General features: G+C 40.6%; 2 protein-coding genes across 2 annotated transcripts in view; one reads left to right on the forward strand and one right to left on the reverse strand.

Annotated features, from left to right (window-relative positions):
- Positions 1-14,987: 14,987 nt before the first annotated feature.
- LOC124289967 (transcription factor RFX4-like) lies at positions 14,988-40,628 on the forward strand. Its single transcript, XM_046726633.1, is given in 21 exon segments — positions 14,988-15,084; positions 17,959-18,078; positions 21,222-21,282; positions 22,647-22,770; positions 24,127-24,188; positions 25,335-25,412; positions 26,055-26,088; positions 29,002-29,016; positions 29,018-29,101; positions 30,092-30,169; positions 30,890-31,053; positions 31,862-31,962; positions 32,694-32,897; positions 34,020-34,114; positions 34,680-34,797; positions 35,137-35,256; positions 35,973-36,119; positions 36,787-36,901; positions 37,915-38,041; positions 38,706-38,857; positions 40,003-40,628. Coding segments are annotated over 21 exon segments (2,265 nt in total). The 3' UTR covers positions 40,172-40,628.
- Positions 40,629-47,229: 6,601 nt separating this feature from the next.
- The window catches only part of LOC124289983 (tripartite motif-containing protein 2-like), a 24,962-nt gene continuing 102 nt past the window's right edge, over positions 47,230-72,089 (reverse strand). The window contains 3 exon segments of the mRNA XM_046726644.1: positions 47,230-47,947; positions 50,131-52,257; positions 71,822-72,089. The exon segment at positions 71,822-72,089 is cut by the window's right edge and continues 102 nt beyond it. Of these exon segments, the coding sequence (XP_046582600.1) occupies positions 50,158-52,065 (1,908 nt within the window). The 5' untranslated portion in view covers positions 52,066-52,257; positions 71,822-72,089 and the 3' untranslated portion in view covers positions 47,230-47,947; positions 50,131-50,157.

Raw genomic sequence — 72,089 nt, forward strand, 5'->3', positions numbered from 1 at the left:
AAGTCTATCACTTTGAGAACAATTTAAAATGTTCAATGTCAGGCAATTAGTGTTGACAATTGACTCTAAATATTTTCAAAATGCACATTATATCAATTAGGTTTTTAGAGTCTATCACTTTGAGAACAACTCAAATGTTTAATGTCCGACAATTAGAGTTGACAATGGACTCTAAATATTTTCAAAATGCACATTATATCAATTCAGTTTTTAGAGACTATCACTTTGATGACAATTTAAATGTTTAATGTTCTGCAATGAATGTTAACAATTTACTTTAAACCTTTTGAAAATGCATGTTATATCAATTCACAGCCGCCATGTAGCTGGAATATTGCGGCGTAAAACTAAACTCACTCACTCATTATATCAATTCAACTTCTAGAGTCTATCACTTTGGGAACAATTTAAATGTTTAATGTTCGGCATTAATGTTGACAATTGACTTTGACCTCTTCAAAATGCATGTTATCCCAATCAATCCATCTTCTATAGTCTATCACTTTCAGAACAATTTAAATGTTTAACGTCTGGCGGAAATTTGCAAATGTTTTCAGGCTAAACTTGTTTATATATTTTACATTGCCGGAGAAACCCGCAGTGCCGTAACTGTATTGGCTAACAGAGGACGACGGTAATAGGAATGGCTTATGACACACAGGCACACAGACTGGAAAAAAATATGTATTAAAGTGTCACATGATCAACACCTACAGACAGATCGTATTTGTAAAAGCTTATGACACTCATAAAATGTCATTTATCATTCACACAGAACACACATCATATTGACAGACGGGACACTTTTATTTCTGTCCAGAGCACATGAAAATACATTTTTAAACAATAACACCAAATTACTGATAAATATGATACAGTAATTAAATCGGTATATAGACCTACGTATGTATGTATTTTGTTCCTATTTCCACACTTATTATGCTGATAGATGCATTTCACTTCGCACCAAGGAACCGCATGCTCTACTTTGCACGTTGTTAATCTCTCTACAAACAATTTACCCATTCTGTCGCGCCTTTCAGAAGAAACTGGTTCTTCCTTCTTTTATGATTATTGCTAGGGTGTTTTAGTCGTTATGCTGTCATGTATATCAATACCGGGAGTAATGAACTATCATCGGTGTAGTGTTAATAGATTCTTCGGAATTATAGATTGGTTATCTGATCCAATGTATTGTGTGAGTGGATTTGATACATACCTCTGAACTTTACTTTAACTCTGAACAGCATCACATGTTATCTTATTTATCGCAAAAAAAAACCGAGCTAAATGTAGTTAAAACCGTGTGTGTATCCGTTTATGTGTGTGTGTGTGTGTGGGTGGCTCTCTGATCATACCGTGGCGTTCTTTACTTAAAATGCCCATGATGATCCATTAATTCTTGCTTATCACGCCGCTACATATAAGAGATTTTGTTTATTTCGTCTCACCAATTTCAAAGTTTGAAATACAATATGTGACAAGTTAAAATATATAAGCTACAATAATGGTTATGACAGACGTTAATTCACATATATATATAACATACATGGGGGCATGGTGGGCGAGCTGTGTAAGGCGCCGCGCTAGTACGCGAAAGGTACCTGGATCGATCCCCACTTGTGACCGGGTGTAAAAACCTTGGAGCTAGCATTTCTGACAGGCTCTTCCCGTGTTATCACAGCCCTTTGTGTGCAGTACACAACCCTGTGCACATAAAAGAACCCACTCACCCCACGGTAGGTGACCACATGTTGGACACACGAACACGTGCAGACACATTGGTACAATAAACTGTGACTATGTGTCCCAGTTCACCCAGCTGCAAATGGGTACCTTGTGAGGATGAGGCTGTGTGATAACTCGATGCACTTAACAGGTTGCATGAGTGAAATTCTCCCCAGGGAGTTGAGATGGGTAAAACAATGCCAGAAAAAGAGACATCCGCTGATCAAGGGAACACTCAAGCGCTTTGAGCATGTACTAGTTGCGTGGATATGTGCTCTATATAAATATCCTATCATCAAATATCCTATCATGTTCGTCGCTGTGCTCCCACTGTGCCAACTTTTGTAAATTAGGGGATTAATTGGGTACATTTGGCATGGCTTAAGGTGTTGATAAAAAGCAACTTTGACTGTTTATTGTTCAACATTTTACAATATTGTTCCACATCCATCAACAACTATCATTGACATTGATTTCCTATGTTTCGGAGAGCTTGCAATACATACATTCATAGATTCATCAACACTCATCATTGACATCAATTTCAAATGCTGTAAATGTATTTTACAGAAAATTTATACATTGTACACCATTGTAACAAGTCACCATCATTGCATACACAGTTACACAGAATTATAACAATCATTTTAAGATGACAAACACAACACACATATATCATATACTGAAGATTGTTGGTGTGGCCACCCTACTCACGTCATTATTTCTTTGTATGTCCCAGATTTGATGTTGTAAGAGTAAATAAATTTTATTATACCAATGGCTTTCCATTAGAAACAATCTTATACGGAACGTCTTCCATGGACCCACAAATTCAATCACATATCTTAAAATCAGTCCATCTATTTATAATTGAAACTAGGCGCTTTAACTAAGCAAGTCATACACTAAAACCTATAATTCTCAAAGCTATACTACTATGGATCCCGACTGCAGATGCCATGAATGTATACAACCATCATGATTTTAATTTTCCGACTACTTGTCATACCATCTACTTTCATTCTAGATATCACCTTTTTTTGTCATGATACTGTTTCATATATCTATGTATATTGGAGCGGTCTTCATATTAGCTCTTTTGAGCTTGTTGACCAATCCAGTTCATGAAAATTCTGTCTTTGCTTTTTCATGAAATAAATATGTGTAAACCATTTTATGATGAATATGATATCCAACACTGGGGGAAAACCTTCGTTACCACGACTCCTCACCAGTGATTCACCATCACATCTTCACGTTAATTCCAGAAGACTAACGCTTAGCCTCTGAATATATATAATTTTGATAATTACAAACAAACCCATTTAAATTGAAAAGGAGACCCAGGGCGACCAGGGAACCTGAACCTGAGTATTGTCCTCCTCACAGGGTAGGTAAGTCCAAAAGCTTTCAAGGTAAATTTAAACCTACTATTACTTTTAATCGCAGTATATATGTTCTTTTAAATTATGGCTTGATTATCTAAAATAGCCGTTAGCTGAAGGGATGGTGTTAATCCAGCTAGGGTCCATGCAGGTAGCAAAAGTAATGTAAGTCTCCATGGACCCTAGTATGGTGATCTATCTTCACTTGTTGGATCTATAGCCCGTGTTTTATATTGTGCTGTCTTCTTCAATTAAAATGTTTTAGATTTACATTCTAGTTTTATATTCATATCTGTGATACTCTGGGATTTGTACTGTCCATTGTCGACAGGTTTTACTCTTTAAAATGTTTTCATTTTTATTGTAAAATTGTTTTCGTCACGATATGGCTGTGATATTGCCGATGTGACGTTAAACATTAACTCACTCACTCCTGAACCTGCGAAAAATCTAGACTTGCTTCATTTAGGGTTTTAGCATTGCAAATAGGGCTAGGCTGAAGGGAAAATAATGTGGATCAGAGACTGTGAGACAGACTATTATCCCAGCTGTATAGCATAATACACAATATAAAATATACATCCTAATGACATAATAGTTTATTTTTTAATAATGAATAATTCCTTGTCCTTCTATCTATATTTGTAATTTAATTGAATGGTATTTAGAAAGTATTTCCCGTCGATTTCATTTGTACATTTATATAAAAGTGAATGTTTTTTTTAATTTATCTAATTTTTGTTTGTTTGTTATGATATTTTCTTTTTTCGGCATTATCATCGTTGTCAAATTATTATAATGTGTCATATTTGATTTACTTATTGCATAATATCATATGTATACCATGAGGCTTTACAGCATCTGCGCTGTTAGATTGATAATAAGCTTTCAGGAAGAAAATGAAGATATGTTGAAGGTCTTGCTTAACGTGACACGAGCAAAATTGACTAGATACGATATACATATTGTTACGTCTGTTCGTGATGGTTACGTTGTTTCATTTCAGAATATGTCGAAGGATTTTAATAAAGCTTTATAATGATAAAGCAATTACTGAGATTATTCTGGCAATAGCTTCTGTTGTATTTCCCTATCGGTTTTGTTGGAACAAAGTGTTTATATTTGGAAGGAGAGAAATCCCTAGATAATATGCAGTGTTTTAATCCATTGGATTCATTCTTGTAACCAACACTAAAGTTCACATATAATCACGTGACATACCATAACAACCATAACAACATGTCCGTAACAACATAATATAATTCTCAAAATTAGGAGAAGCATTTTACGACGACACATGAAACTGACCGCTGTTTGATAATCACGATCATGTTTTGCCTTTATTTCAGTGTGGTAATAATACAAGCTAGCAGCAGTAGTAGTAGTAACAGTATATACGTGACAATCCTGGACGACCAAAGTATGTGTGTTCCTTGCATGATTGATGTTTTGCGTGTTAAAAAGCTATCACTAATATCACTGCGTATGTTGTTTTTTCACAACTGCTAATCTTGCAATTGGTGATTATGTAAAAGCTTGTATTCTGTGTTTTGTTGTAATTTTCATGTGTTTCTTGGTTGATGTTTAGGGTGTTAAAAAGCTACTCATTCCTCTTTTACCAATTTGATTTAAACATATTTATTTCCAATGAAAGGAACCGGATTGGTATACAAGCATAAGCTTATATGAATACCGCTCCGGGATACAATGGAAGGAAGAGTAAACATGTCATGATGAATGTACAATGTAAATGATATAAAAATGTTGCTAAAACGAGAAATAACGCAGATCATTGTTAAACAGTCTGTGTGATAAAGGCAAGAATTGCATGGATGTCAACTTCTTTATTGTGAAGGGTCACGACGTTTCGAAGTATATTCTTACTTCTTCAAGTGATGAAGAAGTAAGAATATACTTCGAAACGTCGTGACCCTTCACAATAAAGAAGTTGACATCCATAAAACCCTTGCCTTTATGTGTATTCACTTCTAAATGCCCTTCAAAGACTCCAGTATGTGTCATATAAACAAATTATTTTGGATACATTTTACCAATTTAAAACAATATTATAGCTGAGTATATTTTGTCACACATGTGCTGAGCTTGGCGAACATATACAAGCTTGTATTCTGTGTTTTGTTGTTATTTTCATGTGGGGTTTTTTCATGATTGATGTTGAGTGTGTAACAAAGCTACTCTTTCCTCTTTTACCAATAAAAAGTTAATATCACTTAGTATGTTTTCATCACAACTGCTAACCGTGGCGAACCATCTAAAAGCCTGTATTCTGTATTTTGGTGTTATTTCCATGTTTGTTTCATGATTGATGTTGAGCTTAATAAAAAGCTACTCTTTCCACGCGTTTTTCTTTCATGGTTTATATTGATCCGTGACTTTCAATTTCCTTTTCCTGTGTAGTACTTGAATATATGTCGATATATACCTACTCCACGATAAGCAGCTAATGTCGCTGAAGTAAAACAGTAAATAATGAAAATGTCTGCGTTTTGTGGATGACAATACGCGAGTAACATACATCTTCTACGAAAAGGACAATTTCCTCCTCGTCCACCATCCCTATAAACCCAACACGTTTATTCAGCATCCCGCAAACTGTATACACATGTCGCTCTCTTGAGTGTTAACAATGAATATTTCTTATCCTTCTACTACAAAATGTCATTTACAGTTAACATTTTCAATCAAGCGTGTGATTTCTCACACCTCCCCTTCCTTCCCCCGCCTCTCCCCCTACCCTCCCAGCGTGCACCTGCCCTCGCCACCTCAATGACCGGCTAATCCCTCCACGCCCCATTACCCTTATTGTCATACACCCGCACTTACAGGGACAGTGTCAAAACCAGGAAGAACATATTTAAAAGTACGTTTAAAGAAATGCTCCTGCGTTATCAAACTTTCAGTTTTAAAAATAATTTAAATATTTAATTTTATTAAGCTTCAGATGCATTGTTTTGTTGAAGATCCATCAGCATATTTGCTGCATTGGATATTATGTTCTTATGATCTTGGGTCCAACCCTTGATTTTAAGACTTGACTGTGTGATGTCCGTGTTAAGACTTGACTTGTTGACACCATACCCCTGTATGGAGCTCAGGTCAGGTCATATGTCACAGTGACTGTACTGCATTTCTGTGAGCTCCCCACACCGTGATGCCGGTTCCTCTGATCTTGTCCTGTGAACAATGTATCTCCATGACCTCGGATTTGAAGGCTGCTCTTGTAATGTTTGAACATTACATTTAGTTTGATTTATTCTACAGCTTCTTCAATGGCTGAAAGATTCTTACAATATTCAATGCATTGAGTGCAAACATGCGAACCAACTTTCTAAAAGAAAAGAAAGATTTAAGAGAATTGTCAAATGACTTTGTAAAAATGATCATATTTTCTAGAGATTAGCAATTTGCATAAATCGCACTTCAGTTGTTGAGGTATCAAACGGCGAAGTCCGCTATTCCTTAAGTAAATCGATCACACATGCTTTCAATCTGTTCAATTATGTTTCAATTATATTTCAATTGGTACACCATTCTTTTTTAATTAAGCTCAACTACGTAGGTTTATTTTCCTACTTTTACAAACTAGGCTAAATATCTTTTATTTATGCTTTGTAACTTTACTAATATACATTGCTTGTCTAATCGTTTCCTTGACTACGTCAGGCATTTTATAAAAGGGGAAGAACCTTACAATATGATTAATTTCCTTCATGTTATTAGCTGTTGTACATGAAATCACTTGTTTTACAGCTTACCTGCTATGGTGTCATAAATTTCTGAGGATTGAAAATAATTGCTATCTTCCCCGTACGTTTAGGTTCACAAGTACGTTTGAGAAAATATTTATGATTTTTACATGAGAAGGTGAAATGTCAACATCATACATCATCCACATATGACACGCGCGAAATACTCAAGTCAGAATGCTATCAATTATTGTCACATATGCTTGATCAATAATCATCCTGTAATTTTTATCATATTTGAGCACTGGACGCAGAATTGAATTGAATGTAACAGTGATGCCTCGCCTCTATAGTTCAAATAATAATGATAATGATGATCAGTATTTATAAAGCGCTGTATCCATTCACAAGGTGCATACTCAAAGCATATATCAGTTTTTCATCCATTATTTGACTGTTTGCTGTTGAACTATGTCACGTCGAGGTAGGTTCTTCTATGTTTACGGTCAAGTAATGTGTCAGTTTTTCTTGTTGCATGTTCATCAATGACGTTTTTCGTTCACGCAGTACAATCAATATTTTTATTGAATCATGTAACTCATATACGCAACGATACAGGATTATGGGATTATTGTCAACGGCGAACAGGCCCTGACTGAGGCCTAGCTGACACAAATGGGAACTGTAACAATGTGTATTATAGACACTGTTCCCTGTACAGTATAGCTTTCTGTCTCGTATATGTTTGCTACCCGTTGTTCTTTTCTGGGTTTGGGGGGTTCTATTTTGTTCCTTTGTTTTTTCTTATGTTTTATTGCTAGTTTTGCCTTCTTAGATTTTACTGCTTTTAGTAAAATAAAAATAGGTAAAAACAAACACTATAAATGGCCATGAAAATTAAATACAGTGATAATGTTTTATTTGGATCTGAAGAAATACAGACTCTCTCCTTTAGTTAATTCATCCTTGAATGTGATGTGAAGTATAAGTGTACGTAATTGTTTGACAGAGGTGCGAATTCTTACTTTAAAATTCAACCTAGATCGAAACTAAATAAATGTAGATATAAATATTTGTAATCGCTATCAACGTTAAATTTGTTATAGTAATTTTTTTTTTGTATTGGGAACGGGTAATGTAGATATATGTAATGTATATAGAATAGTGCAGAAACATATTTTTAAATTTGTTATAGTAAGATTTTTTCTGTATTGGGAACGGGTAATGTAGATATGTGTAATGTATATAGAATAGTGCAGAAATATATTTTTAATGTGAACAAATGCTTCGATAAAAGATTAAAAATGTCTGTATTGTGGCAATGCTATTGTCGCCTCAAAACAATCGTGCCAGTATCCACAAGCAGCCACAGGTACGTATAGTATGTATGCACGTATATACACGGAGATGTTCTCCGTTTGCATTTATATCCTGAATATTTTAATATATAATCTGAATCTTCATCTCTGTTGACATATACCACTTAAACGACTACCAAATTCTTCACAGGCTTTGTGAATGTATGTGTTTGGTAATCCATCCTGTTTATTTTTATCACAGATTGTAAGTCCGTGAATCCTCGCTATTGTTATATTACAGGATATTTATATAGCGCACATATCCACGCAAATAGTACATGCTCAAGGTGCTTGTATTTTTTTCCCACGATCATTGGAATCCAGTCTCAACGGCACATCGTATTACCAATCTCAACTCCCCGGGGAGCATATAACTCTGACACATAGTCACAGTACTTTGTCCAAGTTCACTGCACGTTGCTGTACCTGCAACTAGGTGTTTGCACGTATTCATGTGGCCGCCATCTGTTCATATACGAACGAATTCGTGGGTTCTTTTAAGTGCACAGGGTTGTGTACTGTACAGTGTGTCATCATCAATCCCTGGGATATATACTACTTTCCCGTAGACCACTAAGACGTTCAATGCACCCTCAAGAGTCAGCCCATATTGTTTTCCACCCTCTTTCCCACCTCTCTAGCACCCTGAATCACCTCCTAATCTACCTCCACCCTCTGACTACCAAATCCTCACCTTGTTTCTATAGGTACTGAAGATTGACTTGAGGGTCCACATCCCAACAAGGAGTTGTTTCACGGGATCTGTACAGCAATACAAATCCGTTCTTTTACCCCACACCTCGACGAATTTACCTGTTTCAAAGTCAGTGATGCGGCTAGGTAGAGCATTGAACAAAGTCTAGATAACCGTGATAAATTACATATAAATTGCCATGGTTCAAAATTTCTTTCAATGACAGGAAATACCCACTGAACTCCTACTAAGCAAATAAAACCACGGGGTGTGACGTCTTCAATTCATCCTTGCACTGTTGTAAACCTGACTTTTGTCAACGGCGTTGAAATAAAACTTAATTGCAAGACACTTTCAGAGATGCTGAATTACTCCAAACCACAGCTAACATATGCTGGACAAGGCGCTGTATAGTCCCACCTCGACTGCGAATACTTGGCCCTGATTGGCTGAAGAGGACGGTCAGGGGTCATTCTTCTGTAAGGACATGCTGGAAAGGCGCAGCCTGCATTCAATGGTCCCCGGGCGGCAATTATCACAGAGCCATCTGAAGAAGACAAGAGTGTAAGTGAATATTTATCCTCGTGTGGACGTCGCTGAGAGACAGACAAACCACGGAGTTGTCGTTCCCGGACGACGCTGACACTGTCAATGGAACATCTAGGAGACACAGGGGAACCCGCAGGTAAGGGGGACGATGGTCTCGGGGTGGGGGAGAGGGTGCATACCTGGCAGGGATTACTGTTTGGGTGACCCCCAGCAATGACTACTCTGCTGCCACCCGCATATAAACACAACGCTTGTTGGTTGAGCAACCTTTCGTATTCGATCCTATAGGATTTCGAAGAAATGGATTGATATAACATTTCTTGCTTATACAATTTGGTTAATGGTTCTGAATTTGTGTTATATTCCACACTTTGTACCCAACCTTACCAACCATTAGTCAGTTTACATGATATTACATATCACTACTGACTTATATTCATTCGTGGTGGTTGATGTATTCGATCAAAAAGGACTTCGAAGAAATGTATTGGCATAACATTTCTTGTTGCTTATAGAATTTGGTAAATGGTACTGAATTTGTGTTATAGTCAACACTCTGTACCCCACCTTACCCACTATTAGTAATTTTACAAAATATTACATACCACTACTGAATCTTTTTCATTCGTAATAGTTGCCGCATTTAGTTATATACCGCCTCGGCTCACATATGGTCTTTTCAGAAACTGTGTTGATAAATGTCACCAAATACTTGTCTTCCTGAAGATGTCATGTTCCTCCAGGTTATAGTTTGCTGATTATCATTATTATTATCATGTGTTCTTACAAACACAAAGTAATTCCTGCACGTTGTCCCATGAAGCAACAATATGTGTAATCTGTATTTATGTTAAGCTAGTGCAAAAACAAATAAGGTCAGAATAAGATGGTGTTTGCAATCAAAAAAAGTGAAGTCTATTTGACATAGGCTTCAAACGTCAATACGTGTCTGCAAATGGGAACTCAAATTCAAAAGATAAATGATTCTCAGCAGCTACAATGTGGTAGTTAAAGTTCAATTAATTAGCTGAAAACCCAACTAGAATGAACTTGACACTAAATCTCTGTACATTGACAAAATATTGATACATGTTATAATAGATATTCCCATGATGAATTCTTTGCTTCTGAACGAGAAATAATAAGAATAAGTGCAGTTTTCATATTAAAAAATCCTTTAATCATATATATCGTAAGAAATCAAGCACGATATTTGTATTGGTATGTCATAATGTTAATGCATCTTAGTTTCGACACCACCATACAGGCTTGCCTTTGTCTCGTCCCATTCTAATGCACAACATAAAACTCTTGGCATTGCTTGTTTATACATGTTTTCCCGAACGAAGACTTTGTATGTTTGTCACATTTAATTTTCAAAAATATTCCTGATTATATTGCGGCTATCAATACATATTGCCACAACTATGCACAACTTATAGTTTACATTTATCAAAACCATTACAAGGATAACTATGCACATTTGCCAGGACTATGCACATGTAACTTATAGCTTACAGTTATCAAAATCATTACAAGGAAAACTATGCACATTTGCCAGGACTATGCACATGTAACTTATAGTTTACAGTTATTAAAAGTACTGCAAGGAAAACTATGCACATTTGCCAGGACTATGCACATGTAACTTATAGCTGACAGTTATCAAAATGATTACAAGGAAAACTATGCACATTTAACTCATATCTGTGTGATGACATCATGGACGTGGACAGTGTTAAATACTGACAAGTTATTTTCTGTTTGCATGTTTTTAATGTCAGTACAGTTCTCACAAGTATCATACTGATATTGTCAGCCTACCGACACACCTCACACATAGCAATGGTATAGTACATCCTTTACCGGTTCTCAAGTAATTGAACTGGTTACCTTTGAAATCCGTGTTCGTGTGTGTTTCATTTCATTATACCTTGGTACATACCTTCATTATTTCTTGGTATATTTAGTGCATAAAGCCCAAGAACGTGGCGATCCTCTGAAGGTTAGAGAACAGGTGACAGACATATATTTACAAGTCATATTGCATTTTGACATGGTATAATGTGTGTACAACGCAATTATGATATACTGTGGCTGTGTTAAAATTATGACATTTAATAATAATGTAAAGGAGTGTCTCTGTAAACAATTTAAAGCTGTGCCCCAAAGGTGGAGAATGACAAAGCGACAAAACCCTTTCCACATTCAGAAGAAATCTGTTCCAAAAGCAGAGTCAATTGTATAATTGTGACTATATCATGAGCAGATATTGTTGTTTGTAAACAAATCGGGTTTGAACCAGACAATCCAGTGATTGTCACCATGCGATACGATGACAGAGCATGTGTTTATGAATCACTATGAAGTAGTGCTGATACCAGGTATTCGCGAAAAGGTGGCACATACATAAACATATGCTAAGTCTAGTAATTTGTTCACGTCATGTTTTGTAATGTTTTGTGTATCATGACGTTTGTGTTCTTCATCTTCCATACGTACTTGTCACTGTACGGTGCAATTATCACACACTTTAGATGCCAGCTGTCAGTTATTATTTTACTGTATCACTTAATATGAACATGCTCTGCCTTCTGCCTCAATTGTTTACAAACCACATCGTACAGCTGAAATACTGAAACAAATACACTCGCGTGACATAGTCAGAATTGTACAATCGAATTTAGCAGAGATTTCTTATGGATGTAGACATGTTTTTGTTGCATCTATTCTTACGTCAAAGATACTACGTTGTAAAATAAAGTACACACACAATGTCAACCAAAGAAGTTGTACACACACAGGTGATGAAAAGTGTAACAAACAGGAAATGATTATTCGATGGCGCCGTCTTTGACCTTTGAATAATACTTGTGTTTCGGACCTTAATTCGGCAATCCTTTGTCAGTGACCCTTCCTTAACGTATGTAGGGTTTGGCCACACTTAATATTCAAGCATATATTTTTCAGTCAGTGTATATCATTTTCCGTGTGTTTTTAGTCATCATTGACAGTCTATTTTCACCTGGAACCTCCATTCGGTGGTGTGATTTTGTGAATTATCACCTACAATCCTCTTTTACTTATATTCCAAACAAACGTATGCTCTCAAAGAAACTTCCTGATAAATGTGCATCCCGGTCTAATGTGTTCCAAAAGGTACAAGACTTTAGTATTCCCTGGCCTGACAGTAATGTCACATGTAAACACTAGCACCACCCCGTACATTTGTATCTGAAGGTAAACATTGTGTAACACATTCATCTGACATTTTGAAATTTGAAAGGCGTCCTGCATATTTGCACCCCGGCAACCAGGGAGGTTTCTCGGAGACCTCACCAACGCTGTAAATAGGTGGATTTAGTGAGGGAACTCACTACAGGAAAATATCATCTGCGCACCGTTATAGCCTTTGTTTTGCATGGAACGAACCGGTTACGGTGTAGCTTGATATTAAGCCTATTTTCCTTTAGTTATACCCAACAATACAACACAGTCCACACATTCTGGAAGCGGTGTGTCAGCTGTATCGCGGCAACAGAGTGGAGTTGGGGCAAGAATGCCATAAACCGCTCTGGCTTTGTCCTGACAACGAGAGTTACCCCGCATGAGGCCCAACTCTTCAATGGTGGAGGGGGGAAAGTAACGGTGTATCAGTATGGCTTGACAACAGCAGGGTGACGCTCATCTGGGTCTCAATGAATGGGAAATAGAATTGTGTGGTTTGATTAGTGTTCAGCTGAATAGCAATCGTCTTGGTCGGGACGGGAAATGAATGCTCACGCACCGCGTACACACGTGTGCACCGAAAACAATATATACTAAACAAAATAGTTAGGGATCATGAATATATTTGGATTGTATCCTCAATCTTCACTACAAAAATTGTTCCCCAAAACCCCCGATCCTCTACCTTGTTCTGTATAAGTAGGCGTGGGAGGTCAACACTGTTTGTAAATCTGCACATATATTGGGTGTCATTTGTTCTACACATTTGATTAACTGGTGAACTATTCCAGGATTACAAGCAACTGTTTTCTGTTTTATACTGATAGTTTCGGCTTTTCCTGGGTATTTAGAGACTCTGCACAGGGTATGATTTGATACCTAGAGCAACACGTTGACAAATGTTTGAAACTCCGAGGTCCTTCGTTGACAGGGTTTTATAATTTGACTTTAGTTATTACAACTTTATTTATTCTCCAAATCCTCGTCACGATATGGCTGCAATATTGCCGATTAAAATTTTAACTCACTCACTCACTCATTGAAACCCTGAGGCTTTTAATTGATAAACTTAATATTGGTGTTCCTTTGAAAACCTGCTTTCCACCAAGATCAAATTGTCCTCCGGTGTACGTAAGACTATATCATTTAAAGTAAGTATATCATTACCAGGTTTTTAATCGTAGATTTTTGTTTTTGTTTTAAGGTATTTTAGCAATAGCCATTTGTCATATGTAGAAGTTATATATGTGCCACTGTTGAATACACGTTGAATACCTGAAATAGCATGTGATGAGAAATTGTGATACACATTAATTATTCTGCAAACATTAATTGTCAGAAACACCTGCTGATGAAGTTTCCCGAACGTGTGTACCCTGTGATACACACTACGTGTTTGTACCACCTCGTATGCCCCATCTATTCTGTCAGAGACATGGGTGTTGATTATCACACCCTATAACCTCTGTGACATAATTACGACTGCCTTGGTTCGTTGTTTCAAAACGTTTTTTCCCAAATTCATTACATTGGTGTTTTGCCATAGTAACCGTAACTTGAAGCATCTTTATACCGTCGTTATTTTGTTTATAATGTTGTGGAATAACATTTTTTAAGTTCAACAAAACCTACATCCTTCCACATAAAAATGTTGCATAATTTGTGCAACAACAACAAAACAAAACAAAAAAACTCAATGAGGTTTTTACAAATCAAATCTTTCTGTCTGTCAGCAATCAGACATATTCTAATATATCTGAATGTGTGCGCGTGTGTATGTGGGGGTTTATCTGAAATAACAGAGAGATGAGTCCGTTCACTACATGATTCGCATTCACATATTCTCATGCTGAGCTACACCGGTACCAGAAGTTCATTGGAACTCGGTCCACATACTTGAAGATCCGGGTTAGAGTTGATCTTCAGTAATCCATGCTTGTCGTAAGAGGCGACTAACGGGATTGAGTGGTTAAGCTTGCTGACTTGTTTGACACATGCCGTCGTATCCAAATGCGTAGATCGATGCTCATGCTGTTGATCACTGGATTGTCTGGTCCAGACTCGATTATTTACAGACCGTATAGCTGGAAAATTGCTGAGTGCGGCGTAAAACTAAACCCACTCACTCACCTTCTTCTGTATAACTGAGGATAATCACTGACTCAAACACCGATTAATATTGTTAGCACATTAACAAGTGTTGTCAAAATGTCCAGCATCTATAACACCCACCTTTAACACCGTAGTATATGAGGCAGCATTTCTATATTTGTCCAACCGGCTTAATCTTTAACAGTAATACAGATCAACTATCACGGCAAATATTTTGTTACACGCAATGATCTATCTGCTGTACCTCTACTCCAGCACGACATTCATCAGATACAACTTCTGTCACCCGGATACCTGCCGTTATACGGCCGTTCCGTCGCCAGGTAACCGCTGAGCGACCAGTTGGAGGCTGTCGTAAAATACCACCAAAGGGTATATCGTTAAAAAGAGATCTTTGGAAAATTCTGACAATGAGCGTTTATAAAATTTTCTTTCACGAATTAACCGTTCATTAGGCGTTAAAGTAGTTGTCGGTGTTGTAAAGATATTTCGAAAGATCAAGGTCATGCGCTGTAAGTGAGATGCATTTATTGGACTACCATTAACACGCCCTCTGTGTTGTGTTAACGAGAGATTTGTGCCCGCAGGCTTCTCAGTGATGCATTTCACGGCTGGTGTGTGCTTAGTGACGTCACTTATACTGAACTGCAAGTCATCTATCTCACGCATCTAACTCATGATTTAACTTAGTATTGTATTGTCAAGATGATGGCAATATATTTTAGTCGTCATCAGGTCCTTCTATCAAACATTTGTTATTTTCCAAGAGGTATTGTTTAATCGTGTGCAGTTACATCACCGCAGCTGTCTTATAAATATTATTTGACTTACCTCTGACTTTTGGCCTGAAAACATTGAACCTGTTCGTAATAGCAGCAACTAAGGACAGTTTAAAAAAATGTTAAGGTAATTATATTCATTAATGCCGGAGGTCGCACTTAAGTTATGAATAAAAAGAATTTTAGTGTGGCTTTATACATCAATGAATATGTAAGTTTCCTAGTGTGGCTTTCGTCACTTCAATGAATATGCCGATATGACGTTAAATATTAACTCACTCACTCGCTAACTCCTGGTCAAATGTGGGCGCATAAAAAATTGTCAACATTTATTATCTTAAATGACCATACACTAAATGTCCACAAAATGATTATACATCTTAAATTTTGGGCGATACAGTTCTGCTGAATTTTAAAAAAAATGTAACTGGCCACAAGTATGTTTAAAAGATGTTGTAGAGTTTTTGTATGAGAGAAGAGCTTCACATCTCAAAGGATCATGAAATTTACTGCCAAGGGCCATGATATCACCATTTCTTAAACATATACATATTCCATATTGATTATGTAAGTAATGGCACACTGGTGGGAATATACGGGTGTTAGAATGTCACCACATTGTTTCCTCAGTATCTTCACGCGGGTGTAATTTGTTTTCATTTATTTTAATGATACACGGAATGAAGTTCTGGTATCAAAACTATTAATTTTATATACATATTGCATTTCTTTCCAACTCAGTATTTGATCATGGGTGAAAATCGAGTCATGATTCATAGAATATAACATGTATGAATATAAATCAGTTTCATCGAATGGAACATGTTGAGTATTTTTCTCTCTATCTCACTACTTTGCAAAAGGGGTAGTTCGAATTCGACATTATTGGATGAAATGTTCAGCAACCCTAACATGCACTGCATAAGAATAATAAATGTTTCCGTATGAATAAGCCTATATTGTTTGAAAAGCCTGTACTAATTACAAGGTTTAACAAAAATTAGGTATCGCAATATCAATGGTAAATTTAGTTGCACTTGATCTCAATGCAAATTTAGTTGCATTTGATCTTAATCTCAAATGTAGTTGCACTTGATCTTGGTCTCATATGTAGTTGCACTTGATCTTGGTCTCAAATGTAGTTGCACTTGATCTTGGTCTCAAATGTAGTTGCACTTGATCTTGGTCTCAAATGTAGTTGCACCTGATCTCAATGCAAATTTAGTTGCATTTGATCTTAATCTCAAATATAGTTGCACTTGATCTTGATCCCAAATGTAGTTGCACTTGATCTTGGTCTCAAATGTAGTTGCACTTGATCTCAATCTTAAATTAAGTTGCACTTGATCTCAGACACTTAGCTTATGCTCAAAAGTGAACTAGTGACCCTGCCAAATCCCAGTATAAATTTTAGGAATGCTGTGCCGTACAACATGGAATATTTTTGTCTGAAACTCTCCGCGTTTGGGGTGAATCCTGATTGACCAACCTCGACTTATCCACACTCGTGAAGCTTTAACCTGGATATTTGCGCACGAGAATACCAGTGTCCGTATTATTGATTATCCAAATTCCAAACACATGGTTAGTAGTAATAGAGTGAGTGAGTGAGTTCGGTTTTACGCCGCTTTTAGCAACATTTAGCTATAACACGGCGAGGAACACCAGAAATGGGCTTCACACATTGTACCCATGTCGGGAATCGAACCCGGATCTTCGACATAACGACCCAACGCTTTAACCACTAGGCTACCACACCGCCCTATCAGTAATAGAAACAGAGAGACACAGGGCCTTAATTTTACTGAAATAGAATGTGTTTCTTGTTGAATATGTGCATCAATCTTTGGAATTATAAACAATATATATAGTATAGTATTGTATATAAGACCATATTATTGGAAGAAGCTTTCAGTGTTTAAACATTATCAGTTTTATTGTTTAAGAATGTCAAAAATTGTGTTACACGGGAATTTTTATTTCTAAAATCAACCACATTCAGAGGTGATTTAACAACTAAACACAGTACAATATTACGGTTTGCTTCCCTTATAAAATTAATATTGTACATACCTTTGGTTGACGTTATGTTCAGTTCCAGCAACACGTGTGTATCAAGTTGTAATATTAATTATTTTATATGCCATATAAAATACATACCTTTGAGTGGGTATTGTGAACGTTGTGTTCATTTTGTCCACTTTAAACTAGGTTCACGTGTTTCTAAGTGTATGGTGGAGTTTACTGGGCAGTGTGTCATTGATCAAAACCAACAGGGTTTATAATTATGTCCTATACTAATGTATGTGGATGCTTTTTCATTACCAGCATGCGCAATAATTTTAAACCCTATTTAAGTGCCTTGATGAATATATGCGATCAATAACAAGCATCAGTCATCTTATATGTGTGTTTCAGACTGGTTTGAGCACTGCTTGGACCCGTCTCGTCGTTGCGGTCACGGCAATGCAGGCGTGGAGGAGGCTGTTACGGAGCCGGACAGAAGCGAGTCTCTGTCGGATGAGGACCAGGAAAAGAGTCAGTACTTTAAACTTCCCTTTTGAAATTAAACAAAAGCATTTTAAAAGATAATCCATTGTTTGTCTTCGTGTTCCCATTTTTAAAGAAAAAATATTCTTTTTGGTGTGACATTATCAGTCTTAAGTTTAAAGATTTCATTCTTAGGATTTTGATCTTTTACTTTGTTATGGACTAAAGTGACAAAACCCTTCTTATGCAAACCTCTGTATTTTGTCTTTCATTATGTGAATGATATATTTAAAAATATACTAAAGGACTAAAGAAAGCATACGCTTGAAAATTGGATTTCACCAGTTCAAACGTAGAAATGCAAACTAGATTCCAAAAATAGAACTCCCATATCCCTGCCAAATAAACCCCCTTCAGTTCTTTATTTATTTCATTTTAGCTTCCATCAAATATACTTAAAACGTTTTTCAAAAGTAATTGCGTTCGTATGCATTTGTTGTTCATTGTATATGTTAATGATAATCTTCATTCCATAATTAGTGTAGGTCATAGGTCATGCCAAATCAAAGTGTAGACAAAGTTTGACAATTTATTCATATACACGAAGATCCCAGGTGCAGAGCATTGTAGACAGACTAGGTACATTCACTAAAGACACTAACGTGTTTTACTTGGGTTGGAGTGGATTTACATAGACATCTTCGGGTATGTACTTATACTACTATATTTATATATACATACATTGCACACTAAAGTCAAGTGATATTCATCCTCAATATATTTCCATTTACAGGTTAAACACAGTATATCGCCTTTAGGCTCTTAATTATACCTGACCATCTCAATCCTGAGCTCGTAAAAGATTTCAATTGACAAGTGCAATCCTAATTTGGAAATGACAGCTCTTTGATATAAGTATTTAGGTCAGTTGAGGATTTGCATTGAATATGTGCTAGCGATTGGGTGCTTGCTAACAGGACTGCATGTCAATGTTTAATGTGACACTATAACTACCAACAACACATCCTCATAACAACATGTATCTACCAAGTCAGCGAGTCTGACCATCCGATCTCACCTCTTTCGACAAGCATGGGTTGCTGAAGACCAATTCAAACCCAGATCTTCGCGGTTTGATAAAACATTAGACAAGCATAGAACTGACGCTCCACAACTGATTCAGAATAGGCAATACCCGTTGTTTAAGTCTCACAAATGAGAATTAGTTAGCTATTGTGTGACGGTGCTGTTTGTATTGCATTTTATTACCTGCGAGGGCTAACATATCGGGGTTCATATTTTTCATACGATGCCCTAGGGCAAAATATCACTTTGTCATGGTGACGTGACGTCATGAACAATGTTATGACGTCACGTTTCTTCTGTGACGTTGCGTTCAAAATGCGGCAACGGTGGGTAGCCAGCCTATGTTTGAAAGTAAATTTGGGTTCAATTTCCTCAATTTGACGACTTCGGTAATGAACAGAATATCATATTCGTGCCAATATCATACTATATTTACGACACTCGTGTTTAAATATCGGTATATCCCTCGCTCTCGCTCGGGAAATACCAACATATAGGCACTCGTGTCGTAAACATAGTATGACATGGGCACTGATATAATATCCTCTAACTAATGCCACTGGCCACTGTTTTCGTTGACGAAAATGACGGCCCGTTTGTCAACTGAAGCCATGACCACTTAAGCCATCTTTAATAGTGTACTGGGCTCATCATGCATATGCGCGAGGTTCTAAAGACTTAAGTTACAATACGAGAAAAAATAAACTGCCTCTGATTACAGACAACACTGAAAATGTATCTAGTGTTACAAATGTGTGAAAGACACCGTTAACTGATTGATACCAGGTTTAAGTGATTGATACCAGGTTTAAGTGATTAATACCAGGTTTAAGTGATTGATACCAGGTTTAAGTGATTGATACCAGGTTTAAGTGATTGATACCAGGTTTAAGTGATTGATACCAGGTTTAAGTGATTGATACCAGGTTTAAGTGATTGATACCAGGTTTAAGTGATTGATACCAGGTTTAAGTGATTGATACCAGGTTTAAGTGATTGATACCAGGTTTAAGTGATTGATACCAGGTTTAAGTGATTGATACCAGGTTTAAGTGATTGATACCAGGTTTAAGTGATTGATACCAGGTTTAAGTGATTGATACCAGGTTTAAGTGATTGATACCAGGTTTAAGTGATTGATACCAGGTTTAAGTGATTGATACCAGGTTTAAGTGATTGATACCAGGTTTAAGTGATTGATACCAGGTTTAAGTGATTGATACCAGGTTTGATACAGATACCAGCTTTAAGTGATTGATACCAGGTTTAAGTGATTGATACCAGGTTTAAGTGATTGATACCAGGTTAAGTGATTGATACCAGGTTTAACTGATTGATACCAGGTTTAACTGGTTTGATACCAGGTTTAAGTGATTGATACCAGGTTTAACAGATTGATACCAGGTTTAACTGATTGATACCAGGTTTAAGTGATTGATACCAGGTTACAGTGATTGATAACAAGTTTAAGATTGATACCAGGTTGATACCAGGTTTAAGATACCAGGATTGATACCAGGTTTAAGTGATTGATACCAGGTTTAAGTGATTGATACCAGGTTTAAGTGTTTGATACCAGGTTTAACTGATTGATACCAGGTTTAACTGATTGATACCAGGTTTAACTGATTGATACCAGGTTTAAGTGATTGATACCAGGTTTAACTGATTGATACCAGGTTTAAGTGATTGATACCAGGTTTAAGTGATTGATACCAGGTTTAAGTGATTGATACCAGGTTTAAGTGTTTGATGCCAGGTTTAACTGATTGATACCAGGTTTAAGTGATTGATACCAGGTTTAAGTGATTGATACCAGGTTTAACTGATTGATACCAGGTTTAACTGATTGATACCAGGTTTAAGTGGCGGCTTTAGGATCTTTAACACTTAAAAAATAAACGGGACGGCTCAGAAAACGTCATCTTTTAAAGATTATGCACAGTCTTACATTTTACGAGATTTTGTTTCTCTGCAGGGTTGGATTATATGTAATCAAGCAAATAAATGGGTCGATATGAACCACTTGTTTTTGACCTGGAGTTGTTTTAAGGCTGCATGTGAGAAACATTTTGTTAATGTACAACATATTTTGTTCAATACAGCTGCTATTCCAAAGGCACGCATAGGATCCAAGCCACACTCGACACCCCAAACGTTGAAATGGTAAGTGAGAATGTTAGTTCTTGAATATTTGTGTGAGTAACTGAGCTAACATAGTCCCAGCGTGACTGTACAAGTTGTTTATTAATACAAGCCAACTCAGATGCAATAAATACCTGTCAACGAAAAACAGGTAAAATCACTAGATTATCACAAATTTACTCTTACAATTAGTACGTAACCTTCACACTACTATACACAGACGGGCTATAGATCAGGTTCTTGAGGGGCATTTAGAAGTTGGTGTTCAAGTAAAACGCAGATGTTATGGATGACAACTTCTTCATTTGTATATGGGGCGGTGGGTTCTGATGGTTAAAGCGTTAAAACACGCAGAGACCCGGGTTCATATCCCCACATGGGCACAATGTGAATCCCCCGCCGTGAACTTTGCTGGAATATTGCTAAAAGCGGCGTAAAACAACAGTTTCTTTATTGGGCTATTTCTGGGCCCTTCGCCCTTCGGTGAATTGTAACAAGCAAGATACAAGCATCTTGCAGAAACGTTGTTACTTACAATAAAGAAGAAGTTGTCATCCATAATATCTGCGGGCTATAGATCGACATCAACTAAAGGTAGATCACCATACTAGCGACCATGGGGACTTAGTACTTTGTTACCTGTAAGGACCTTAGCTGGATTTGCATCACACCCTCAGTTATATTGATAACATAATAAATATATATATATATATATACACCATGTTTAAAAGCATGGTGTGCCTAAAATACGTCGAATTGTGTAGAATATGTAACAAAATACTCAGGTATAGGAACAGTTTGCAGTCTACGGTAATTACTCTTAAAGAACAATCTTGGAATAATAAACGTGAGTGACTACGAAAAAAATATATTAAAGAACTCTATTTTGTCCATCCATCAATTGATAAATTTTCGTCTCTATCGAATTCTTCAAATGAATTTGATTTCTAGTGTCCCCTGTCGTGATATTGCTGGAATATTGCTAAAAGCGGCGTAAAACCCGACTACATCACTCACTCAAATGAATTTGTAATTTGTTGCGGTTTTCATTTATCAAGCCATGTTGCTAAGAAAATGGTATATATGAAATGTACTATAGGCTTGTGGCCTCCTCAGTATTGAAATAAAGATTGATTGAGTGAGTGAGTGAGTTAAAATTGAAAATTACATCGGCTGTATTTCAGCCGTATCTAGACTAGAAACGCGTTAGATACAAAATGAAAATAAGTCTGTTCTGTGCTGTAGCATTTTCTGCTTGACAACGGTATACAAATCTATACCGAAACGCGGCAGCATTCTAGAGTAAAGAAACTGTCATTCATAAAAATCATACCTTTCTTGTGTAGACTTCGTTTGCTTACGACTGTCGCCATTTGTTCCTCCAGGTTGGAGGAGAACTATGAGATAGCAGAAGGGGTGTGCATCCCCCGCTCAACCCTGTATCTCCACTACCTGGACTTCTGTGAGAAGAACGACACCCAGCCAGTCAACGCCGCCAGCTTTGGGAAGGTATGTCAACTACTCCCTAATCTGTGTACACCCATGTAAAACATGCACCGGTCGCTCTGTAGGGGCTCGTTCATGTGGTAGAGGGGCGATGGGGCATAGCCTGGTGGTTAAAGTGTTTGCTCGTCACGCCGAAGACCCGGGTTCGATTCCCCAAATGGATACAATGCATGGAACCCTTTTCTGGTGTCCCCTGCCGTGATATTGCTGGAATATTGTAAAGGCGGCGTAAAGCTACACTCACTGATGTGATAAAATGTACGGCCCAACATAGTATGGAGTTAGGAACCTGGGCCTAGATTTTCGAAGCTCTCTTAGCGCTAAGATAGTCGTAAGTGCCATACATTAACATTAACTTACGACTATCTTAGCGCTAAGAGAGCTTCGAAATCTAGGCCCTGGGCCCCGTTTTACGAAGCTGTCGTACCTCCTATACCCATTTTTCAAAGCGATCGTTGCGCTAAGGTGATCGTAACTCCCATACTTTAACATAGACTTACGACAGTCGTAGCGCTACGATAGCTTAGTGAAACGGGGCCCTGGTGGTTATCGGTTTAAATTTGTTCCAAGATTGCCTTGTCAGCAAAGCACCAGGTCGAACATCACAAGCATCCTGGCTGTAGATGCAACAGAATACTTTACACAAACCCTAAATACTGAGACCACTGCACACGTCATTGACAATTATTGATTCTTAATATACTTCCTGACAATGATCATCGTAGCTTATTCCAAATCAAAATACAAATGGCAAACTTACAATAAGCGCACGTTTGAAGCATTGACAGTTATCACCTCGGCGATTAGAAAACAACGTCACGTTCAGTTATCACCTCGGCGATTAGAAAACAACCTCACATTCAGTTATCACCTCGGCGATTAGAAAACAACGTCACATTTGTGTATATCTTCTTCTACCTGCCTAGTTAAATACATAAACAGTTTCTCTGCTTAACGTGTTACATGTCCTCAGGCCATTAACTGATAGATATACAATAACCCTTCAATACAGATTGTACCGGACTGTATTCCAGTTTGAAGGCGTCCAGTATTATTGAGTCATTGAGTGAGTTTAGTTTTACTCTGCACTCAGCAATATTCCAGCTATATGGCGGCGGTTTGTAAATAATCGAGTCTGAACCAGACAATCCAGTGATCAGCAGCATGAGCATCGACCTGGGCAATTGGGAACCGATGACATGTGTCAACCAAGCCAGCGAGCCTGACCACCCGATCCCGTTAGTCGCCTCTTACGACAAACATGGGTTACTGAAGGTTCATTCTAACCGGGACCTTCACGGGTCCAGTATGATTGAGATGACTGAGGCAATAAATGATTAGAATATTGCTGTGTTTCAGATAATCCGCCAGCAGTTTCCTCAGATCACAACACGGCGACTCGGAACCAGAGGCCAATCCAAGTAAGTGCTCATTTTGGAAATTTCACACTATTTTAGGAGTATAGACAATTGGGTACGAGACCTCTACTAATAATTTTAGCCTTCCATCCATATTTTCTCTTTTAACGCCGCTTTTAGCAATTTTCCAGCAATATTACGGCAGGGAACACCAGAAATGGGCTTCACACATTGTACCCATGTGGGGAATCAAACCCTGATCTTCAGCGTTACACGCCAATGCTTTAACCACTAGCTAGGTTACCCCACCGCCCCTGGCAATCTAGATGGGGATCTAGACCTAGATGAATTTCATCTAATCAACAACCTGTCCAGTTTGTGATCAAATGGAATTAACCAAACTGGCCTAATTATCATAGCTGGTCACCCTATATTATACAATCATCTTAGTAGAGATAATACAGTATACTACTGTCGCTGCTGCTGCTACTACTACTACTACTACTACTACTACTACTACTACTACTACTACTACTACTACTACTACTACTACTACTACTACTACTGAAATAGGTTATATTTGGGATTGCACTTTATCAGTGAGTGAATGAGTTACAATTTTAAGTCACATCGGCAGTTTTCAGCCATATCGTGACTATATCAAGTTGCACTTTATCAGTACAGTAAAGATTTTAGTATCTTTTAATATCAGGCAGGTAATCGCCAGAACACCAAGTCAGCTATCTAAACTGAGTGTGTGGGATTAAATCCCGGATGGGACTCAGCCCAACAAAAGTACTAGAAACTATACTTTATTGAAAAAATGTCATTCCAAATATAACATCATTTATGTTACACTTGCCCTTCTAAAATGCATTGTGTACTACCACTACCACAACGGCACCTACTACTACTACTACAACTACTACTACTACTACAATTATTATTACTACTATTACTACTACTTCCACACCTACTACTACTACTACTACTATTACTACTACTACTACTGCTACTGCTACTGCTACTACTACTACTGCTACTACTACTACTACTACCACTACTACTACCACACCTACTACTACCACTACCACTACCACACCTACTACTACTACTACTACTACCACACCTACTACTACCACTACCACTACCACTACCACACCTACTACTACTACTACTACTACAGTATCATTGTGTTTTTCTGTGTAGGTATCATTACTATGGAATTGGTGTACGTGAAAACTCCCAGTACTTCGAGGTCATGTACTCTGCCAAAGCGGCACAAGGGTGAGTAACGTTAGCTATAGCTCACCTGGCTAGCCAAGGTGTCATTTTCAACACATCTTATCCACCAAGGTGGACATACGCCCTGATCCCGGACCCAGCAGGGTTGTCCTCATCAGCACACAATTTAACATTCAATATGCATTGAGACGCTGAAAAGGATGGCTTATATAAATAAATTGCCACAGTGTTTGCTGCTATGACGTATTAGCTAATGAAATGTCTATATGTCAGTTTTGTGTGAACGCTGATACAATATATGTGTTTTTGTTTTTATCTCAAAAAGCTGCCATAAGTGTGCACTATTAAGGTGCCATCTACAGTGTGTCATTTTCAACACATCTTATCCACCAAGGTGGACATACGCCCTGATCCCGGACCCAGCAGGGTTGTCCTCATCAGCACACAATTTAACATTCGATATGCATTGAGACGCTGAAAAGGATGGCTTATATAAATAAATTGCCACAGTGTTTGCTGCTATGACGTATTAGCTAAGGAAATATCAATATGTCAGTTTTGTGTGAACGCTGATACAATATATGTGTTTTTGTTTTTATCTCGAAAAGCTGCCATAAGTGTGCACGATTAAGGTGCTATCTACAGTGTCAAAATAGTAATGACCTTTCTCCTACCTGTTTCTAGAGCCGGGGACAACAAGAAGGACGGTTCAAAACAGGTAAAACATTGCACGGCTTATATCATGTCTATATATTGATGAGTGAGTGAGTTAATATTTATCGTCACATCGGCAATATTTCATCCATATCGTGATGAGAACACTTTATAATTATGTTAAAGATCAATAAAGTTAGAAATTAAAAACCTGTTGACGAAGAACAGTAAAACTACTAGTGTATCACAGATATCGATTTAAAACTAGTAATTAAATCTAAAATATTGAAACTATAAATGACAATTCAATGTAAAAACAGGCTATAGATTGCCAACGACTGAAGGTAGATCACTATACTAGGGACCACGGGGACTTACAGTACATTTGCTTCCTGCATGGACCCTAGCTGGATTTACACCGTCCCTTCAACCGTCAGCAATTTAACAAATCTAGCCATATATTAAAAAGACGCGTATTGTACGATTGAAAAAGTGGACAGTTTTCCTATCTATTGATGATGCATAGTGCAATGCTACACCATGTGAATCGACTGACGTAGCAGTATTCGTTTGTAGTATTTATACCATGTATACTGATCGAGTGACGTTCCTTAATACGTTACGTTGTTACACAAACACTATGTATACGTATATCTACTGACATGGCGTTATCCATTTTTAATATTTTACCATGTGTATCTGATGCATTGTCTTACATATATCGTGTCTATCTACTGATGCATCGTAATGCATTGTCTTATATATATCGTGTCTATCTACTGATGCGTCGTAATGCATTGTCTTACATATATCGTGTCTATCTACTGATGCATCGTAATGCATTGTCTTACATATATCGTGTCTATCTACTGATGCATCGTCGTAATGCATTATCGTGTTATCTATATATCGTGTCTATCTACTGATGCATCGTAATGCATTGTCTTACATATATCGTGTCTATCTACTGATGCGTCGTAATGCATTGACTTACATATATCGTGTCTATCTACTGATGCATCGTAATGCATTGACTTACATATATCGTGTCTATCTACTGATGCATCGTAATGCATTGACTTACATATATCGTGTCTATCTACTGATGCATCGTAATGCATTGACTTACATATATCGTGTCTATCTACTGATGCATCGTAATGCATTGACTTACATATATCGTATCTATCTACTGATGCATCGTAATGCATTGTCTTACATATATCGTGTCTATCTACTGATGCGTCGTAATGCATTGTCTTACATATATCGTGTCTATCTACTGATGCGTCGTAATGCATTGTCTTACATATATCGTGTCTATCTACTGATGCATCGTAATGCATTGACTTACATATATCGTGTCTATCTACTGATGCATCGTAATGCATTGTCTTACATATATCGTGTCTATCTACTGATGCGTCGTAATGCATTGACTTACATATATCGTGTCTATCTACTGATGCATCGTAATGCATTGACTTACATATATCGTGTCTATCTACTGATGCGTCGTAATGCATTGACTTACATATATCGTATCTATCTACTGATGCATCGTAATGCATTGACTTACATATATCGTGTCTATCTACTGATGCGTCGTAATGCATTGACTTACATATATCGTGTCTATCTACTGATGCATCGTAATGCATTGTCTTACATATATCGTGTCTATCTACTGATGCATCGTAATGCATTGACTTACATATATCGTGTCTATCTACTGATGCGTCGTAATGCATTCTTACATATATCGTGTCTATTTACTGATGCATCGTAATGCATTGACTTACATATATCGTATCTATCTACTGATGCGTCGTAATCATTGTACATATATCGTGTCTATCTACTGATGTGTCGTAATGCATTGTCTAACATATATCGTGTCTATCTACTGACATGTTAAACTGGATCTTCACAAATAGTAACACCTACTGAAACAATATCCAAATGTCGTCCTTGTTTTCTTTGTATGGAACGATTGCATACATTTGTAGGTAGGTCTTGGTTTATTTTATTTTGCATCACGACATCATTTTTCTGAAAATTGTACTTGCAACCATTTACTGACTTTGTAAATTCTAATATTCCGATTCCGAACGGTTTGTGATGGGGATTTATCACAGAAATATGCAATGGAGATTTTATAAGCGCTTCTACCAATTCGTGGTTTGTATTTATCGAAACTAAACAGCCATTTCTATTTATGAAAGTATCAACACAGACTTGTTCTAATATTTCTAAATTGCAAAAGGCACTATGTGATCATAGTGAGTGAATTAAGATTTTTAAGTAACATTGACTATTTCTAACAGATCGCGACGAAAACAAGTTTTTAATTCAAGATAATTACATTTTGTCAACGAAGGACAATAAAAACAACTGGAAGATTACAATATGTAAATCAGAAAACATTTTAACTATTAAGACCATGCATTAAAGAAACAGGCTATGATGATCATAATATCTAACTGTGAAACTAGTTCACGACATTTCGTATGAGCTTACAAAAAACCACTTCCACTAGCTGACAATATACTGATGTACAAAAGAAAGTGCACACTTGGTGTTTTGAGACCAGATTAAAACGTAAATATTTTGCTAGCAATGTTCCAATTGGGTACAATACCTATGGCGTTATTGCAACAGGTTCTCAGTGTTTGTGAAATGTGAGTCACAATCAAAACACTTTTTTAAATATTACGCTGTTTTTAGGAAAATATTTTACCAAAGCATGTGTGTACTTTCTTTTATACGTCAGTTTAGTTCCTGATATCAGAGTGGGTGGGGCGTATGCTACATTATGACGCTGGCCAATTTCCCTGATTTCATAACGTCGTATAGTTGTTCCTGCGAAGGAAATGAATGTGTTTACATATACGCGAATACTGAAGCCAGCTCCTAAGTTATGGATGAATGGTTCCTATCTGTCTGTGCGGTGTCTATAATCAATGGCTATGTTTAGATGGTGGCGTATTCCCCCGAGGTCCAAGCTTGGCACCCTTCTTCCGGACTTCCCCGACATAAAAGACGTCAAGATCCCACCTAACATCGATGAATCCAAGGTAACAATAGCCACGCCCATTTCTAATCCGTATCATTATTTCATTTGTAATAGGTATCACGCCATTTTACCAATCAGTGGTAACGTAATTCTATATTTGGCTGTGTATGTACAGTTTGACATTGTTAACGAGGTACCACGTACGAGATCTCGTCAATCAAGATAAATCCGACATTTCCTCGTTTCGTTTGTTTGTAATTTACATTTTAGCATGATTATCTATTTTGACGTTAATCATGTTGTAACAAACTTTTGACACACGGCACTGAAGACAACATGAACATATAGACATGTACTTAATACATTCTTTCGAGGTATTACTCTTTCGGGGCACTTATATGGCGTAGTATGTATTCCTTGCACAAAAGTAATAATTCCTTCCTGGGCATAGATTTTCGAAGCTCTCTTAGCGCTAAGATAGTCGTAAGTTAATGTTAATGTATGGCACTTACGACCAGTGTGCGAAAGAGCCACGCGCTCGCTAGCCCGTGGCTAGTAACAATCCAGTCGGGCCAGTAAATCTCCACTGTCAATGGACCGACTGGCTTGTGAATTTTCATTGGGTCATTTTGTTAAGATATCAGTCTCTCCGACTTGTTAAATTAGACTGCACTTTTAAATCATGCAAGATTATGGCCTGATAAAAATCTTTATCTTATTAAAGATGAAACCCGTGTCTACATTCAAATTTCGGGCAAGCGAAATATTTTGTGGGCTAGTAACTTTCAGGCATAGCTAGCCCGACCGGCTGGCAAAATTTGGAAACTATTTCGCATACTGCTTACGACTATCTTAGCGCTAAGAGAGCTTCAAAATCTAGGCCCAGTTGTGTTGGATAATTTTACATTACGACAGATATTATTGTCAAGGAGCGGACAAAGGGTCCTCAAATATCCCAGTGTAGACCGATCGCACGCTGACTATTGCTTTACTGTGGTTTGGTCCGACCAACCTCAAATCAACACTTATGTTACTGATGTTGCTGTTGCAGGTGGTCACGTTCCTGATGATGTACCGTACACACTGTCAGAGAATACTTGACACTGTCATCAGAGCAAACTTCGAAGAGGTGGGTCTCATGACGTTTTCTAAGATTTGTACACTGATCACCTGGTTCTACAGATGTCGTAAGTAATGCCTGAATTGAAAGCCATGTCTAACTGTTTTAACTCACACACACACTCTACGGTCCAGAGTGAGTGAGTGAGTGGGTCGGGTGAGTGAGGTTGCTGGTGCAGGTGTCCAACTCATGTTTCCTGTTGTCATGGTAAATTGAAGTTTAAATATCTGTGTAATCACCACAAACCGGAAATCTATTAGGGCTATCTGTTTCCATGACCTCAGAACCAATACCTGCCTGAGTACTGTCTCTAACGTTGTAGTTGTTTAGCTAACTGTATACTCACTGTGCGAAATAGCCACTGGCCCGCTAGCCCGTGTCTAGTAAATATCCAGTCGGGCCAGTAAATTTCTACAGTCACTGGTCCGACTGGCTAGTGAATTTTCATGGGGTTAGTTTTGTAAATATATCACTCTCTCCAGCTTGTTAAGTTATAATACACTTTTAAATCATGCAAATCGGGTGGTCAGGCTCGCTGGCTTGGTTGACACATGTCATTTGTTCCTAATTGCGCAGATCGATGCTCATGCTGTTGATCACTGGATTGTGTGGTCCAGACTCGATTATTTACAGACCACCGCCATTTAGCTGGAATATTGCTGAATGCGGCGAAAAACTAAACTCACTCACTCACTCCATATCCATACTGAATGTATGTCAATGTTTCAGGTCCAGAGCTTCCTTCTCCACTTCTGGCAGGGGATGCCGGCCCACATGGTGCCGATCCTGGACTGCCAGTCTATCGTTATGCTGGTGGGCGTGTGTGACTCCATCCTGTACAAGGCTATAGCCAGCGTCCTAATGCCCACAGTGTTACAGGCACTGCCAGACAGGTAATTCATCGCCGTCACGCATTAAACCTCTCATCGTCGTCCACCGGACTGTGTTTGACATCAAAATATTCTGGATTGATTGAGTAAACCTTTACGCACACTCAGCAATATTCCAGCTATATGGCGACAGTCCGTAAATAATCGAGTCTGGACCAGACAATCCAGTGATCAACAGCATGAGCATCGATCTACGCATTTGGGATACTTTGACATGTGTCAACCAAGTCAACGAGCCTGACCACCCGATCCCGTTAGTCGCCTCTTACGACAAGCACGGGCTACTGAAGATCAATTCTTCACGGGTCGACTTCAAGATACATACACATCACTATAATCATATGTGAAGACTGATATGTGCATGACATAGAGCTAATTTTGTGAAAAGAGAGATCATTTTGCTGTTAATTTTATACTGCCATACAGGTATGTCCATTTAAAAACGCTGTGGGGGCGGTGGGGTAGCCTAATGGTTAAAGCGTTGGCTCGTCACGCCGAAGACCCAGGTTCGAATCCCCACATGGGCACAATGTGAAGCCCATTTCCGGTGTCCACCGCCGTGATGTTGCTGGAATATTGCTAAAAGCGGCGTAAAACTAACCTCACTCACTCACTCACTCAATGCCATGCTTTAGTCGATGCCCTTCCAATGCCACGCTTTAGTCGATGGCCTGATACGTTTAAATCCATACTTTAATATCATATCGACTGGGAACTAAATACCAAAGTGTTTTTTTGGCAAACCTAAAGGAACTTTCATGGAGTAAGCATGCCTCAAAGAGTACTTCCTACCTGTGTTCCTGTGTTTCAGTTTGACACAGGTGATTCGGAGGTTTGCCCGCCAGCTGGACGATTGGCTCAAACAGGCTCTGGACACACTTCCAGACTGTCTGCAAAGAACAAAATTTGACCGTAAGTATTCAAGTCACAAGCGTATTCGTCGCTTATACAGTTTATCCATTGACCAAGGCATTATGTAAGATACAGGAAATACCAGGACACGGCTCAGGTGCAGATTACTATATTACAAAGTCAAGATTATATGAACTTTCAAAAGCTACCAATTCAACATTTAAACTGTCTTCTATGCTTCACCCATTAATATCCCGCTCCACCCAGTCGACCAGGGGCGATAGGGTAGCCTAGTGGTTAAAGTGTTCGCTCGTCATGCCTAACACCCGGGTTCGATTCCCAACATGGGTACAATGTGTGAAGCCCATTTCTGGTGTTCCCCGCCGTGATTATTGCTGGAAAATTGCTAAAAAAAGCGGCGTACTCAAAAAGAGAAAATATGGATGGAAGACTATAATTATTAGTAGAGGCCTCGTACCCAATTGTCTTTACTTCTTAAATAGTGTGAAGTTTCCAAAATGAGCACTTACTTGGATTGGCCTCTCGTTCCGAGTCGCCGTGTTGTGATCTGAGGAAACTGCTGACGGATTATCTGAAACACAGCAATATTCTAATCATTTATTGCCTGCCAGTCATCCCAATCATACTGGACCCGTGAAGGTACGGGTTAGAATGAACCTTCTGTAACCCATGTTTGTCGTAAGAGGCGACTAACGGCGTAGGACTATACTTAATCACTCACTCTGTACACAGCATTGCAACGTCATAACCACCGTGATATATGTGTTCAGTGGCGAGGCGGTTCGCCCAGGTGCTGCGGCGACAGACGTCCCTGAACCACCTGTGTCAGGCGGCCCGAAGTGTCATTCACAGCTCCGACATCACTCTACAGATGCTGGACGACTGGCTCAGCGTCGACCTCAGCAGCATCGTCAAGCAGACCCTCTACACCATGGACCACTACTCGGAGCGGGAGCATGAGACGATATTCAATTGTAAGCGGGTTGACCATATCAGCGGATGATTTTGGCTTATTATTGGCGGTGGGGTTGGTTGGTTGGTTGGTTTCATATGTAACGCAGCAATATTCCAGCTATATGGCGACGCAGTTGGGATACTATGACATGTGACAGCCAAGTAAGCGAGTCTGATCACCTGATCCCGTTAGTCGCCTCTTACGATAAGCAGGGGTTGCTGAAGAAAAGTTGCAACCAAAACCATTGGTTCGTCACTCCGAAGACCCAGGTTCGATTCCCCACATGGGTACAATATGTAAAGCCCATTTCTGGTGTCCCCGCCGTGATATTTGCTGGAATATTGTTAAAACCAGCGTAAAACAAAACCCACTCACTCACTATTGCTTGGGTTACAGAATCCATCTACCGACAACTTTAAATACTTTCGAACGCCTAATAAACATTTGCTATTTTCTGGTTAATCAAGATGTAAAACATTTCTTCTCATTGATATTAGCTAGTTTTATCTTTAAAACCACCATCTTCCCAACACAGACAATCGCTTTGTGACACATCAATTCTCGTTATAGCGCGAGTAATAGCGATAAACTAACCGTCATACACGTGTGTTGTCCGAAAACAATCCAGTGATCAACAGCATGAGCATCGATCTGCGCAATTGGGAACCGATGACATGTGTCAACCAAGTCAGCGAGCCTGACCACCCGATCCCGTTAGTCACCTCTTACGACAAGCATAGTCGCCTTTTGTGCCGAGAAACATGACCCCACGATACATGTATCATGATTGTAATGTTTGTCCTTCGGGTGATGAAGATCCGGTTAGGATTGATCTTCAGTAACCCATGCGTGTCCTCAGAGGCGACTAACGGGATCGGGTGGTCAGGCTCGCTGACTTGGTTGACACGTCATCGGTTCCTAATTGCGCAGATTGTTGCTCATCCTTTAGATTACAGGATTGTCGGGTCCAGACTCGATCATTTACAGACCGCCGCCATATAGCTGGAATATTGCTGAGTGCGGCGTAAAACTACACTCACTCACTCACTCACTTAGGGTGATTTTGTCGAGGTGAGGACGTGTATATCTGGTTCTCTGTCTAGCCCACTGAGTACATAATAATTGTATTTTTTTTCTGCAGTGTGCACGGAGTTCGAGCGTCTCCTGGAAGAGCAGGCCCCGATCGAGTCTTACATAGAGTGGCTGGACAGCATGGTTGACCGCTGTGTCATACAGGTAAGCACAAAACACAGTACCTACCTCCAAAATAGACCCGTAAAGATCCGGGTTAGAATTGGTCTTCAGTAACCCATGCTTGTCTTAAAGGGCGACTAACGGGATCGGGTGGTCAGGCTCGCTGACTTGGTTGACACATGTCATCGTATCCCAGTTGCGTAGATCGATGTTCATGCTGTGTCTCATCACATTGCTGATACAAGACTCAAGATGTTCTCCAGTATGTTTTCAATACTTGAGTTTCCAATTCAGCATCACTGCAATTAATATATTGTGTCATACTCTCCGCTCTAACTTGGTGACATGTATAAAACTTTGACATAAAGCACATATTCCAACTCACACTAATCTGACCTATAGTATATCCCGAAGTAGTATACATAATGATGATTCTTTTACATGGTCCCTCTATAAAAAAAATGTTTCCTTCACCCCATGCTTACAAACAACACACAATATGATCTGATATCCTGATATCCTGATATCCTGATGTCCTGATATCCTGATATCCTGATGTCCTGATATCCTGATATCCCTCTCTGAACTGACTCTTTACTTGTTGCAGCCCAGTTTGAAGAAGTCGGGGACGATGCGCCGATTAGCTCGTCAGTTTCTGCTGATGTGGTCCTGCTTTGGGACCAGGGTCATCCGTGACATGACGCTCCACAGCTCGCCCAGCTTCGGTAAGTAGCCTGCAGTGCTGAGACTGCATCTCATGCAAAGTGAGTGAGTGAGTTGGGTTTTACGCCACTTTTAGCAATAATTCAGCAATATCACGGCGAGGGACACCAGAAATGCACTTCACACATTGTACCCATGTGGGGAATCGAACCCGGGTTTGGGGCGTGACGAGCGAACGCTTTAACCACTAGGCTACCCCACCGCCCCTCATGCAAAGGGGCTAGGGGGTAACCTCGTGGCTAAAGCGTTTGCTCGTAACGCTGTTCTGATGATGATGATGATGATGATGATGATGATGATGATGATTGATGTTCTTAGAAATATTATTTTTATTATGAAAGGCTCTTTCCACCTCCTGCACCTGATGTTTGACGACTATGTGATGTACCTGGTAGAGAACCTATACTGTCAAGAGCGAGCTAACGACTTCCTGCGAGCTATCAAGGGAGAGAACTCAGACAGTAAGCGCAACGTATATTACGTATTTTATCGTATATCTTGTTCTAGTCGAACGATAAGAAGAACACCATATGTTTTCTATAGTTGAAAAGACAATTTATAAGATATAGTCACAGATAGGTTTTTTTATACCCGTTTTAAGTTTGAATCAGACGGACAGGTGAAAAATGTATGATAAACAATATACCATTCAAAAAGAAAACAATAATACAGTATCGTTTATCCTTCTTTGTAAAAACGTGTATGCTTTGTAGAAGTCATTTTGTTTACATGTACAATATCAGGGCTCCAGAGAAGGATAAACAATATGCACGATACAGTAGGAAATAATTTAGAAAACGTAGCAGATACGCACCACATCAATGGTGTACGGAATCATTTACAGACGTATTTATCTGAAAAAGTATTGTTTTATTTTTGTCCATTGACCTGTTTACACAAGAGTAACAATGTTGTGGTGCATATATGAAACGAAACACAAGATTCTGATACTCCATTAATATCCATTCAGTACTCGAAATGTACACTTGGGTTTTCCAGTACTCTTATATTGAACAAAGAAAGAGTACGTACTCCTGATTATCTGGACCCCTGAATATTATTCCATTTAATAGAACGCACGTTGGTGAATATGTTTGAGTGTGCTATGTACTTCGGTGGGAAGACCCTTGACGTAGCCTTGTGCAGCGATATATTGAATGTGTAATCTACATTCCAGATCCAATAGAAGATATCATTCTTCCAGATCCAAGTGTTATCAAGGACAGCTTGTTATCACCTGCTGACACGGCGACCTTGACACCTACGATACAAGAACGAGGCTCTGTCATCACGAATGCACGCAATGTCATGGGTCACATGTCAGGTAAGGTCATAGGCCAAACATCCGGACATTCCATTCGTTGTGGGCGTCCATGTGACTGTGAACTTATAGGGTGATGTGAATTGCAGTTACAGCTATTGACAATATATATTGTATATTGAAAATTAACTTCTTTACAGCCTACCCATGGTCTCTGGCGTGGTGATCTACCTTCAGTTGTTGGCAACCTAAAGCACATCTTCATATTGCATTGTTCTATTTAATAATATCGTTTTATGATAGCATGCTAGTTTTACTTTAATATACTCATACCAATAATGGTTGTCACCCCTTCAATTTTTAATTGGAGAGAGGGTGTGGGGGTGTGATTGTGAGGTGTGTGGGGTTGGGGTGGGAGGGTGACAACCATTATTGGCATGAGTATATCTGTGATATACTAGTAGTTTTACTGTTCTTCAACAACAGACTTTTAATTTCTAATTGTATTGATTAATAATATAATAATTAATTGTTCTCGTCACGATGTGGCTGAAATATTGCCGATGTGACGATAAATATTAACTCACTTACTCTTTACAGCCTACGATGACGCTAATGGGGACATGTCAATTGACAAACCACAGTGAACTTGCAGAGTGATGGGTATCACAATTGCAGCTGTTGACAGGTGCTTTGCATAATGGTATATATATACACATCTTTTTTACAGCATACGATGATGCTAGCGGAGTGACGTCATCATCGTGCAGCGAGAGACTGACCAATCAGAACAAAGTGACGCCAGACTCGCCTCGGTCTCGACATCAAATCCCTGTCTCACAAAGGTTAGAATTGATCTTCAGTAACCCATGTTTGTTGCAAGAGGTGACTAACGGGATCGGGTGGTCAGACTCGCTGACTTAGCTGACACATGTCATCGTATCACAATTGCGTAGATGGACGCTCATGCTGTTGATCACTGGATTGTCTGGTTCAGACTCGATTATTTACATACCGCCGCCATATAGTGCGGCGTAAAACTAAACTCAATCAATCAATCAGTCAACCAAACAAAAATAGAATCTGCAGAGTTTCGCACCGACGCCTAGTACATATATACAGAAAATCATTTTGAGAGTTTGAGGACTAATGGCTATGGATGCAGTCATGTGCTGTTATGTCTCACTAGGTTCTGTCCAGTCTGAGTGTATATCACTGTCTTCCAACACCGCACATGACTAACGATGCTAAACGACAATGATAGTTCCTAGCACACCTGTACAACTTGTTCAGCGTGACCTGATCAAGTGAATACAAATGAATTGCATGACCGTGTCACAGCTGGTTGGGTCTATTATTGTGAAGGGTGCACCTTTGTCAGTTGATTGTCAACATGTCCGAACAGCCGAGACAAGGTCGCCGTTTCACACCTCAGTGTCGAGAAATCGTCTGCAATATCCTAACTTTCTTGAAATAAAAATGAAGCTACAAGGTCAGAAGTGTTGTTTTTCCGGGACAAGTTCTGTAACGAATCCATGCATGTTTTGCACGAACGCAACATTAATAACATTCTCTGCTCCCTATTTAATGAAGTTAACTCGACCTGCCGTTTGTGCAATTTGACCTCCCGGGTCATGCATATGTACAGGTCCACCATATAAACTTTCTGAAAGCTTTCCTGAGGCTTTGAATGTATTAGGTCTGCAAGTGGGCCCGTGACAATCACCTCTATGCTTCTGATCCGAAACATTATCTTTTCTACATAATCTTCGATCGCACCTTTAGCATTTCCTAATAATCCATCCAATCAATCTTGTGTCCAAGGACATCTTCAGGAAGTCATTTCTTTTCATTCCAGCAATAACCAAGCGGTGTTCCAGTCTTGTGCTTCTTACAGTGCCCCCTACAGTCAAGGTCACACAAAAAGTACGCATGCGCATCCCGGAGGTCAAGTGCAATACAACTATGACGTCACTTCCGGACAGGTTTGTACTGTTGCTAAACGTACCATAAATACTATCTTTCATGCCGAAAATGTACTCTAAAGTATTTAAGTAATTGTTTCATGTTTCAATACATGTTACATATTACATGTACAAAATGTTCACTCGGTGTCTGAAGTTTGTCTCTGACGACCGACCGCCTCCGTGGTGTAGTGGTTAGAGCGTCCGCCCGGAGAGCGGAAGGTCGCGGGTTCGATCCCCGACAGCGTCATACCAAAAAGACGTTAAAATATGGTACTTGTTGGTCCCTGCCTGGCGCTCGGCATTAATGGGTACAACAAGGACTGGTCGGCTCGGAGTCAGTATAATATGTCTGAGTGGGGCATTCATGCTTCACTGCGGCATGGTATCTCAGTGGGCTGGCACTATAAAACCAGTCTGGGCTAGTACAAGCAGTCGCACATACACACACACATGCATGCACGTCGTCATATGAGCGAAATATTCTCAAGCACGACGTTAAACCCAATTTCACCTCACCTCACTCACAATAAACACTCCTGAACACAGAACACTCGTGTACACGAGTTATCTCCACTGAATGAAGACGCTTGCTTTTCCCGTATTTTATGTATTCTAAACACAATAACTTTCTGCTGCTGATTTGTCTCTGCATTCATGAAAGCTGTATGCTGTTTGTTTACAGATGCCTGGTCAGCTGACAGACGAGACCGTAAGACAGGTTGCAATGTCACAGTCCGCCATGCGCAGTGGGGGTATTGGTACGGACTGGTCGCTAAGCAACCACCCGAGGCAACAAACGACAATGAACGAAAATGTCCCCCCTCTGATTAAGATGTGAGTGCTTTCCTGTATTTTATACATTTCGGGTAAGGGATGGTTGGTTTGTTGTTTAACGCCGCACTCAGCAATATTCCAGCTATATGGCGGCGGTCTGTTAATAATCGAGTCTGGACCAGCCAATCCAGTGATCAACATCATGAGCATCGTTCCACGCCATTGGGATACAATGACATGTGTCAACCAAGTCGTCAGCAGGTCTGGCCACCCGATCCCGTTAGTGAAGACGGTAGTTCCCCGGGTTCAGTCAGTCAAAATACAGTCGAGCACCGTTGTGTCGAACTCTGATAACTCGATATCTCGGTTGTCTCGATATAACATCTCGGTCCCGGCAAAATCCTTCATAATTTATCATTATTCAAGCTCTTTTAACTCGATACGGATGTCTCGATATTTCGGATATCTCGATATAATTACATGGTCCCAACAAGCAAATTTACCCTGTTAACTCGATATTTGCAAAGAGACTCGATATTCACCTACTTTTCATGGGCAAGTATCCCTCTGAACTGAGGTTGTTTCCACACGTTTACACGCGGTGCGGCACGAATCAAAGGGATGCGGTAGTGTAAACTAATTAGGGTTAATTGAGTTGAAGGTGCCACTTGTTTGTTATTTAATTAGGATTAACTAAGAATGCATTAATTAGGAAGTACTCACTGTTGCGACTAAACACTACTGATAACGGATTATAGTTTCGAATCAAAACATACTGAGAAGCGTTTCGTTTTCTTTCATAGTGATATGTCATGATATGCCCTATAAGCAAGTAAGATTGTTTATGGATAACAACTTCTTTTATCATATATGATGCGACGTTTCGGTATGGATTCTTATACCGTTGTCAAGCATGGATTCTTATACCGTTGTCAAGCAAGAAAAAAGAAGTTGTTATCCATAAACAATCTTACTTTCTTACTAGTCACCAACTTCTAAATGCCAATCAAACAGATCATGATATGCCCTGGTTGGATGTCTCGAAGTTCGGATGTCTCGATATTTGTTCTTGGTCCCATGAATATCGAGACAACGGTGCTCGACTGTACATATACTGTATTTGAAGAAATGTTTTTCTTTGTTGATGATATTTGTTTCCTTTTGGTATTTCTTACACTAATGTTATTATAATTATTCATTTCCAGGAACGAAACCCACGGCTACACTTCTCCGTTCCCCCCATCCACCCGACAGTCAGGCATGGAATGCGGAGCCTACAACTACGAGAACGTTGGAAAACCTGCACCACAGACAGCTCCGGACAACAGCTCCTACGGTTACCATGGATACACCCCCCGTCGGCGATTTTTATAACTTCACGGATCCCAACTCAAAGCGAAAATTGGAAGAAGACACATTTTTTCGATCGTATAAGAGACAGACAAAGGACTTCTATTATGAAAATATTCCTGGAGGTTTCGCCCAGATGTAATTGATGTGACAGAGTGGATGGGTGTTATTTATTTGAAAACAGTGCTATAAGTATGTATGTTGTTGCGAGGATGTTCAATGTAAAAATAATTCTGTGTTGGGAACCTGTTATGTACTTGTCCTTAAATCTTGACATTTTGTCAATTTTATGATATCTGATATCTTCCAACGACTATCAAGACCAACATGGAAATAACGACTTTCAGGCACGCGCTATTTAAGTCATTTATCACAGGCAGGAGATCTAGCAAAGATCACTATTTCAGCGTGAACTGTAGTGAGTGAGTGAGTTTAGTTTTACGCCGCTTTTAGCAATATTCTGCAATATCATGGCGGGGGAAACCAGAAATGGGCTTCACACATTGTACCCATGTGGGGAATCGAACCCGGGTCTGCGGCGTGACGAGCAAACGCTTAAGCCACTGGACTACCCAACCGCCCCGCGTGAACTGTTCCCGGTTGCAGTGCATGAACTTTTATCTATTATTTATTAAGGCTGGTTATTTACCAACAGCCAGGGACCAACAGCTTAGACTTCAGAGTTCCGCTGATCATCTATTGTAAATCATGGTGCGATGATTTTAATATGTGCCAAAATCTTTTAATACAATATCATGTATGTATTTTGTCATCCACACGAGATTTATTGGCTTGTCGTCTTCGTGTTTGCGAGTGGTTTTCCCATAATCGTCGGGAACTGTTCAGTCCTAGTCAGAAAGATGTTTGACACTTTAGGCTCGTTTCCGGAAGGTCTATCTAAGCGATGTGACTGTTCTAATTTATGTATGATCTTAATTTAACAAAAAATAAAATGAAACAATTCTAAGGTCACTGTTATTGTCGTTTGTTTGTATTTACGGAAACACTGAAATGGGGAACAATGGTTTCGACTTTTGAAATATACACGCATCTATCTTTTGGAGTGAGCGAGTTTAGTTTTACATTGCTTTTAGCCATATTCCAGGAATATCACGGCGGGGTAAGCCTGAACCGGGCTTTGCACATTGTATCAATGTGGGGAATCGAACTCGGGTCTTCGAGCGAAAGATTTAACCACTAGGCTACCCCACCGCCCCCGAGTGAGTGAGTTAATATTTATCGTCACATCGGCAATATTTCAGCCATATTGTGACGAGAACAATTAATTATTGTATTATAGAATAATAAAATTAGATATCAAAAGTCTGTTGACAAAGAACAGTAAAATTACCAGTATATCACAGATATTAAAGTAAAACTAGCATTTCTTTAGCCTATGGCGCAGTTACAACCAAGCTGTCGTTGTGATTCGAATAGATATAGAGCTGCCAGCAGCTTAACACGTGCATCTGTTATCACACAGTCTTGGGCCCAATGACCGCCTCCGTGGTGTTTTATTGTGTGTCAATATTTGAGAATGATTTTCAAACAGGGTTTTTTGCCTCATTAAGTGAGGTGAGGTGAAATTGGGGTAAAGGTCGTGATTGAGAATATTTCGCTCATATGACGACTTGCATGCGTGTGTATGTGTATGTGCGGCTGCTTGTACTAGCCCAGACTTAAGCTGGTTTTATAGTGCTAGCCAACTGAGATACCATGCCGCAGTGAAGCATGAATACCCCACTCAGACACATTGTACTGACTCCGAGCCGACCAGTCCTTGTTGTACCCATTAATGCCTAGCGCCAGGCAGGAACCAACAAGTACCATATTTTAACGTCTTTTGGTATGACGCGGTCGGGGATTAAACCCGCGACCTTCCGCTCTCCGGGCGGACGCTCTAACCACTACACCACGGAGGCGGTCCACAATGTTCTGTGTTAGGACCAAGTTAACTGAAGCTACAGCCAAATGTAGGATATTTACACAAGCCAATGACATATGTCAACCAAGTCAGCTGTTAAGTGTAACCCTTTGAACAGGTTTGCCTGTACAGATCTGGTTTCATGAGTCATGTCAGTGTATGTTCTGCAACGACACCAAAGACGACGACGATGATGGGTGACCTGTTACCAGTGTACCCTGGTTCGTGATGTCATCACCAAATTAAAACACCTGCAGCAGTTAGGGCTTTCTTCCCACGTCAAGCGGACACTGACACAGACTCTCACTCAGTCACACACTCACTCACTAACTCCTGATGAATTAAATTCTTTCTGTGTCATTCACAAACATCAAGTCGTCTTTATCATAATTTATTCAAAACCAATGTTAATTAGCAAACTTCACAAATTCATAAATTACATTCATTAATCCACAGAACAACATAAGGTGACAAATGGAATGTTATACGTCTCCCAGTAGAGCTTGTTCCAGGTTAACACTTGCCCTTGCTTATGTTTGTGGAATTATATACACAAAGAACTTAGTTTAGCAACCCCTAACATATCTCACGATCGACTGCGCCCCGATCTTAACCCTTTTGAGCATATTTGGGACATGATTGGTCGTCGTGTGCATCAAAGTGATCATACTGTACAGAACCTGGCCCAATTGGAAGCTGCCTTACACGAGGAATGGTGTTGACTGTCCCGTTAGAGGATCAGGAGACTGACAGGGGGTATGAAGAGGAGTGTGCTGGCTGTCATACAGTCGCATGGAGGTTACACTCGGTATTGACCTTGAATCGTGTAGGACGTACAAAATGGCATTTTGAATGTTCACATTCATTCACCAGTACATTAAAAATTAAGCATTTTGGGCCATAATTGTACAGACATGGTTTTGTATGAAAATCAGTTAAAATGAGCAATTATCATCATAAATCAACATGGATTCCAGGAGCATTTTGTCGTTTTTTATGAGTCAAAGGATCATACCGGTCAGAAAAACTTGTGTATTTCGATCGAGGTCACCACTGCAAAAATACATTTGGTGCTTAATTAAGTTCTTTGTGTATTACTAGTATAAATGTTTCCGAAAATCTAACATGATCAGCATTTGTACGGATTTATTAACACATACTTACCACATGATTGGAATTGTACAAGGAGCTCTGCTTTTAGGGTTTAGGCCTTCATACTATACACATGCATTTGAGGATACAAAACACATACCCCAACGTTTCAAGAATTCCTTTGATAAATGACTACAGACATTGTTCAATGTATGACGTTGCTATGAAACTACAAATAAATTACTACAAACACAACAATCCACTGACTATAAGTTCAACTGTAATGTCTGACGTCCCACCAGTACAACATTGGTCTTGAGGAAAACAGCAATTTTGTTAAGAGGTGTCACAAACTCCATTCCAAACCAAAGCATTCCCTGTAAATGAGTGTCGTAACAAAATAAAATGATTTCACGAAAAGGATAACATTTATTCCAAAGTTAATTTATATGAATGTTTAGTCTTTTTGTTACGATGTTTCTTTTGTATATCAATGAAACGAACAGTTAATAGAATATATAGATGGAGTCCCCACTATAACATTGGCCAGAGTCATATAACTGAGTAGATTGTTACCATTATATTTAGCACCAAGTTCCAATTACAAACAGATCAGGACATTTACATTTGTTTGATATATCAGAGTGTAAAATCGATCGTTAAATAGGTCTGGGTATTCTCAGAGCAATTCTGTGGTGTTGATGGTTGGAATATGATTGATGACGTTGTGAAGATGACTGTTGTGAACTGATGCAATACATTTGCTGGGGCATCTTCCATTCCCATTGAAATGGTCATATTATGTGTTCAACTGAGTAGGAAGTATCGGCGTTTCTGTTCATCAGAGACCATGTATTCTGTCTAAAAGGATTTTCTGTCGAGTAGATATGAGAAACTTCAAAAGTTAAAATGCATACCTCGGTTTTCCAAGATGTAAAATATGTACAATATCAAAACTTATATTTCTTACCTTGTGCCAGAGACAAGTACTTGTCGAATTGCGGGAAATATTTGAACCGACCTCCCAAGATGACGTTAGGCTCGAAAACAATTAAATTACACTTATTTGGATGTTCTGGTGCAGCGCGTGAAAACAGTCATCTACAGTGCCGACAGTGCTTTTCAAATGCATGATTTATGCATATTGTTTGGATAAGTGGACACGACTGAAAAAATAGCACACAGTTCAGCTAAAACTTTATGAGTCATGTTGACGCAGAGCTTAAAATATACACATTAAAACAGATTCATGTGATGGCACTCAAAATGGAAGACGCCCGCTACAATAATAATGTCGGCTTAACATTTTGGAACGTAATATGTGATTACATCGGGTCATATGTCACAAGGAAGTCATTCCGGCATCTAACAGAAATAAACTAAAAAAGACGTGAATGCACAATGCCATTTAGAAAGTGGTCAAATATAACGTATGTTATATATGGGATTACACTTTCCCAGTAAAGTAGATTCTAGTACTTTTAGTTGGGTTGAGTCCCATCAGGGATTCAAAGTCACGCCGTCAGAGTCGGGCACCTAATCGCCTGTACGCAAAGTCAGTCACTCAGTGTAAGCCGAGGAGGCTGAGTGGGCTAGATGGGGTACTTTGTGTGCTGGCGTTGAGGGTGTGGAATGAGACTGAACTCAACAAAAGTACAAGAATCTGTACTGAGAAAGTTTAATCTTAAATATAACGTGTCAAAACAGGCATGTTAGGGATTGAAAAAAAGTAAGTGGGTGCATGTTAAAGGTTAGAAATGATGGTTAGCCGTTCTGAGTCTCAAGCAACACTGTCTGACAATGAAATAAATAACATGTGAAGTGGGGCTTTATGAACAAGAAAATAAACAGCTGGAGAAACACAGAACTACTCCACACTATCACACAAACTCACTGGACACTCATTCAAAATGGCAAGATCTGTTTTCGTATTCGAAGCCATACAGAAACACAACCGAACACAAAGGAAAGTGTGGTTAAGAAGGGAAATATTGTTACGTCGGGTTGTTGACCATGAGAATGATCGTTTTTTGGTTAATGAGTGACGCAACTGGAGCCCTTCCCATAGACTAACAGCTAGTCTCTGAAATGAACATAGTTTACAGAAAATACAAGTTTTTAAATTAAAATTATAAATACAATAAAAAGGAGCCCGAGACTTTCTTCAAACATTGCCACATTTTCTAGACTTGCGTGGGCTTTCTTGGATATATTTGCTTCAGGGTCTGTATGACTGACTACCCTTCCCACTTTTGTAATGCATGTACTAGTAAATGAGAAGTCCCTAACGCGTCAAGTAATCAAGACTATATTGCCACACCACACATAGAGGAATATGTTAGATAATATATGTTCCCTAAGCAATAGTGTTTTGTTAGGGCACATAAGGTTAATAGAATTATATATTCGATGCCACATGTCAGATTCTGATTAAGCGCCGCGAGCAATCACTTGGTGTTTGGAGACTGTGCGCTATAGAAGATGACTTATAATTATTAGTATTATTATTAAATGTGCGAACACCTCACACTTTATTGTTTCGAGGAAAGTTTGCTTTTTAGTACAAGACAAAATATTTTCTTTGTGAAAGTCAAAGACATATTTGTTTTGTGAGAGGGTAGCTATCACCTTTAGAGGATGAGACAAAGGCTCAGTTTCCCTTGACAGCGAAATTCTGAACCACATCGAGTAAGAATAGGCAAGAATGGTACACGGACATGGAATATAAAACAAGCTAACTAAGATAAACTAAACACAAGAACTAAAGTGGAAATACTGACAGTCAGGAAGAAAAGCAAAGGCGCCGGAAATCCTACCAGTGTGACCGGAAGTGACGTCATCAACACGTGACCGCTCCTGAAGAGCTTGGGTCATGCGTATCATATTCTTCGAGGTCAAAAGGTCATTTCTCCTCTTCTGCTGTGATGGGATATCAATTCACTTTCTGTTAGCTCGATAAGTACAAATATCTCCATAACTATTCACGGTGTTTCCATTTCATCAGTTACACTCTTGTTTTACTGTGTGTCGTGAACACCCACAGCGGAACCCTGTTAATCTGGAAACCTGCGTAATAATGACTACAGATATTCCTATCCAAAGACCCATAATTCATGCATACCCTTCATACAACAGACCTGGAATTTCTTAATCTGGACAAAATGCTGGATCGGTACCGTCCAGATTGACAGGGTTTCAGTGTGTACGAAACGATACATGTATCAAACTTGTAGAAAAAAGGCACTCCTACGCCTTGTCTTACCAAAAAACAGTGTCCATTAAAAATAATATAATTTAGTCCAACCCAACCAACCCTTCATTTCTTCTTAGAGATCTCGGTTCCGTCCATAGGGAATATTCAGCACATGTGACATATTTGCCATATTAATAGTGCATTCAAAATCTAATACCCTGACAAATCGTAGATGCTGTTTATAATGTCTTAAGTAACTTGTCTGAATAAACTGTTCTACAGACACATGCGAGGGCTTGATAAGTTCAGATTATCTGGTGATAACTACATCAGAGGCGGATACAGCTTTTTGAGAAAGGGGGGTTGCACACTATTGAAAATAGGAGGGCTGCACATTTCATTTTTTCACCCGAGTTTCAATGGTCATTTAACAAACCTTCAGCACCAAATGGGGGTGGGGTGCACCTCCCAACCAACCCGACCCCCACCATCCCTCTGGATCCGCCTATGTACATTATAATCTCCAGTGGCTACGTTTTGAAACAAAATATCGATACACTATCGGGTGTCTTACTACTGAACATTTTTGTAGTGGAGGCTGAGCATATAATTTCTCTCAAAATAATCAAGATCGTTATTTCCTTTTCTGTACATGTAGTATTAAAGTCTGTGTATGTTTGCTCATACAAACACACAAATCATCATTAAAACCCTACCTATGGGTTAACGAGGCTTTCCTGCCTTGATTGTTTCCTACTCTTTTAACTCGGTTTTCTAAATGTCCACTTGGTTTATAAACAGGGTTAACAAGGATTTAAACCTTGATATTCTAATCTGCCTCTGATTGTTTCATAAATCATCTTTACACTGCATGCCCACTAGGTTTATAAATAGGGTTAACGAGGGTTTCCTACCTTGATTGCTTCCTTATCTTCTAACTCTGCATGCCCACTAGGTTTATAAGCAGGGTTAACGAGGGTTTCCTACCATAATTGTTTCCCAATCTTTTAACTCTAGATCTGCATGTCCACTAGGTTTATAAGCAGTTTAACGGGGATTTAATACCTTGATTGTTTCCTATCTTCTAACTCTGCATGCCCATTGGGTTTATAAACAGGGTTAACGGGGATTTAATACCTTGATTGTTTCCTATCTTCTAACTCTGCATGTCCACTAGGTTTATAAACAGGGTTAACGGGGATTTAAAACCTTAATTCCTTCCTAATCTTCTAACTCAACTTGTTTTAAATGTCTACTAGTTTTATAAACAGGGTTAACGAGGGTTTCCTACCATAATTGTTTCCTAATCTTCTATCTCTGCATGTCCACTAACTTCAGAAACAGGGTTAACGGGATTTAATACCTTGATTGTTTCGTAATGTTCTATCCTGACTGATATATATACTAACTGCGAAGTACGTCAAGTTTTCTACGAGCATATTACAAGCATCTGAATCTATGATGGCGTGTCTTGATACAGCGTCTACAGCAGGGCCTTGATGCTAATCTCCCAGAATCCTCTCTGCGTTTACTGCGCAGCTTCTGCTTCCTGCTCCTCCTTGGCGAGGCAGCGTGGGCACCAACAAGTCACCTGAAAACAGTGAGTGAGTGATTTTAGATTTACGCCGCTTTTGGCAATCTTCCAGCAATATCACGACAGGGAACACCAGAAATGGGCGTCAATGTGTGGAATCGAACCCGGGTCTTTGGTGTGACGAGCGAACGCTGAAAACAGAGAGTTGATGGTGGAGTGAGTGAAATCCGACGCCATTGCAAAATTGTATGGCAAGGTACCAAGAAGATAGGTTACAGATATTGCCTTTACACGCCTTTATTGCCCATGATCATCCGAACTCTCACCTGACAATAGTAATAGAGCAAGCGAAATCCTTTTTAAGACACTTTCACAAGAACCCGTGAAGATCCAGGGTTTATAATAATAGAATTGGTATTCAGCAGCCCATGCTTGTCGTCAAGAGGCGACGTCCAGCTGATCGTGGCGTTAAACAACAACCAACCAACCCTTTCACAGGGCCAGTAAATATCACTGACTGTTTAAGCCAAGGAGTGAGTGAGCAAGTTAAGTTTTACGCTGCACTCAGCAATATTCCAGCTATATGGCGGCGGTCTGTAAATAATCGAGTCTGGACCAGACAATCCAGTGATCAACAGCATCAGCATCGAACTGCGCAATTGGGAACCGATGACATGTGTCAACCAAGTCAGCGAGCCTGACCACCCGATCCCGTTGGTCGCCTCTTACGCCAATCGGGTTACTGACGATCAATTCTAACCCGGATCTTCACGGGTTTAAGCCAAGGAAGGTCCGTCGCTAGCCCAGTGGTTATATGTTCTCCCGTCACGCTGAGGGGCTGTTCCTTTCCCACATGGATGCTACATGTGTTGCCTAATTCTGGTGTCCCCTGGGGTGAGATTGCGGAAAAATAGTTAAAAGCTAACCCTCCCCTCTGATGTTTCCTTTCGTAATTAACTCACAAAACTTACAGTTTACTTACTATAAAATATATGAAAAACTAAAGAGGCCCTTACTATCCAACCTATGTTTTAGACTGATGTTATCAGAATCATATCATTTGGTTTTAGGTTCTTAGTAGGTAGAATCTGCATCTGTCATTAAGTGTCACTGTCGACAGTTGAATATGAATTGAAAAATAACAATTGAAGCGCCCTATAATCACCCTACCTAGACCTCGACATCCATTCAGAAGAGATTCTGGTACAACAGAACATGCTTTGTCGTAGGTTGTAGTTTATACCTCGAAATGGCGAAGGAGATTTCGCGGCAGCATTACATCACGGGTACAAACTGTGAACAATTTCCATGAATTAATTCATGCTTGCTGCATGCTTGCTGACTTGGTTGACACATGTCACCTTCTCCCAATCACTGGATTGTCTGGTCCAGACTCGATTATTTACAGTCCGCCGCCATATAGCTGGAATATGGCTGAGAGTCGCGTTTAAGAACAAACAAATCACACATGCAAAGTATTTTCTACAGTGGTTAAGGTAAATGATGTAACAGTGTGAGGGACCTCCTCTTGGAGCCTGACGTTGTGAGAGAAAGGGAGACTACTCTTCAGACCTTAGGGGCCGAAACTTATTGAAAATTTTATTTTTACTAATAAAGTTACAAACATGATTTGTATTCAAAGGACTGTCCTTGCAAATGAAGACGTAATGATATATGAAAACACAAAACAGTGTGGAATAACGGACACCTGTTCCAGACTTTTTATAATGTGTGTGTTAGACAAAAGTGAGGTAAAGGCCTGTTCTTTGATTGGTCAGTCCTATTATTAATTAATATATATACGACCAAAATAAAACTCCTTCGACATCACATATTAACCGAATCGGGTGTCCATAATCGTCGCCATCATGATGACCGTAAAATCATATGTCTGTTGTTAATATTTTAAAAGGATCTAACTCAAGTTTAATATTAATGTTGGAAATTTCCTCCATCATGCAGAGAAGAGGATCAACTTAAAATATCTGAATAACTGAATAACTGAATTCTAATGATGTTTGTATTATGGGCCTGAGGCCCCTTTACTGAATAAAAATGTCTGTCTGTCTGTCATGATGATGATGATGATCATTTGTATTCATCATCATTTCATCATAATATTCATCATCAATAGTAGTTGTCAAACCTGTGGAGTGACGACAGTAAAATATTGCTGACTCGACATAAAACAATAGTCCTACAATATAAGACAAGGTTCGCTCATCAAATATTTTACTCACTTTGAAGCGGGGCTTCATATGCCCGGGTCATTCATAGCTGAAGACTTTGACCATCCCATCACTCTGGACGACGATCAGCTTGTTGGAGGACGTCATGTTGATGGCCACTGGTCGAGACAGTCCACTTTCTCTGGCCAGGACAAATCTCTGGAAGTATCCCTCGCTGGTGATCAGCTGGATCCGACTGTTAGCGTAGTCGGCAATGAAAATGTTGCCGATCTTGTCAGCGCAGAGACCTTGGGGTTTCCTGAGGACGTGGGCGCCGTCGGGATGGTAGGCGTAGACAAGCTGACCCTCTGGGGATATGCACTTGACGGTGTTGCTGCTGACGTCGGTGACAACGTAGTTGCCTTCCCTTGTGAAACAGACGTATCGCGGGGTGACAAATATCGGTTTGCCGTCAGCATCTGCGTTGAAGGACTTCAGAATCTCCCCTTCAAGACTGATGAGATCCACGGAAGCATCTTTGAGACAGCTGACGAGCAAACTGTCTTCTGACTTGGACATTTTGATACTGTCGTACTGTTTTTCTGTCCTTACTCTCTTCTTCAGGGCCATTTGTCCCCCCGTGACGACAAAGAAAATCACTTTTTTGTTGATGGTAATGGCCACCTCCTCTCTCTCGCCACATCTCGTCAAATCTCGTGGTTCCTCGCTGATCTGGATCTGATCAATGAGATCGCCATTACCTGTAAACTTCTGAACTCGTTTGTTTCGGCAATCGGCCACGATTATCTCCCCCTTCGAGGTGCACGCGACTCCTCACGAGGACAGACCTTCGTCCGAATTGCAATCCTCGATTTGAACTTCACCCAGTTCCTCAAAATCTCTGTTGAACAGTTTCACAGGGTCTGTTACAGCAAAATTGACCCTGACCATCAGGTCTTCTGGTGGTTCGACGGTCGAGTCTCCCTCCTGCCCTATCTGCTGGATCGAGTCTTTGATAGTCTCGTAAACCTGCAAGATCTCTACGTCACTCCCGTACTTGAGCAGAGCCTGCATCCGTTCACTCGCGCACTTTAGGGTACCCATGTGGTCTTTCTTGGGACCCCTTTTGGACCCATTTAGTTGGCTGCGAAGCTTCTGTGCCGAGTCGTTTAGACGACTGAGAAGGTTGTTCTGGCTCTGCTCGATCCTTTTGATCAAATCTGCCGCAAGGGATTTAATCCTCTCCTCTGATCGCTTAATAGTCTCTTCCAAGACCTCCCCCGCGTCCCCCAAGGACTGACCACCCGGTGTCCCATCAGACTTCAACTGCAGGGCTTCTGCTTGAACGATAAGTTCACCAAGGTCCTCCTCCCGCTCAGACATAGCTTCCACCACTGTCACGCAGTTCTTACATGTTCTGTGAGACGTGGCAACACACTGGACACACGCCGGACCTCTACAGTCCACGCAGAACAGCTTGAGAACCTCCCCTTCGTGCTTCCCGCACAGAACACTACGTTTCCGCTTCATGACATTCTCCAGCGGAAGCGTACGCATCTCGTCAGCGGAAATGACGACATGGTCAGCAGTGGTCGCTCCGTGCAGGTGGACCTTGCCACATGCGTCACACATTGCATCATAACAGTCCATGCACCAGTTGACTGCAGGTGCCGTCACGTCCCTTCTATCACAGATATCACAGGATTTGTCGTCATTATACGCAGTCAACACCTCACTCAGCTTATTCACAAACGTATCGTCCCGGAAGCTATCGCCGTACCGCCCTCTCCTGCCGTCGGGGGGAAGCGGTGTTGCCTGTTTGCATTTCGGACATGGGAACGACTTGGATCCATTTCGTTCGAGCTCGCCGTTGATGTGGTCGTTCAGACACGTTTTGCAGAAAGAGTGCAGACAGGGCAAAGACTTAGGACGTCGCTGAGGACGGCCGCAAATTCCGCAGCTGCAGAGACCCTCTGAAAGAGCGTTGAGGATCTCCGCGTCCGCCATTGCTGCGGTCGTCTGCTCTTCTTTCAACTGTCGTCTGCTGTATTCTGTGTCGTCTGCTCCGTAAATTCTACATTTGATCAAACTTCATTGGAAGTCGGTCGATGTAGTCTCCCTTCGCCCTTTACTCTGTAACGTTTAGTGGTAATGTCGACTGCGCACCTCTATGTCGTCTGCTCGCGGTCATGTGACGATCTGGAAAACAAAGAGGGCATTGTATTGCACGCAAGCAGTATCGAACTATTGATATTCACCTGGTTGTCAATGGAATGTGGTGATTAGCACGCTCAGCAGAGGGGCTGTTGGGCTTAGAGATTATTATGTTTATCAGCTTAACGCCTATAAGTACAGGGCCCTGCTGATCAAACACACATTTATTCCATACGACCTTGACCCAAATTTCTACAATTAGCTGCGTGACGTGATTTCAATCATCTACAACTTGTTCAAGAGCCGATAAATTTCATAGTTTTTAAAATCTGATTAGACTCCAAGCTTTAAAATCTGAGTGCCTGTCTAACTCAAACCTTCGGGTTCACATACAGAACAATACGCGTTTCCCGGTTACCGTCAACTGACCACACAGGCGGCTCTCGCCATTTTTCCATCAGGTAAACCATTTATACAATCCCGAAAACTGAATACTAATATACAAATGTAGGGAATAAAACTGTTAACTGGAATACTTTATTCGGAATAAATATAGACGCTACTCCTGTACTTAAGCAATGTTTTTTTCATTTCTCCGTTTTTAATTTTAGATTTTGATTTTGATTGTTGGGAGAGATGATCATTGGTAAAATCACAAGGTGAGCGTCAGTATTTACCCCATTCATTGCGCAAACAGCGGATTCCATGTGGCCGGGACTCAGTGAATCATTCCAGTTGAAAGATAAAATAGAAGTTCCCCGAGCGCTTGAAAACTCAGCGTTCGTGTTTACGTTTCAGTTGTTCTTTAAATTTATGAAACATTAAAGGTCGTTACTGTTATTGTGTGTGCTTTTTTCCCTTTCGATACCATCCTGGTTCCCGGGTCTCTCATTAGTTTATATAGAGGGCCTCAATGTCAAATTTTTCTCATTTCACTTTTATTGTATAAATTGTTTTTCGTCGCGACATTAGATATTGCCGATGATCACCACTAACTCACTCACTCACATGGATGAAGATGGCCACATATAAACTAATGAGAGGCCCGGGAATCAGGATGTTTCGATACGTGCAATTCCCGAATTTTAAGCCCTGGGTTTAATTATAGTTTGAATACTTGATTACCAAAAGGGGCATTTTTCAATGTCGCGGCCAGGACTTAAATATGGAAATACCCGGTATATTTCTGCAGTCGATGTGTACTGAGTGAGTGAGTGAGTTGAGTTGTACGCCGCACTCAGCAATATTCCAGCTATATGGCGGCCTATGTGTATTGAGAGGCAGTGTACATGGAATACACTTCTTGAGGATTTTTTTAAATGGATGGCTGCATTTGTTTGTTTTCAATTCGTGCTGTTTGGCCTTGTAAAATATTTCACAAAACAAGTTCGCCATAGTTTTCCCAAACACTTATAAATATTCATAATGAATAATTGTCTAAGCGTACCTGGAAATTAGGATCGTGTAACCCAGCCCCCTGTCTGGATCCGCTCGTGAGTACTCTGGGCTTATCAGTGCTGGAGGTGAAATCTCTCTCCATGAAGGATGGAAATAATAGCAACAGTCACTGTACAGAGAATAAACAGTACGATCTTGTAGCGTCTTGTACAGTCACTGTACAGAGAATAAACAGTACGATCTTGTAGCGTCTTGTACAGTCACTGTACAGAGAATGAACAGTACGATCTTGTAGCGTCTTGTACAGTCACTGTACAGACAATAAACAGTACGATCTTGTAGCGTCTTGTACAGTCACTGTACAGAGAATAAACAGTACGATCTTGTAGCGTCTTGTACAGTCACTGAACAGAGAATAAACAGTACGATCTTGTAGCGTCTTGTACAGTCACTGTACAGAGAATAAACAGTACGATCTTGTAGCGTCTTGTACAGTCACTGTACAGACAATAAACAGTACGATCTTGTAGCGTCTTGTACAGTCACTGTACAGACAATAAACAGTACGATCTTGTAGCGTCTTGTACAGTCACTGTACAGACAATAAACAGTACGATCTTGTAGCGTCTTGTATTCTTTTGCGACCTGTTATAGAACCACCGACCTTTCTCTCTCAGGACACAGAGGCGGTCCTAGTGCCAGTAGTAGTAGTAGTAGTAGTAGCAGTAGTAGTAGTAGTAGTAGTAGTAGTAGTAGTAGTGGCGGTAGTAGTGGTAAATAGTAGTAGTATGTAGTAGTAGTAGTAGTAGTAGTAGTAGTAGTAGTACAGTGCAGTAGTGGCGGTGGCGGTTTAGTAAGTAGTAGTAGTAGTAGTAGTAGTGGCGGTAGTAAGTAAGTAGTAGTAGTAGTAGTAGTAGTAGTAGTAGTAGTTAATAATAGTAGGTATTAGTAGTAGTAGTAGTAGTAGTAGTAGTAGTAGTAGTAGTAGTAGTAGTAGTAGTGGTGGTAGTAGTGGTTAATAGTAGTAGTAGTAGTAGGTAGTAGTAGTAGAAGTAGTAGTAGTAGTAGTAGTAGTAGTAGGTAGTAGTAGTAGTAGAAGTAGTAGTAGAAGTAGTAGTAGTAGCGGTAGTAGTAGTAGTAGTAGTAGTAGTAGTAGTAGTAGTAGTAGTAGTAGTAGTAGTAGTAGTGGCGGTAGTAGTGATAAATAGTAGTAGTAGTAAGTAGTAGTAGTAGTAGTGGCAGTAGTAGTAGTAGTAACAGTAGTAGTCGTGGCGGTAGTAGTAGAAGTGGTAGTGGTGGGCAAGTACATTTGACAGTCACCTGCTTCTACCTCGCCTTATTAAACCACAGCAGTAATGATAAGGAAACAATTCATCGGCCTAAGTCGTTCATTCTTCAAACAAGAGCAAGCGGGCAAGTGTTAGCGATAGGTTCAAGATTATGGCTTACTTCAGCTGTTTCAAAGGTAACCGGATTCAAGCCAAATCTTTCCGACTGAGTTGGCCTAAATGAATCGGAAAGAACCCCGCTGCCATATTGCTTCTATCTAAAACAATGGAGGCGCACTATCAACGTCCAAGATAAAATTTCATTCTCGTGGCTGGTGATATATCCTAATTAAAGCGAGCTGTTTGTGTACGCCTTGGCTGCTATAGGATCAATGTCTCAGAGAAATAAACAGATCTCGTTCATGCAGGCAACTATGCAAGCATTCGTTTCGTGAGGACATCTTACACCGTTACTGTGAAATCTTACGTCTTTACCGTCCTGAAATCTGACGTCGGTACCGTGCTGAGATCTCACGTTACGGTGAGATCTTACGTTGTTACCGTGAGGAGATCATACGTGGTTACCGTGAGGAGATCTTACGTTGTTACCATGAGGAGATCATACGTTGTTACCGTGAGATCTTACGTTGTTACCGTGAGGAGATCATACGTTGTTACCGTGAGGAGATCTTACGTTGTTACCGTGAGGAGATCATACGTTGTTACCGTGAGGAGATCTTACGAAACCGTGAGATCTTAGGTCGTTACCATGTCATTGAGAAGATCTTACGTTTCTGTGTCATCTTATGTCATTACAGTGTGAAATCTTATGTCATTACAGTGAGGAAATCTTACATCGTTACCCAGAGATCTTACATAGTTACCGTGAGATGTTACATCGTTACCGTGAGGAGATGTTACATCGTTACCGTGAGATGATCTGACGTCGTCACCGTGAGATGTTACACATCCGTGTGATCTTACCGTTACGTAATTGTAGGACGATCTTACATCATTACAGTGAGGCGATCTGACCTTGTTACCGTGATGACATCTTGTTCTTCAGGCGGCGGGGTAGCCTAGTGGTTAAAGCAGTCGCTCGTCATTCCGAAGACCCGGGTTCTAATCCAAACACGGGTACAATGTGTAAGCCCATTTCTGGTTCCCCCGCCGTGATATTGCTGGAAGATTGCTGTGAGTGGCGTAAAACCATACTCACTCACTCACTCACTCAGTCTTGTTCTTGATGTGATATGGCACAATCAAAGAGAGGTGTCGGCAGAATCTATACGGAATTGGTTAGGCGGGTGCAGCCATGACATAACATTACCTAAGTTCTGTTGGAGCATGGGGCGGGAGGGACTATTATACAATCCAAAGACCAAAGTAACTGACCATTCCTCAGCGCGTTCAAGAGTCGACTACACAGAGAATAAGGTTAACATAGCTGGTTAACATAACCTAACTGACGTCTGACGGTGTAGAGTATAGACCGATATTGAGTGAGTGAGTTTAGTTTTGCGCCGCACTCAGCAATATTATAGACCGATAGATACAGATAAAGATGACTGCAGTGTTCAACAACATTCTCAGACAATCCGACAACACCTTGGTTGGAGGCACGATTGGCAAAGTCGTCTATGGGCCCACAATTCACTGCTGAGAGTTCGTAGGTTCGGCTCGCTAGTTCTGATTGCGATTCTACCACAAGCGTCACTGTGCTCCTCACAGGGCTCAAACTCAGTTTCATCACTGGAATTCTGTTCATTCTGCACACATCCCCCGTTTTTGTGGGTTTCATCAACCAAATATTATATATTAAGTCAAATGAGTTCGCTCGCCGTGACGTAAAACAGCATTCAACCACACACCAGCTAATCCTTCGAACGCCTACGAGCCAATCAGGAACAGTCCTTCAGTTCAAAGCTTACCACCGTGACAGACACCCACCCCGACCCAGGGACAAAATACACACACATGACCACCCCAGCACGAACGTTAGTTCTAACGGCATATTTATTGGTCTTACCTTTATGTGGAAACACATAAATATTTATGACGTTATAAGCCCACGGCACAGCCAGAATGTCTTAGGTCAGATAACACAGCACATAAACCTCTGGTTCCTACGACCCTTGGCTCAATAGCTGAATGTCCCTCTGTCAATGGGTCTCGCTCAAGATTACCTTGTAAAACACAAATTGCTCACTCAGCGATGACGGAATGACAACACGTTTGAGGTGTACAAGACTGGGGTCAGGACAGAGGTTAGCGTGAAGTAGGTTTATGGCTCTGATACAAAGTAGATATACTTGCTTGGTTGTGTTTGATATGAGGTGAAATTGAAATTGGGTTTTACGTCGTGCTTGAGAATATTTCGCTCATAGGACGACGTGCATGCGTGTGTATGTGTATGTGCGGCTGCTTGTACTAGCCCAGACTTAAGCTGGTTTTATAGTGCTAGCCCACTGAGATACCATGCCGCAGTGAAGCATGAATACCCCACTCAGACACATTATACTGACTCCGAGCCGACCAGTCCTTGTTGCACCCATTAATGCCGAGCGCCAGGCAGGGACCAGCAAGTACCATTATTTTAACGTCTTTTGGTATGACGCGGTCGGGGATCGAACCCGCGACCTTCCGCTCTCCGGGCGGACGGTTTGACATGCGTATACCCAGTTACTTGTGCAGCAAGGTCGGATTAATCGTTCTGCAATATTACAGCAATATCACTTGAGACACCAGAAATGGGCTTCATGTATTGTATCCGTGGGGATCGAACCAGGGTCTTCAGCGTGGCGAGCGAAGGCTTCAACCACTAGACTACTCCACCGCCCCCACCCGTGAAGTACCGGGTTAGAATTGATCTTCAGTGACTAATGCTTGTCGTAAAAGGCGACTAACGGGATCGGGTGGTCAGGCTCTCAGACTTGGTTGACACATGTCATCGGTTCCCAATTGCGTAGATCGATGCTCATGCTGTTGATGACTGGATTGTCTGTTCCAGACTCGATTATTTACAGACCGCCGCCATATAGCTGGAATATTGCTGAGTGCAGCCCAAAACTAAAATGACTCACTCACTCACTTACTAATCCGCCCCAACCACATTTTCCAGGAAATATGTCACGGCGAGAGACACCAGACAGAGGTTTCACATATTGTACCCATGGGAATCGAACCTGGGTCCTTGGCGTGACGAGCGAACACTTTAACCACTGGGCTACCCCACCTCCCCGGCACAATGTCTAACCAGTGTGGCAACCGGTCCTCACACTGATGCTCATTTATCAACCACCTGTTTACCGGATCCGGACTCGATTAAAAACGACCAATTAACGGCCGACAATTGCCAGATGCGGCGTAAGGCTTTAAGTGTTTCACTCGTGTCACAGAAAGAAATGCATTTAAATCACGATACGATAAGTTTATAACACCCCAGCTATTGGGGGCACAGCACTCAGTCACTCGCCTGCTCTCTAAATTGATACAATACCATGAACATATGCAAACAAAACTACACCCATATGCTAGGCATCACAACACAATGCAACATGATGTAACAAACTTTCGTTTGACTTTTGACATAGCCCCCATTTATCACGTTACCACCACCGTCTTCCACTCCGGTCCAATACTGTCCAAAGATGAAAGACATTCGTCAAAACCACCTGTAGATTTCATCCACCAGCCTTTCATTGCTTCAGCATGATTTACGTCACATGTACACCCTATATATCATTTAAACCACCCCCGTCAAATGTTCCGCACACAGCCCCACCCCCATGTTGTACTCGAGCAGAGTGGGGGCTGGGGTGGGGGTGAAGGGTCACCTGTGCTTTGTACACTGCCAGTGTTATGTTATCAGAGATACTTGTTTTAACGTAGTTAAATGTACTATGGACTACATTGCGAACATTTAAACCTTAACAACATGTATAGGTGCAGTTGTTGGACGTGAGTCGATGCGGTAGGTATGCGGATGAATACATAGTTGTAAAAGTAGTTCAGATCTACCTGGGTGGTTGCAAACTGGAGTCTCGCCAGCAGGGGGCGTCTCAAATTTGTTTATATTAATTTGCCTCCAAGCTGTTATTGAGGATGAGACTTCATATTTCTTGCAGAAAATTGAATTTCCACATGTCAGTCAGAATATGTTTTTTTGGGATGTAAACATTTAGATAACCAAGAGTATCTGTAAGTTCATAAATCCAGGAAGGCGTGTTTATTAAAACGGTGATGATGGGTTATCGGATTGATTTTGTAATGGGATAATTCAAATAGCTCATGAACTCAGTGGGTGGTATTTAAAATGTTTATGTATGCAGCGGGGGCCGTGGGTTGAGTGCGTGAGTGAATATTTGGTAATATTTCAGTTATTGTCGACTATGTGCACTCGAGGCTAGACATAACAAACACCATCATCTCTAACACCATGAGTGAGTGAGTGAGTGATTAAATACGGTTATTTTATCACAGCAGCGACACCAAAAATCATCACATTATTATTAAATAGTGTCATCATGATAACTATACTTATCGGTGCTAACCCAGTTTCCACCATAATTATGTTGATATCATCCTTTATCCCACAGGCTTGTATATTTTAACAGTCTATCTCGAATACTCGTTTATTTAGAAATGTACTATATGACCTCAAAGATCTGTGTTAGTTGAGACTAGAACCGTCATATAGAAGTAAGATCGGTTTGTGCATCGGATCCAACAGGGCTCAGACTTTAAGGCCTTAAAAACACACTACATCACCCAACATGTCTGTATTGTATTTGTACACATTGTAACCTCGTCCCACAGGCCAGGTCATGCTTTGTAACTAAGTGCACTACAGTCTTGATCATGAATTTAACTATAATATTCAGATATATCATAACCCGAAATTTTAGCAAATCCAAATGAGAACCAGTGATCGGATCACGTATCCATTATCATGTACACAATACATGTATTTATAATACCCTGATCAAATTCATAGGTATGTGGAGGTAACGCCGGACCACAACAAAGACTACTTTGTCAGTAGGTGCCTCGTAAATACACTACACAGTGCCTCTTGAGGTAGTGAATACAGGAGAATATACTCTACAAACCTGGAAATACAAAGAACACTAGTGACAGTTATTGACCTCGGTACACGAAGGTGAAAACAGCATTACTGAGTGAGTGAGTGAGTGAACACTGATCCTCTGGGAACACTGACAATATAGTAAAGTGGTCCTTTGGGAAAACTGCCCTCCCCTGAGCACTGATTCTCCAGGAACACCGGCCCTCGGGAAAAACTGACCATCTTGTAAGAGTGGTCCTTTGGGAAGACTGCCCTTCCCTGAGCACTGACCGACCAGGAAGACCGGCCCTCTGGACAAACTGACCATCTTGTAACAGTGGTCCTTTGGGAAGACTGCCCTTCCCTGAGCACTGACCGACCAGGAAGACCGGCCCTCTGGACAAACTGACCATCTTGTAACAGTGGTCTTTTGGGAAGACTGCCCTTCCCTGAGCACTGGCCGACCAGGAACACCGGCCCTCTGGAAAAACTGACCATCTTGTAACAGTGGTCCTTTGGGAAAACTGCCCTTCCCTGAGCACTGGCCGACCAGGAACACCAGCCCTCTGGAAAAACTGACCATCTTGTAACAGTGGTCCTTTGGGAAGACTGCCCTTCCCTGAGCACTGGCCGACCAGGAAGACCGGCCCTCTGGAAAAACTGACCATCTTGTAACAGTGGTCCTTTGGGAAAACTGCCCTTCCCTGAGCACTGGCCCTCCAGGAACACCGGCCCACTGGAAAAACTGACCATCTTGTAACAGTGATCCTTTGGGAAAACTGCCCTTCCCTGAGCACTGGCCCTCCAGGAACAGTGGCCCTCTGGATAAACTGACCATCTTGTAACAGTGGTCCTTTGGGAAAACTGCCCTTCCCTGAGCACTGGCCCTCCAGGAACACCGGCCCTCGGGAAATACTGACCATCTTGTAACAGTGGTCCTTTTGGGAAAACTGCCCTTCCCTGAGCACTGGCCGGCCAGGAACACCGGCCCTCGGGAAATACTGACCATCTTGCAACAGTGGTCCTTTGGGAAACTGCCCTTCCCTGAGCACTGGCCCTCAAGGAACACCGGCCCACTGGAATAATTGACCATCTTGTAACAGTGGTCCTTTGGGAAAACTGCCCTTCCCTGAGCACTGGCCCTCCAGGAACACCGACCCACTGGAAAATCTGACCATCTTGTAACAGTGGTCCTTTGGGAAAACTGCCCTTCCCTGAGCACTTGCCCTCCAGGAACACAGGCCCTCTGAAAAACTGACCATCTTGTAACAGTGGTCCTCTGGAAAAACTGACCATCTTGTAACAATGGTCCTTTGGGAAAGCTGGCCCTCTAGGATCAATGACCTTCGAGGAAAACCGACCCTCTGGGAACACTGGCCTTCTTCAAGTTCTGATCCTCTAGGAAAACAATCTAGTAACGATTGTCCTTTGGGAAAACTGACAATCTAGTAACGATTGTCCTTTGGGAAAACTGACAATCTAGTAACGATGGTCCCTTAGGAAAACTGACAATCAAGTAAGGACGGTCCTTTGGGAAAACTGACAATCTTCTAACAGTGGTCCTTTGGGAAAACTGACAATCTAGTAACGATGGTCCTTTGGGAAAACTGACAATCTAGTAACGATGGTCCCTTAGGAAAACTGACAATCAAGTAAGGACGGTCCTTTGGGAAAACTGACAATCTAGTAACGATTGTCCTTTGGGAAAACTGACAATCTAGTAACGATGGTCCCTTAGGAAAACTGACAATCAAGTAAGGACGGTCCTTTGGGAAAACTGACAATCTTCTAACAGTGGTCCTTTGGGAAAACTGACAATCTAGTAACGATGATCCTTTGGGAAAACTACCCTTTCCTGGGCACTGACCCTCTAGGAACACTGACCCGCCACGAACACTGGCCCTCTACGAACACTGACCCTCTACGAACGCTGACCCTCTACGAACACTGACCCTCTAGGAACACTGACTCTCCACGAACACTGGCCCTCTACGAACACTGACCCTCTACGAACACTGGCCCTCTACGAACACTGACCCTCTACGAACACTGACCCTCTAAGAACACTGACCCTCTACGAACAATGGCCCTCCAAGAACGATGGCCCTCTAAGAACCGTAGTCCTTTGGGAAATCTCACCATCAAGGAAAACTGAGCCCAGAAAACTGCAGGGCGGATATTGTCGCCATTTATGTGTATTGGAACACTATTATACGGATTAAATTGCCTCTGTACATTATAGTAACACTGAATACGTATAGTTCTCGAACGATGGTACCTACTTAAGCTCGCACTTAATATCTTGAACAACTACAAAGTGGAGCCCATCTCTGGACCTCATTCCTCTTCCCCAGAAAACCTCTTTACAATACCTTCAAAACCTTCTGAGCGCTATGTGTAGTTTAGACACGACAAATAACGATCAGCTATGTCAATGTTGTCATGTAGATCGTGATAAGAGGGTGCGTGTGTGCGTGAGTGAGTTAGTTTCCCTACTACTGAACAGCGAGGTGTTCAACAAGTATATTTACAACATGACTCTGTAATCGGAGGCATCTTCAAACGCCAGCAGGAATTATTAATTAACGAACCTTCATCACTTTGTTATTAAAAAGCAGCGCTGCGTTGTCAGAATGAGCGTTGAGTGAGTGCAAATCTAACACTCACAAACACTGTGCATTTCACCGCTGCCCCGCACAGCGGGTGCAAACATATCGCTCCTTGTCACTGAGTTTTGTTGTCCTTGGAAGCTGTTGTCGGGCTGATACCTACCCTTTATGTACTGAAGTTTCAAGTCAAAATACGGTAGAAATAACTTAGGAATTGACAAATGAGTTCATTGAGTGAGTGCGTGAGGCTTCGAGCATTATTTAGCACTACTTCAGCAATTTCACCGTGGAAACACAAGGAAATTGCCTTACACTTTGTACCATGGGGTAGAAGTGAGGTGAGGTGAGGTGAAATTGGGTTTAACGTCGTGCTTGAGAATATTTCGCTCATATGACGACGTGCATGTGTGTGTATGTGTATGTGCGGCTGCTTGTACTAGCCAAGACTGAAGCTGGTTTTATAGTGCTAGCCCACTGAGATACCATGCCGCAGTGAAGCATGAATACCCCACTCAGACACATTATACTGACTCCTAGCCGACCAGTCCTTGTTGTACCCATTAATGCCGAACGCCAGGCAGGGACCAACAAATACCATATTTTAACGTCTTTTGGTATGAGGCGGTCGGGGATCGAACCCGCGACCTTCCGCTCTCCGGGCGGACGCTCTAACCACTACACCTGGGAGGCGGTCTAGGGTAGAAGTGGCGATAGGAGGTGCTCGGGCCTGTAGAGGTAAAGAGCTGTTTGCAGTTTGCAACAGCATACGTTGCGAAGAACTCTGTACTACGACTGCATGGTAACTCTTCTCATTCGGTGCGGTGGGGTAGCCTAGTGGTTAAAGCGTTCGCTCGTCACGCCGAACACCCAGGTTCGATTCCCAACATGGGTACAGTGTGGAGCTCATTTCTGGTGTCCCCCGCTGGGATTTTGCTGGAATATTGCTAAAAGCGGTGTAAAACAAAACTCACTCACTCGCTCATTCGACTTTGATTGGAAAAGACAGTTTCATGCTGAAAGTCGTGATCAGACTGATGTGTCCCTCACACCACTTACACACCTTTTCTAAACACCTCTGTGTACCGTTATGGCGACGCATCATACAATTACATACACACATGTACGTCACATGGGCAAATGCACTTACGTTAGTACTGTTTGTACATGAACGGGACATTTTGTTTGTTGTTTAACGCCGCACTCAGCAGTATTCCACTGACTGACTGAGTTTGGTTTTACGCCGCTTTTAGCAATATTCCAGCAACATCACGGCGGGGGACACCAGAAATGGGCTTCACACATTGTGCCCATGTGGGGATTCGAACCCGGGTCTTCGGCGTGACGAGCCAACGCTTTAACCACTAGGCTACCCCACCGCCCCCAGCAGTATTCCAGCTATATGGCGGCGGTCTGTAAATAATCGAGTCTGGACCAGACAATCCAGTGGTCAACAGCGCCATCTACATAAATTTGGGATGCGATGACATGTGTCAACCAAGTCAGCGAGTCTGACCACCCGATCTCGTTAGTCGCCTCTTTCAAGAATGGGTTGCTGAAGACTAATTCTAACCTTGATCTTCACGGGTTTGATCTTCACGGGTTTGATCTTCACGGGTTTGATCTTCACGGGTATAAGCGAGTGAGTTGATACTGAACGTTACATTGGCAGTAAACAGGATATAAGACAAATACACAGGTGTAGACCATTTGTAATGTTAAATACTCGGAGAATGAGAGTGGGAGGTAGTCTTCTGATTAAAGCTCTCGCTCGTCCAATGAGTTATGAGAACTATGAATGAGCTCAGCCGTATAACGTTCCAAGCCTCAATATCACAGCAAGAATACAATTAAAACCACAATTTTAAGAATTGGCGATCAACATGTGTAAGTTATTTTCGTATTTCGCTTTGCAAGTGAGTGAGTAATGTTTTACATCGCTTTTTTAGCAATAATACAGCAATATCACTGCGGGGACACCAGAAATGGGCTTCACACATTGTACCCATTTGGAATCGAATCCGGGTCTTCGGCGTGACTAGCAAACGCTTTAACCACTAGTCTACCCCCGGGTCCCTTATCGCTTTGCTATTATCGGTAAATATACTGAACAACATTAAAAACGCACCACCTATATAATAGGAAATATCCCCGTCAGACTGAAATGTACCCATGATATCTGAGCATCGTCGGTGCATTTTAGTGTGGTGCGTTTCTAATGTTGTTCAGTATACATTCTAAAAGCGTCCATACGCTACCGCTCACTGATCAACGCCCAACATGGGGATTATCCCCCAGGATTAACCTTTGTACAGACTTACCTCGGCGTAACCCGGTCTTACCCATGGCGTCCGCCTATCAAGATTAAAGACTTCAATATACTAGGTGGATCAGTTTAAGTGTATTGGCGTGACGTTGATTTATTGTGACATTTCATTTATCTATGCCCGGTGGATAAGCGAATAATGCCATCAACAGAACCACTAAAACTCGGTCGAATAGTCGCTTGTAATTGAAGTTTGAGATTCTTAGCCATTTTGTAATTGAATTTTAGGGGTTAGTTGGTGTGTGGAACGGTAATGCCGTTATGCACATTAAGAAGAATCAAATGGTTCACTCGCTACGATATGAATTGGAGCGTGACATGAGGGTAAACCCCGAGTAAGTATTTATATACAGAAGTTACTTTGGGATTTTGTGGGTCGAAAGGCCAACGGTTTAATATAGAAGTGAAGGCTGTTGTACGCTGGGGTATGCAATTTATACACGCGTTCTGGCTGTAAGTCCGCCCCTAACAGTCTAAATTGGTTTTAACAGGGAGACTCTATAAGGGGGAGTGGTCACTCCTCGGAAAGCTCCTAAGCTATGCCTCGGCTCGTCACGTGACCAGTGTAGCCAATATGGCGGCAGCGTAGTTTTTAAGATTGAGCCCGGTTTATTTTCAACAGCTGATTACATACGCTGAGTGTTGTGACAACTGAAAACCTACATGTAGAAGATAAGTTACCTATTCTGTCACTTCATTTCAAGTCAAATAATTGTTATTAGTGTCAGTATAAGTACAGTAGCTTTGTAGTAAAGTTTCAAGTGGGCATGTTGTAGCTCACTGGCTTCAATTCTCAGTACACAGCGAAGAAGGACTAAATTATATCGCTAAAAACTTCTTTAACATATTCGTTTAATTTTTAGAAGGGAAATATACCTTTAGTTGAAAGGTGTTTGCAAGTAATAGTAATAGTTTTATAATTTAAAAAAAATTGTTAGTGTGTATTTGAGGTGTGTGAAAAATATGACATATCGCCGATCTGCCATTGAAATACTACAGGGCGTTGTTTGAGTGTTTCTAGTTAGTGTTCAAAAACATCTTTCACATATACCTTTAATTTTTATGAGGGGAATATACCATCACGTGAAAGGTGTTTGCAAGTAATAGTGATAGTTTTATAATTTAAAAAAAATTGTTAGTGTGTATTTGAGGTGTGTGAAAAATATGACATATCGCCGATCTGCCATTGAAATACTACAAGGCGTTGTTTGAGTGTTTCTAGTTATTGTTCTAAAACATCTTTCACATACACCTTCAATTTTTATGAGGGGAATATACCATCAGGTGAAAGGTTTTTGCAAGTAACATTGATACTTTTTTTTTTTTTTGGTTTGTTAGTGTGTATTTGAGGTGTGTGAAAATATGACATATCGCCATTGGTGCTTGTGATGCTTGAGTGTTATAGTTCTAAAACTTCTTTCTTTCTTGTTGATCTTAGTATTTGACAAAACAGGAAAGGTGTTTACAACGCTTTGTGATAGTTCTAAACTTTCTGTTCTTGAGGGGTCTGTGACAGTGTCAGTTAACATTCTGTCAATGCCCATGTCATTCCACACATGCAATAAGATATCTGAATTAGTTACTAATGTAAACACATGTCTCAAAGTAAATTTTTTTTGAAAAAGGACAGCTGATGTTAACATATGTGTTCTACCGATAGTTTTGCGTTCTTTAACATGTTTGGGGAGGGATGGCCGTGGTGTATCATTTATTCTTTCATTCATTCACATATGTTCTTTTTCTTTTGTTCTTTTTCTTAATTTCTTTCATTCATTCACATAAAATTCTTGCTCTTAATTCATTCATTCATTCATTCATTCATTCATTCATTCATTCATTGTAAAATTCCGACTGATACAATACACTGGCTGAAGTACTGTTAAACGCAGCCGAAGTTGCGCTGGGACCGAACCAAGTCACTGTGTGCGTTGGAGCATGACGAGGCACACGTTAATTAGTACAAATGGTAAAGAAAGCAGGCGAGTGACCTATCCCTGTTGTAGAGTATCCCTGGTTTTAATGAACAATGAGTATGCATGCAGTCCTAGAGGCCTAGATATCTACTTTGTCTAGCCGGTAGGAGGGAATGATGTAGGGTATGTGAAATAGTAGTAATACCAATTTCACTGATCAAGATCGCAATTTATTTTGGTTTTTCGACGCCTATGCTATGTGTCCAGTTAAATCTTAACGCTGGTCACGAGAACTGTGTGTCAAACACACGTTCTCAGGTGGGAAATCCAACGTCAGTCTAAAAACAGACATGAGCCAGAAACTAATAAGATTGTAGACAAACTGCAGTATTAACTGGCAACAGTGTGGGCGAATTGTACTAGGAACTAACAACATAGTGGCCAATGGCACTAGAAACGGACAACAATGAAGGCACTAGAAAATGACAACACTATAGGCGAATTGCATTAGAAATTAACAATATTGTAGGCGAATTGCACTTGAAACTGACAACATTGTAGGCGAATTGCACTAGAAACTGACAACATTGTAGGTAAACTGCACTAAAAACTGACAACATTGTAGGCGAACAGCACTAGAAACTGACAACATTGTAGGTGAACTGCACCAGAAACTGACAACATTGTAGGCGAATTGCAGTAGAAACTGACAACATTGTAGGCGAACTGCACTAGAAACTGACAACATTGTAGGCGAATTGCAGTAGAAACTGACAACATTGTAGGCGAATTGCACTAGAAACTGACAACATTTTAGGCGAACTGCAGTAGAAACTGACAACAGTGTAGGCGAACTGCAGTAGAAACTGACAACATTGTAGGCGAACTGCACTAGAAACTGACAACATTGTAGGCGAATTGCAGTAGAAACTGACAACATTGTAGGCGAATTGTACTAGAAACTGACAACATTTTAGGCGAACAGCAGTAGAAACTGACAACAGTGTAGGCGAACTGCACTAGAAACTAACAACATTGTAGGCGAATTGTACTAGAAACTGACAACATTGTAGGCGAACTGCACTAGAAACTGACAACATTGTAGGCGAACTGCACCAGAAACTGACAACATTGTAGGCGAATTGCAGTAGAAACTGACAACATTGTATTCGAATTGTACTAGAAACTGACAACATTGTAGGCGAATTGCACTAGAAACTGACAACATTGTAGGCGAACAGCAGTAGAAACTGACAACATTGTAGGCGAAATGCACTAGAAACTAACAACATTGTAGGCGAATTGTACTAGAAACTGACAACATTGTAGGCGAATTGTACTAGAAACTGACAACATTGTATTCGAATTGTACTAGAAACTGACAACATTGTATTCGAATTGCAGTAGAAACTGACAACATTGTTGGCGAATTGCACTAGAAACTGACAACATTGTAGGCGAACAGCAGTAGAAACTGACAACATTGTAGGCGAAATGCACTAGAAACTGACAACATTGTAGGCGAATTGTACTAGAAACTGACAACATTGTAAGCGAATTGCACTAGAAACTGACAACATTGTAGGTAAACTGCACTAGAAACTGACAACATTGTAGGCGAACAGCACTAGAAACTGACAACATTGTAGGTGAACTGCACCAGAAACTGACAACATTGTAGGCGAATTGCAGTAGAAACTGACAACATTGTAGGCGAACTGCAATAGAAACTGACAACATTGTAGGCGAATTGCAGTAGAAACTGACAACATTGTAGGCGAATTGCACTAGAAACTGACAACATTTTAGGTGAACTGCAGTAGAAACTGACAACAGTGTAGGCGAACTGCAGTAGAAACTGACAACATTGTAGGCGAACTGCACTAGAAACTGACAACATTGTAGGCGAATTGCAGTAGAAACTGACAACATTGTAGGCGAATTGTACTAGAAACTGACAACATTTTAGGCGAACTGCAGTAGAAACTGACAACAGTGTAGGCGAACTGCACTAGAAACTAACAACATTGTAGGCGAATTGTACTAGAAACTGACAACATTGTAGGCGAACTGCACTAGAAACTGACAACATTGTAGGCGAACTGCACCAGAAACTGACAACATTGTAGGCGAATTGCAGTAGAAACTGACAACATTGTATTCGAATTGTACTAGAAACTAACAACATTGTAGGCGAATTGCACTAGAAACTGACAACATTGTAGGCGAACAGCAGTAGAAACTGACAACATTGTAGGCGAAATGCACTAGAAACGAACAACATTGTAGGCGAATTGTACTAGAAACTGACAACATTGTAGGCGAATTGTACTAGAAACTGACAACATTGTATTCGAATTGTACTAGAAACTGACAACATTGTATTCGAATTGCAGTAGAAACTGACAACATTGTTGGCGAATTGCACTAGAAACTGACAACATTGTAGGCGAACAGCAGTAGAAACTGACAACATTGTAGGCGAAATGCACTAGAAACTGACAACATTGTAGGCGAATTGTACTAGAAACTGACAACATTGTAGGCGAATTGTACTAGAAACTGACAACATTGTAGGCGAACTGCACTAGAAACTGACAACATTGTAGGCGAACTGCACCAGAAACTGACAACACTGTAGGCGAATTGCAATAGAAACTGACAACATTGTATTCGAATTGCAGTAGAAACTGACAATATTGTAGGCGAACAGCAGTAGAAACTGACCACATTGTAGGCGAAATGCACTAGAAACTAACAACATTGTAGGCGAATTGTACTAGAAACTGACAACATTGTAGGCGAATTGTACTAGAAACTGACAACATTTTAGGCGAACTGCTGTAGAAACTGACAACAGTGTAGGCGAACTGCACTAGAAACTAACAACATTGTAGGCGAATTGTACTAGAAACTGACAACATTGTAGGCGAACTGCACTAGAAACTGACAACATTGTAGGCGAACTGCACCAGAAACTGACAACATTGTAGGCGAATTGCAGTAGAAACTGACAACATTGTATTCGAATTGTACTAGAAACTGACAACATTGTAGGCGAATTGCACTAGAAACTGACAACATTGTAGGCGAACAGCAGTAGAAACTGACAACATTGTAGGCGAAATGCACTAGAAACTAACAACATTGTAGGCGAATTGTACTAGAAACTGACAACATTGTAGGGTTCAGTCCGGGTGACCTGCACCAGAATCTAACCAGACTGTTGGTGCCCTGCACAATATTCAAAACAGATTCCTGGTCATCTTTTTATCTGTTATTGTCTATTGCACAGTTGTCAGATGTGTTGGCGCTAATCGTGACCACCCTTTTCAGTATAGGCAGCCAGCAGTGGTATTAACAGTACAATGAGAAGGGTTCCTCTTTGAGGCGTCTTGTAAATTCATGTACTCTGTCACTCTCTATGAAACCTCCCAGTGAGTGAGTGACTGAGTTGGGTTTGACAACTCAACTATCCGGTTTCTTGGTTACCGACTCACGGGTACCCACCTGATCAACAGTACTCTAGAATAATGTTTTATGGGTACATTCTGCATTAACAACGAATCATGTGTACGCTATGGAAAAACAAATTTCAAGATAAGCGTATCATGGATAGGCTCTGTAGTAGCACGTTTCGGGATAAAGGGTTGAGTTACTCCGGATAACAGAATAACGGGTATCTCCCAGACAAGTGAATCGTGCGTACCTCTAGACAACCGAAATCATGGGTGACCCCGGGGAAATGAAGCATGTCCGACCCACTCCTCCCCCGCATAAACGACCCATGGGTACCCTAAGATATACGAAGTAAGGGTGCCCTAAATAACGACTCTTGAATACCTCAAGGTAAGATGTTAAATCAGGGGAACCTCCAAATATATACTACCCATCAAAAGTTTAGACTCACTTAAAGCACTCACTATATGTTATGTATATGTATGTGGTTACATCGAAGATGAATTTCTCCACCAACTTGGGGGAACCAACTAATAACCTTATGCAGATGAATTGCACAAGGATGATGCTTCAAATTGCGAAAGGCATGAGCAAATGTCGTGCATGTGAACAGATGCGTTTTGGTGTAAAGTTTTGTTAAGAATTCGCCAATTTTCACAGATTTTAATCATTTACTGAACTCATGACAATAATCTTTTCAATGTTACGAATATGTTTTACAATACACCAGTTCATAACTAAACAGTACCTTTAAACAGTATGGAATATTTTGCAAAAAGCTAGTTTAGAACAGTGGACAAGTAAGTGGCTACATTTACACTAGTGAGTCTAAACTTTTGATGGGTAGTATATATATCACAAATCCCCATTCCCCCAGCCAACATGGGTGACTTATGGGTATTCCCGGATTAACAAAGTCTGAAGAAAATTTTGGGATTAGCGAATTAGCTGTAGGTTCGAGACACACAAATCATGGGCACACATTAGTTAATCTGAAGGTTTTCACGGGGAGGAAGGGGCGATATTCGTATTAATGGGATTTAACAGTTTACGGTCTCCATAGTTTACAAGACACAGTTCATTGTCAGCTTGTTATGACTTGATTATTCATTGGGGCAATAACTTTCCTGTGGTGACCTTCTTGTGGTAAGGGGGCGGTGGGGTAGCCTAGTGATTACAGCGTTGGCTCGTCACGCCGAAGACCCCGGTTCGATTCCCAACATGGGTACAATGCGTGAAGCCCATTTCTGGTGTCCCCGGCGTAATATTGCTGGAATATTGCTAAACGCGGCGTAAAACTAAACTCACTCACTTCAGCAATGCAGGAAGGGCTAGACAGTAGGGAAGATGATAAGGTTCAGGGACTGTGCGACAGAATACTTGTGGCTCAAAGAGTCCAAATATTTCTTAGCCCTGATCACAATAGCACTTTGCTCCCTTACAGATGAACAAGTCGGCCCGTTTGGACATAACAGTAATACCATTAAAGTCAGCGTTAAACGTAACTCACTCACAGTGTACACACTCTTGGGTACTACAATGTTTGAAAACAAACTTGATCTAGGACTACTTACCATGAACATTCCGCCACCGTCGTCAGCTGCCTAGACGTCCCGACCACGCCCCCGTCTACCTGGACTGCACAAGTGGCCCCTGTCCTCTCCCCTCAGACTGTCTACCTGTCCTCTCCCTTCAGGTCTATCTACTGACCCCACACCCTGCCACACCTGTCCGCAGTCCACCGACGGAGTCTTCACCTGTAACAAAGTATCCCTGTCCGGCAGTGTTTGACGAGGAAATGCACCGTGTGTGACGTCCGTCCTGATTGAGATATAAATAGGT

The sequence above is a fragment of the Haliotis rubra genome, unplaced genomic scaffold (genome assembly GCF_003918875.1).
Source record: "Haliotis rubra isolate DU_JTF1 unplaced genomic scaffold, ASM391887v1 Scf453, whole genome shotgun sequence".
Classification (NCBI taxonomy): Eukaryota; Metazoa; Mollusca; class Gastropoda; order Lepetellida; family Haliotidae; genus Haliotis; species Haliotis rubra.